Source organism: Pinus tabuliformis, chromosome X (assembly GCF_031772625.1).
Source record: "Pinus tabuliformis cultivar Carrire ecotype Pingquan chromosome X, CPIR1, whole genome shotgun sequence".
Classification (NCBI taxonomy): Eukaryota; Viridiplantae; Streptophyta; class Pinopsida; order Pinales; family Pinaceae; genus Pinus; species Pinus tabuliformis.
Window position 1 is genome coordinate 277,444,635 of NC_142308.1, and position 72,089 is coordinate 277,516,723.

The window sequence follows — 72,089 nt, forward strand, 5'->3', positions numbered from 1 at the left end:
TGGGGCTAATCACTTGTGGGTAGAGGTTCCACCCACCTTGCATAACTGTTCGTTCCTCCGGAAGCTTGACATTTCCAGAAACAACTTCAGAGGCTACCATCTAGGTTCTCGTTACATACGATGTCCATCTCACCTGTAAAAGCAAAATTTGATGAGAGCGCCAAGGAACTTGATGATACACTCGCGATTGGGCCTGAAAATGTCCTTCAAAGAGAAATCATGGGCTCCCATATCCTACATTATCTTATGAATTTTTGAAATAGAATTAACACTGCCCACAGTTTCTCTATGTGGCTCCTTGTTTTGCAGCAATGGTAGATAGGGAGATGGTATCAGGGTTTGATTTCAGAAGTTGGTTGTGAAGATGGTATCAGGGTTTGATTTCAGAATTTGGTAGTGGGTAACGAGCCGAACCAATTTCAGAAGCTAGTTGTTGAGATGGTATCAGGGTTTGATTTCAAAAGTTGGTTGTGGGTAACGAGCCGAACCAAAACTCTATTAAACCACTGACAACGTCTTTTACAATTAGTTTAAGAAATGAGAGAAGCCAAACCTCTCTATATTTCTTCTTCGCCGACTCTATTTCCCTCCCTTAGCTGATTGTGCAGGGAGGTAATGTGTGGTGGTTTTCAAATTTTTTGTTTCCCACCCTTATCGATTATGCATTATGCGTGGAGGTGGTCTCATAGAAAAGTCGTGTTTTAAATTTGAAGCCAATTTGTTTCCCTCTGTTAGCTAATTGTGTACAGAGGGAATGCACGTTTTCAAATGTTTTTTTTCCCACCCTAATCAATTATGTGTGGAGGTGGTCTGATATAAAAGTTGTGTTTCAAATGTTTTGTTTCCCACCCTAATCAATTATGTGTGGAGGTGGTCTGATAGAAAAGTTGTGTTTTAAATTTGAAACCACTTTGTTTCCCTCTCTTCCTCGATTGTGCATGGAGGTAATGGGTCAGGTAATGGTTTTCAAATGTTTTGTTTCCCATCTTTATGGATTATGCGAGGGAACACATGGTTAGATAATGGTTGTCAAATGTTGTAAATAGAGGTGGAGTTAAGTCATTAATCATTTTGTTTTTTAAATAAATTTTATTTTTATTTTTGGAAGGATAAAATTCTAATTTTTAAATTGTTTTTAGGGATAAATTACTTTTATATGCCTAGTCATATATGATAATTTATCTCATTTTAAAATGTGTTTGGTGTAATTAATAATATATGTGGATACATTTTTGGATTTAATTAAAATCAAATTAGAATAATAATATATTTATATCAAAATTAATAATTATTTATTTATTTTGTTTATAAAGTGTGTGTATTACATTATATCTTAGAGTTTTCACAATTAAGTTATTTGGTCGTGTTTATGTCATGCCTACACTATTGCATGCATCTCTTCTCTCAATAAGAAGTCATTGAGCTCTCATACAAATGAGACCTCTACCATTGCATCCTAATGTGAAATACTCCCACAATCATTAATTGTCTTTCATGTGATCAAAATATGACCCTCCAATGACAAGGAGCTTTGCTTCTTCTCCACCAAGTTCCTATGCTTTTCCTTCAACAATAGTCTTCCAACAAAGTAGGTTGGACCTTGTGTGACATAAATGCTTGTGTCGATGGGGTGAAACCACAAGGAGAGCACACATCTTATGTGTGACCTTGTTATATATATATATATATATATATATATATATATATATATATATATATATGTCCGTATGCTTTTCCTTCAACAATAGTCTTCCAACAAAGTAGGTTGGACCTTGTGTGACATAAATGCTTGTGTCGATGGGGTGAAACCATAAGGAGAGCACCCATCTTATGTGTGACCTTGTTATATATATATATATATATATATATATATATATATATATATATATATATATATATATATATATATATATATATATATATATATATATATATATATATATATATACAAGGTCACACATAAGATGGGTGCTCTCCTTATGGTTTCACCCCATCGACACAAGCATTTATGTCACACAATATATATGGGAAAATTCCATAGACTTCACCACCATTGATGGATGGTAACTTAGGTAGACCATCACTACCCAAGTTCCAAGCATCTTGCCCCTAGAAGACCAAGGTAATTGAACATCTAATCTCACCAAAATGTGGAGAGAGATCTCACATCCTACTCATGGCTACTGAAACTAACCCTCAAGGCTATAAGTCGCTTAGCCCATCTTTGGAGAATAATCAATGGAATAGTAAATTAGTGATATTATGTGTATCCACACTCACACCTAATATGGATTATGTCTAACCATCTGCATTAGAGCCACCCAAGGGTGCTAATTACTTTCCCTCCCCCGCGACACTTAGAATGCGACCCTCATCCATGCATTTGATGAGATTTGTAAACATAATCATTGTCAATGAAAGGGAAGCTCCTCACTCCAAGGTGTTATTCTCAATGCCTAGGTGCTTCATTTGTTGTTCAACCCTACTCCAATCCTCTCTCCTTTACTTTGTGTTATATCCCTCACAACAAAATTTTATTACATAAACATTGAAGATAAATGAAACATCTGCCCACTTGCGTTCCATTTGACATTTCAAGCCTCCATGCATTCAACATGGTTCTCCAACCAAAACTTTTATATCATAAACACTATGTTTTACCATTGTTCTATTAGATTGATGTTGGCGGAAATAGAAATAAATGGGATTCAAGGATGTTCTGTTGACCTAGAGAATGTGGCTTATTGCCCAAGATGTTACCCAAAGGGTACACTTTCTCACTATTATATTTCAAGAATTTGGAATTCATCTTAGGCTAGTTGATTTCTTCTCGGGATACCTCCTTCATCAGACCACTCATTTAGTATTCAAAGGAAACAATTAGAAATAGTTGTAGTTGTCATTTTGAGATCTTGGGGTTCATTATCATGGGTTACTATTCATTGGGTCTTATTTTCCTTTCTTCACCTTTTTCTTATATCTAGGACTTAGGGAATGAGGCTTTCATCAGTTTTGAACAACTCATAGATATAATATTTACATGAATTTTCAATTCAACCTTAGAGTTTAAACTTAGTTACATCGCACTAGTGTATCTTTAATGATTTTGGCTTTCAATTTTTTCTTTTCTTTCATCACAAATGACAAAAGGGGAAATAATTTGCCACAAATCTATGAATGTTTAATCATAAAGGTGTCACCTGAGGAAAATGAATGAATATCCTATAGAATAACATGGGATAAAATTTTACTAAGGGAAATAAGGGTACAATAATATTGACGTGTAGCACCTATTCAAATCACCAAGTATATTCCCAAACCATCAAGATGACGCACTTCTTTGAGTAAAATTATGAAACACCATGCAACAATCCAACTTAGAACTTATAGCCAAAGCATCAAGAGTTAGAATAGATTGCTTAAGTGATCACAACAAAAATAATACACATTGAATATATCATATACACATGGATCATACATATCAAGCTAAATGTGGTAGCTAAAGTGGCCTCTTCTTACACCTAGGGTCCTAGATAGCCAACGAAAGGCCTCATCAAACCAATGATAAATCCATGAGCTACATATAGATGTCTATACCTAAATTGGAAAATGATCAGTGTGAAAATAATCCTAGAGGCTAAGATGACATTGAAAATTTATAAATTTCCTCTAAAAACCCATATATAAAGTGGGGTAACATGTCTTATGAAATCCAACCTACAATTTTCAATGGGAAATCCTCAAATGTCTCTTTGAAGAGATATGTACCATTGAGGGCCAAGATGAGGTATGAGACCTCACCAATTTGATAGTTGAATAAGTTTTAATCTTGGTTTGTCAATTTTGGCCCTAAGTAGGCAAGGAAACATGGAAGGAGGTGACCCCCTTAAAAGAGTTCAAATGGGGAATGGCACATAAGGACTTATATATATATATATATATATATATATATATATATATATATATATATATATATATAGATCTAAATCCAAGGACCCCCCTCATCAAAAGAGCTAGACATGTATTGAAAGAATCTAGCCAATGAACCATCCAAATCTTGATAGAGACGATATAATGTCCCTTGAATCTCATAATAAATGGGGCTTCGACATATGAGGTGACCCTCTAACTCTATCTCATGTATATGGAAAAGCTAGCAGATGTTATTGACAAGAGGAAGATCATGATGATTAGTTTCAACTTGAGCCAATGTAAGCCCACTTCAAATGCAACAAGGGGAATCTAAGAGAAACATCCAATGCTTTGGTGTGTATGTGGGTTAAACAATAACACCCCCTCTCATTTGCATGAAGTCTACCTAGTACAAATCCATCTTAGAGTCGAGGCCATGAAAAGATGAAGTCCAAGTAAACTAAATGTATTGTCTATAAATAACTTCTCTAACAACGTGACATAAGCATATGATAATGACATTTACATTAGAGGTGTATATCACTTGAATTGTGTTACAACTTTAATCTCTCCCCCACAAATATGTGTCATGCTCCCTTGTGATGATGCATCAACATTACTAGAGAACAACCTCATGATGTAAAAGGAAATTAAACATGATTTAACTTTAATAGTGTTGCACATTCAACCCCCGTCTTACACTCATGGCTAATGTGAGGTTATTTAAAGAATTTATGTGGATAATATCATTTTATATGATCTTATGTACACAATGTTCTACATTGACACAATTGAGTTTTTTAAGCAAACAAAATATTTGTATCAAGGGTTCACTACTTATGCATTAGGGATAGAGAGGCCTTTTCTTTATGAGTGATCTATTTATTATCGACTACTATATGGGAGAGCAGTACAAGATCGATCTCAACATGAAATGTAGATATTGTGAGCAATTTAGACCAAGGCTTTGCAAATTATCCAAATAGGGGACATTACAAGGGTCATCTTGAATGGGGATAACCAAAAGTTGTTGGTTTCAATCTTCAAGGCAGAACCATGGGAAGCATCAAAGAGCATGGAACAATATAAGGGTTGAAGCTCGAATGGTTTTATGGTACACTTCTATAGATAGCATCAACCAATGGTGAGTAGATATCTTCCTCATTTCCATCCCCTAAACACATCCTTTCTTGCACTAAACCAAAAATAAATGAATCCTGTTGGTTTTGATAAGTGTCATTCAGTGTCATTGTGCAATATTTCATATACGGTCTCGACAAAAATCATTAGCAACCACTTAAAATTCCACTCAAGAAAAATTATCCCATAAGAGAAAATGGGATTTTCTAAAGGGAGGTATAAGCCTATAAAACATTGTAATGGTCCAAGAATATATTCAAAGTAGCCAAGTAGATGGAAATAGTGGAATGGCCATAAAGTTAAAAACAAAAATTATTTTTGTATGTTTGGACACTCTTTCTTATTTCTTTTTCTCCACCCATGCAACTCTTCTCTCAATTATGTAATAAATAAATATAAATACCTCCCTCATAAAAAGAGCTAGATATGTATTGAAATAATGTAGACAACGACCCATACAAATCTTGATAAAGACAATAGAACATCCCTTGAATATCATAATAAATGGGGCATCTGCAGATGAGCTGATAAACAGATCCTTTCTTGCACTATTACCAAAATAAATGGATCTCGTTGGTTTTCATATGTGTCATTTAGTGTCATTGAGCAATATTTCATATAAGGTCTTGACAAAAATTATTAGCAACCATTTGAAACTTCACTCAAGAAAAATTATACCATAAGAGAAAAGGGGGTTTCGTAAGGGGAAGTATAATACTATAAAACATTTTAATGGTGCAATAATATATTCACAGTATCCTAAGATGAGTTGTAGTTGGTTCTTAGGTGAACATGGCATAGTCTAGTTGTAGTAGTCGTAACTTGGTCGCGTTGTTGTAGTCGAGGCAAGACTTGGTTGGGTTCCCAAGTCCCAAAAAAAATAAGGGTAGCTGTGAGGGAATGATAGCTAAGGAGTGCCAAGGCATGCCAAGGAATGAAAAGGCTTGCTAACACATGCCAGAAATTTTAAATGCATGTTGAGGAGTGTTAGGGAGTGCCAAAATATTACAAGGGAGAAAAAGGTAAAAATGCATGGAAATGAATGAATAAGAGTGTGTGCCAAGGAGTATCAACGAATTCCAGGTGTCTCAAGGATAAAGTATATTAGGATAAGGTGGGAATAAGACTTGTAGGAGGCAAGCCTATGGTTGCAATAAGGGCTTGGACAATGTATTTTCAAACAAAGGGATACTTTGGGTCGGGCACAACATTGTTTTTCCAATGACTTGGTTGGGTTCCCAAGTCTCAAAAAAAGTAAGTGTGTCTATGAGGGCATGACAACTAGGGGATGCTAAAGTTTTCCAGGGAATGCCGTGAAGTACTAACACATGCTAGATAGTTCCAAGGCATGTTTAGTATGCCAATAAATTCCAAGTGCTAAGGCATGCCAAGATGTTCCAGGTGCCAAAGTGTGGCACCAACACATTCTAGTACTAACACATGCTAGAAAGTTCCAAGGAATTTTAGGCATGCCAAGACATGCGAAGTGCTAAGGAATGGTAAGAAGATCCAGCCGCTAGGGTGTGGCACCAACACATGCTAGGGAGTGTTAGGGCAAAGTTCCAAGGAAACACAAGGGAAAAGTAGTTTGAAATGCATAGAAATGAATGAATAAGAGTGTGATAGAGATTGTTAGCTAGTGAGTACAAGGTGTGTTAAGTGTCAAGGAGTGTTAGGATGTGATAGGGAGTGCCAAAGCATGCCAAGAAATGCATGGGATGTTAACACGTGCTACATAGTGCCAAGGGATTATTAGGCATTCCATGTGTTATGGCATGTCAAGATGTAAAAAAAAATTCTTAGTTGTTTAATTTAACGACCACGGTTGGATGTGAGCCTTTTCTTCGTAACTTTTTAAGTTGGATAAGTTGAAATTATACATGAGTAGCCTAAGAAGAGTTATACGATGTTCTTAGCTAAACAAGGCATATTTTAGTTGTAGTAATAGTAACTTGGTCAATTTTTTGTTATAGTCAAGTTGTTGTTATAGTTGAGGAAGGATTTTATTGGATTCCTATGATGTAAAAAATGTAAGGGTAGTTGTGAGGGCATGATAGCTAAGGAGTCCCAGGGCAAGTTAAGGAATGAAAAGGCATGCTGACACATGTCGGATAGTGTGAATGCATGCCAAGGAGTGTTGGGGAGTGTCAAGACTAGGCACAACATTAGTTTTTCAATGAATTGGTTGGTTTCCCAAGTCACAAAAAGTTAAGGCTATCAATAAGGGCATGAAAACTAAGGAGTGCAAACATGTGCCAGGAAATGCCAAGAAGTGCTAACACATGCTAGATAGTTCCAAGGCATGTTATGCATGCTGTTGGGGCCTTAGTTTTGAGTTCTTGCAGAAAGACAAGATAGGAATAGGTGGCGGGGATGACCAGTCGAGTTGGGGAGTTAATAGCCGAGGGGGGAACATGAACCAAGAGTAGTCTGACAATTGCCGAAAGGTGGTGGGGGAGAGAAAGAGAAACCGAGAAAGTAGAGAGAAAAGGTAGCCAAAGGCAAAGTCAACTGAGCAGGAAATAAGTGGAACTAATAGTCTAGGTGTGTAGCATAGGATAAAAGGCAAAAGAAAGGATGGGAAAGGGTTGGTGATTACTAGATATTGATGAACCAAGCTAGCTAGGAATCAATGCAGCCTTCCTGGGTTGTGAAAGGCGGGTATACCCTTGCTCTATTGGTCTCTGATCTGTGGGTTGGGTCATTCTTGTTATTGATGATCAGGCTTCGAGCCTTCTATACTTATTTATGTATTTATTTCTATGAAGCGTAATGAAAGAGATAGTTTGCACCTATGATGTATTGTTGAGTTCTATATTTGTTCTTTAAAATGTTTAAATCACTGTATATACGCTATATGATTTCCTAAGGTAATGTGAGTAGAATAGTGTGGTTGGATTACAGTAGGTGCTTGATTGCTATGATTTAAGATCGATTGCAAGTTATGGTTCCCTTGGTGCCTCATTCTACCCCCTCACACTTCAGTCACGGCACACCTCGGGTGAGACTCCTTACCCTCTCTCAGTAAGGTGAAAATGTCGACATTGTTCTAGACTACAACGAAGCCTTGTTGGCCCCTTATACCTAAGCCCAGGGTCTCTTCCATGTTCCCATTTTCATGCCAACACATGCCAAGTCATGCCAAGTGCTAAGGCATGCCAAGATGTGCCAAGTGTTAGGTTTTGGTGCCAACACATGCTAGTGAGTGTTAGGGAGTACTAGGAAACACAAGGGAGCACTAGTTTCAATTGCATGGAAATGAATGAATAAGAGTGTGTGATAGGGAGTGTTAGTGATTTCCAAATGTGCTAAGGAAGGACTGACAAGGTATTCTAGGTAGTGGAAAAGCATGCTATAGCGTTAGGGAATCATGCCAAGATGTACCAAGTTCCAAGGTGTGCCAATGTGTACTAATGAGTGTTAGTGTGTTAGGGAAACACAAGGGAGCACTAGGTCAAAATGAAAGGAAATGAATGAATAAGAGTGTGTGGTAGGGAGTGCAGTGAGTTCCAGGTGTGTTAATGAGGGAGTGACGAGGTATGCTAGGCAGTGCTAAGGCATGCTAGAGTGCGAGGGAAACATCCTACCAAGATGTGCCAGGTGCTAGGGTATGCCAACGCATGCTAGGAAGTGTTATAGAGCACCATGGAAACACAAGGGACCACTAGGTCAAAATAATGCATGGAAATGAATGAATAAGATTTTGTGACAAGAAGTGTCAGTGAGTTCAGGTGTACTGAGGGAGTGACAAGATATTCTTTGCACTGCTAAGGCATGCTAGAGGTCATGGAAATGATATGCCAAGATGTGCTAAGTGCCAAGGTCTGTCAATGCATGCCAGGGAGTGTTAGGGAGTGCCACAAAAACACAAGGGAGTGCTAGTTTCAAATTCTTGTAAATGAATGAATAAGAGTATGTGACAGGGAGTGTCAGTGAGTTCTATGTGCGTTAAGGAGTGAGTGACAAGGTATGCTAGATAGTGCCAAGGAATGCTAGAGTGCAAGGGCGACATGCCAAGATGTGCCAGGTGTCAAGGAGTGTCATGGAAACACGAGGGAGAACTAGCTAAAAATGCATGGAAATGAATGAATAAGGGTGTGTGATAGGGAGTGCCAGTGAGTTTCAAGTGTGTTAAGGAGGGAGTGACAAGGTTATATGCTAGGCAATGCCAAGGCATGCCAGATTTCTAAGGCATGTGAGGGAGTGCTAGGGAGTGCCAAAGCATGCCAAGGAATGTAGGGGGTGCTAACACGTGCCACATAGTGCCAAGGGATTGTTAGATGTTCCAGGTGCTATGGCATGTCAAGATGTAAACTATTTTCTCAGTTGTTTTATGGCCATGGTTGGACGTGAGCCTTGACATGGTAACTTGTAACTTGTTAAGTTGGATAAGTTGAAATTATACATGAGTAGCCTAAGATGAGTTATAGTCAGTTATTAGGTGAACAAGGCATAGTCTAGTTGTAGTAACTATAACTTGGTCAAGTTGTTGTAGTTGAGGCAAGACTTGGTTGGGTTCCCAAGTCCCAAAAAAAGTAAGGGTAGTTGTGAGGGAATTATACCTAAGGAGTGTCAAGGTGTGCCAAGGAATGAAAAGGCATGCTAACACATGTCGAACATTGCTAATGCATGTTGAGGAATGTTAGGGAGTGTTAGGGCATCACAAGGGAGAACTAGGTCAAAATACATGGAAATGAACAAATAAGTGTGTGTGCCAAGGAGTGTCAATGAATTCTGGGTGTCTCAAGGACAAAGTGTGTTAGGAGGAGGTCATGATAGGAATTTTAGGAGGAAAATTTCCTATGGTTAAAATTATAATGGGTTAGTTAAAGCGTTTAAGACAAAGGGAGACTTTGGGTTGGGCACAACATTGTTTTGTTAATGACTTGGTTGGGTTCCCAAGTTGCACAAATAGTAAAGCTATCTATGAGGGCATTACAATTAGGTAGTGCCAAGGTGTGCCAGGCAATGCTAGAAAGTACTAACACATGCTATATAATTCCAATGCAGTTAGGTATGCTAAGACAAGCCAACTGGTAAGGCATTCCAAGATGTGCCAGGTTCCAAGGTGTGGCATGAATGCATGCTAGGGAGTGTTAGGGCAAAGTGCTAAGGAAACACAAGGCAACACTAGTTTCAAACACATGGAAATGAATTGTCAAAGAGTTCCAGGTGTGCTAAGGAGGGAGTGACAATGTATGCTATGCAGCTCCAAGGCATGCTAGAGTGATAGGGAAGCATACTAAGATGTGCCAAGCGCCAAGGTGTGCCAATGCGTACTAAGGAGTGTTAGGGAGTTCCAAGGAAACATAAGGGAGAACTAGATCAAAATGCATGGAAATGAATGAATAAGAGTGTGTGATAGGTAGTTTCAATGAGTTCCAAGTGTGCTAAGGAGAGAGTGACATGGTATGCTAGGTTGTGCTAAGTTATGCTAGGAGAGAGTGACAGGGCATGCCAAGGAATGAAAAGGCATGCTAACACATGAAAGACAATGTCAATGGATGCTGAGGAGTGTTAGGGAGTGACAGGGGAAGATAAGGGAGAACTAGGTCAAAATTCTTGGAAATGAACAAATAAGAGTGTGTGCCAAGGAATGTCATTGAATTCCAAGTGTCCCAAGGATGAATATTTTTAGGAGAAGTTCATAATAGACTTGCAGGATGCAAGCCTATGGCTATGATAAGGCGTGGACAAAGCAATTTCAGAGAAAGGAAGACTTTGGTTTGGGCACAATATTGTTTTTCTAATGAATTAGTTGGGTTCCCAAGTAACAAAAATAGTAAGGTTATTTGTGAGGGCATGACAACTACGAGTGCTAAGGTGTTCTAGTGAATGTAAGGTTCCCAAGTCGTGGAAAAATGTAATTCTAGCTATGAGGGAATGACTTCCAATGTGTGTTAGGGAATGCTAGGGCATGCTAACATGTGTTAGATAATACGAAGGCATGTCAAACAAGCTAAGATGTGCCAAGTGCTAAGGCATGCCAAGATGCGCAAGGGTGTGACCATTATGCATGCCAGGGACTGTCAAGGCAACAAAAGGGAGGAACAAGTTAAAATACAAGGACATGAACACATAATAGTGTTAATAAGTCATCTATTTACCTTTTCCATTAAGGGCATGCTAGGCACACCAACACTAGGTGCCAATAGGTTATAAGTGCCAAGTGTCAATGCATTCTATGCACCAAATCTTACTTCGTTTATTCTCATCTAATTTCAAATAATTTATCTCAAATAACTTTAATATTAAACCATGCCAAAGCATACCAAGTCATCTCAGCACATGTCAAACATGCTAATACTTGCCAAGTGCCAACATGTAGTAAGTGCCAATGTGTTTCAGGGAGTGTGATGCATGCTATGAAGTGGAAGAGCATGAAGAAGATTGATAAGGTGTGCTAGAGAGTGCCAATGCATGTTGAGGAGTGTAGAGGAGTACTAGGAAAACACATGGGAGAACTAGGTCAAAATGCATGGAAGTGAATGAATATGAGGCTGTGTCAGGGATTGTCAATGAGTGTTAGTTTTCATGCCATGGAGGGAGTGACAAGGTATGCTAAGCATGGTAAAGGCATGCCAGGGAATATCAGGGCATGTCAAGAAGTGCTAGAGTGTGCTAGGTAGTTATGGGGTCCGTTAACGTGTTCCAGATGGTGCCAAGGCATGCCAGGTGCTAACACATGCTATGATGTGTAGGGTGCCAGACTATGCCAATATGCGTTAAGGAGTTTCAAGGCAACAAAATGAATAACCAAGCTAAATTTTAAGGAAATGAAAACATAAGCGGGTTAATAAGTCGAGACTTTATCTTTTTTAAAAGGGGCATGTTAGGCACACTAATAATATGTTTCAATACATGCCAAGTGCCAATGTTTTCCAAGTACTAATGTTTGTCAATGCAATATTATGCCAAGGCTTTCCAGGGCATGCTAGGGACTACACGATATGCCAACACATGCTAGGGGAGTGTTATGCTATGCTAGGGTGGGCTGACATGTGCTTGGGAGTCCTACTCATGGTAAGATGTTCTAGGTACAAATATGTTCCAAGACATGCAAGGTGCCAAGGGATGTTAGTGTATTGTTCCAAAGCATGTTAAGGTGTTCCATGAGTGTTGAGGAGTGCTAGGTCTCTCTCATTAATAGAATTGATAGAGGTTGATTATGTATTAAATAATATAATTCCTACACACACTATTGGAACTTTATCTAAAGGAAATTTGCTAGACAATAAACCTAATAGAGATGAATCATGTGTTGACTCATAGGAAAACTATATTCTTATGACTTGAGGGAAATGATACACACTAATTACTTCTTAACAAATTGAATGACCATAACCACTATGACCTTGGACACATAATGAAAAATACTCCACAACAATGGTCTTAAATCGTTATCTTTTAACGAAAAATATAGTAACAGGTACATAGTGTCATAAAAACTCATTGGAATGATCAATGATGACGAACATTTTTCTATTGTCGCCAAAAGTAACCAAAAAGAGCATTGGTGAGGGTCAATAAAATATCGCCACTAGAAGTGTCACTAAAGAGAGAATTAGTGATGGTCCTTTAATGATCCTCACCGAAAGTGTCATCAAAGAGAGAATTAGTGATGGGCCTTTAACGACCCTCACCAAAAGTGTCATTGAAAATGGCTTTGGTGACAAACCTTAAAGGACCATCACTATATACACTTAAAACAACATTTTTTTAAGGACCGTCACCATATGTGACATTGGTGATAGACCTTAAAGGTCCGTCATAGGAATGACCCTCACCAATGACCTTTTTTCTTGTAGTGAGTCAGTTAATGCATGCATGCATCTAACTAGTGTACTCCAGATAACTGAAGATTATCTCATGATTAACTCATGCATGTTTTTTTTGAGAAAGACCCAATTGAGCTAAATTTCAAGGACATGTTACTATTAGTTGCATGAGTTTTCCTATAAAGGAAACTCATCCATGCAGTCAAGGGAAGGTTCCTTGAGGATTGTGTAGTTTTACAAGGTGTGAGATCAGTGTGAGTGATCAGTGTTAAACTTGGTCACAAGAGGATCACCCAGAGAAACTGCACAAGGAAATAGGAGGCTTGGAGGGTAGAGGAGAAGGTTTGTGTGAAGCCTTATTTGCCTGTGAGCATCCAGGAGGATTGTGCTGAGAGCTGGCTAGCTGTGAGAGATAAGGCTTTGTAATATTCTGATATATTTCCACCTTGTATGATAATACAGATAGTGGGGTTTTTTAGCTGAGGCTTTCCCCAAAGTATTCTTCTATGTTTCATGTGCATTGATTCTTCTTCTAGTTATATGTGTTCAACTTGATCTTGCTCAAATCTTTTAAGCTTCTACAAAATTTATTGTAGAAATAGATTAAAGTATTTTGCTTTAGTTATATTGCATTATAAGGTTTATCTATAGTTATAATTTCTACATGGTATCAGAGCAAAAGTTATAAGATCTGTGAATAGTATACAGAGAAGAGAATTCAAAGTTTGAAGTTCAAGGTTACAGGTGCAAATGGAATTCGCCTCATACTTCAAGGGTTGTCAATGGCATTCTATGGCTTGAGACTCGAGTATGCCTTAGATGGCAGCTCGAATTACATAGCATGGAAAGATCACATGGAGGCTGCATTAGAAGACAACAACTTGAAGGATTTCATTGATAAAGAAATCCCAAACCCAGGTTCAATTAATGCACAAGAGTTGGCTGAATGGAAGAAGTGTGTGGCGAGGGTGAGACGAATCATCCTTGAGGGAGTTCGAGAGAATATTGTCTCAAGTCTCCATGGGAAGGATACTCCATATTCAATGTGGAAGACATTGAAGGACCTCTACCAGAACAGTAGCGACCAGAGAAAATTGGCACTCAAGGACAAGCTTCGAAGAATCAAGATGGAGAACTGCGATACTATTTCCAAATATCTGAACAAGCTCACCACTTGCAAAGATGAGCTTAGCAGTGTGGGAATAACTACTACTGATGATGATATGGTGAGCCTCACTCTCCTTGGCCTTCCAAAGAGCTGAATAGATACCAGGATTCTGTGAATGGAAGGGAGAAACTATTGGATTGGGAACGAATGTGGTCGGATCTCATGCAGGACGAGATCAGGAGGAGCACACGAGATGGTTCTTCATCCAAGAATGATGATGAAGAAAATATGGCCTTAGAAAGTAAGGCAAGGAAAGGGAAAGGGAAGGCTTCCCATTCTAAATCGAATTCTTCTCATGGAGGGAAGAAGGTTGACAAGTCTAAAGTGAGATGCTTTAATTTTCATGAGATGGGACATTATGCGACTAATTGCCCATCGAAGAAGTCCAAGAAGGGATCCATGGAAGGATCTAAAGGTGAGGCATTAGCCTCACAGTTTGAGATGTACTTTACCCTCATCGCATGCATGGTGTCATCGATGATGGGCTATGGTTGGTATCTTGACAGTGGAGCCTCATTCCACATGACTGACGATAAAAGTTTATTCAGTACCTTGGAGGAGAAAAACCTCAAGATGCACATAGAGATGGGTGGCGATGAAAGATATAGTGTTTCAGGAGTGGGCACGGTTGCTTTTCAGAGGGAGCATGGAGCTCTTATCACCTTGACAGATGTGAAGTATGTGCCAAGACTGAAGAAGAATTTGGTATCGATCACAATGTTGGAGGACAAAGGCTACGATGTTGTCTTCAGTAAGGGAAATGTTTTCCTTAGACACATCACCACAAGATAGGTGAAACAAATTGGTTCACGAGTCCAGAACCTGTATGCTCTTGAGGTTCAAGATGCATGCAAAGCCTTGAGGAGCAAGGAAAACGTTAGAGACTTGGTGGTTGAGAGGGAGAGTAAATTACCTCTCAACATGCAGTCCCAGGAGAAGTCTCAGACAATTATGGAGGAGCCACAATTGTAGATGCTGAGAGGAGACCGAGTGGAGGCATCCACACATGTAGAGACCTCTAATAGGGGGAATTTCGAGCCAAGTGGGCAGAGGGATCACATGTAGCCATACCTCGAGGTGTGAGGTGGGGCAATGTGAAGTGATAGTCCCAAGAAGGCTAAAATTAGGCAGGGTCCATTGAGAGGTTTTATCTCATGGATCATACCTTACTATGGGATCACAAAGTATGTAGTAGCGGGAGGAATTACCGAGATTGATGCAGTTAGAGATTAAAGTGACAGAGGCTAGAGAAGTCAGATATTGAAGAGTGCAGAGAAGGATTGACAATAGTGTAGAAAGGTAGAGTCAACAGGAGCACAGAGTTTTTAGTTGACAGAGGCAATAGCAGTCAGAGAATTTGATGACAGATGCATCATACTGATTCAGGTTGGATGTTTTTTTTTGTTTATGGAGTTGCTAGAGCTACAACACTCAAGAGAAGTTTTCCATGCAGAAAATTCCAAAGGTTCAGGATCAAGATCAAGTTGAATTCCTTTCTTGCTGAGAGGGAGTGTTGAAAATAGCAACAAGAAATGATAAAAATAGAATCCAGAATATTCCAATTTTAATTTTTCGTTGAATTAAAACTGTGAATTAAAATTCGAATTTAGTCTCACTAGCAACTTGGAAATAATTAATTAATTCATTATGGAGAAATTATTTGGAGAAATTCAAGTTAGAAGTCTTTCTGAAGTCATGCAACAGTTATCCCTTAAATTAAGGAGATTATCCCTTAATTAAGGAGATAGGATTGAGTTATATTTGAGTTGTAATCAGTTATCTCAATTTACTGAGTTAAGTCAAGTTAAATTAGTTCCAAATTGTTTGAGGAACTAATTGTGAGTTCAGTCAGTTAATGCATGCATGCATCCAACTAGTGTACTCCAGATAACTGAAGATTCTCTCATCATTAACTCATGAAAGTATGTTCTGAGAAAGACCTAGTTGAGCTAAATGTCAAGGACAGGTTACTATCAGTTGCATGAGTTTTCCTAGAAAGGAAACTCATCCATGCAGTCAAGGGAAGGTTCCTTGAGGATTGGGAAGTTTTACAAGGTGTGAGATCAGTGTGAGTGATCAGTGTTACACTTGGTAACAAGAGGATCACCCAGAGAAACTGCGCAAGGAAATAGGAGGCTTGGAGGGTAGAGGAGAAGGTTTGTGAGAACCGTTGTTTGCCTGTGAGCATCCAAGAGGATTGTACTAAGAGCTGGCTAGCTGTGAGAGATAATATTTTGTATTATTTTGATATATTTCCACCTTGTATGATAATACAGATAATGGGGTTTTTTAGCTAAGGCTTTCCCCAGAGTATTCTTCTGTGTTTCATGTGCATTGATTCTTCTTCTCGTTATATGTGTTCAGCTTGATCTTGCTCAAATCTTTTAAGCTTCTGCAAAATTGATTGTAGAATTAGATTAAAGTGTGTTTCTTTAGTTATATTGCATTATTAGGTTAATCTACAGTCAGAATTTCTACAGATAATACACCCTCGCATAGTGGTTCTTGCAAATATCATGGGGATCATACAAATTGTAATCTCTTGTTTCAAACTCATACTTCATTATCTTCTTCGGTTTGGCATCTGCATCTTTCAAGCTCTTAATCTCGTACAATCCAATCCATAGAGGAAGAGTAGGCCATGATGCCGTATTCCTCCTATGCAGCCCTACTGATAACCTAATGGAGATGTGATATGCGACCTCTTGCATGACCAACTTGTTCGTGGAAAACCATGGTCGAACATGTGGAGGCTTCTCTCCGCCAAACATCTTCATGAAGGTTCCACTAGGTGAGGCATACCAATCTGCAATGTTAAGTAATGCCTCCATCACTTCTTGGGATAGGCAAGGTGGATCCTGCTCAAAGATAAACTTGTACACTAGGGTAATGAAATGGTAAGCTAGCCTCACCATAACTCCTCAGTAGTTGTACTTGGAAAGAAGCTTGCAATAAATATTGACGGCATGTTCCTGTGGTGTCCATATCCAACCCATGCCAAGAAACTGATGTCGGGCACAGATTACATCAAGTAAATATGTGGACATATATAATCTTGCTTACTCATCCTTGGGTGGATTCTAGGCATTATTCACAGGGAATTTCAACTAAAGAGCCAATAGATCCAACCAGATGAATGGTTTTACATCATTCACCAACTAGTGCAACACAGCCACCCAATTTTGCAAGAAGGTTTCTATGCTCTCTTGATCATATAACCGTCATGCAAAGATGATCAAGAATTGGTAGGCCTTCCTGAGTGACTTCGACTTGTAAACATGATTGGGTGTGGATCCAAACTTTGACGACTCCTTCATCCAACACTTTATAATATCCATGACATTTACATAGTTGTGGGTGGCATAGAAAAGTTCATCCATGCAGTTCACCAGCTAAGGTAAGTGATACATCTGATGATAATTCTTCATCCTGAAGGTAGCAAGATGTGTTCCACTCACACTGCTAAATTTTGTAGTCTCAGGACCTCTGTGTGAGACAATCTAGTGGATGATGTCTGCACATGGAAATGCGGGGTACCTGCATGCAGCCTTGTGTAAGCCTAACCAATGGATATTTCCTTCCATGTCACCTTCATGCCCTTCTCAATGAATAGTTGAGTGTCTGCATAAATGAGAAAACTCACCGACACCTACTTAACTGCATCCCTAGTGCTAATTTCAATAGTATCCTTTGATGTAGCTCTCTTGGAAGCCATGTTACATGTAACTGTTGGAGAGTTTCTCAAAAACTGTTGTACCTAGAGATAGAGAAGACACTCATGGCATGCAAATATTAGCGCAAAACCAAATACACTTCAAGAACATACTAAACAACAAACTTTGAAACTACTGGGAAGAATTGCATAATAATAGCTCTCAAACATGATTGATTCCCAGCTGGTCCTATGCATTATGCAGTCCCAGCTACGAGTGGGGAGTGGCTGCTGACTGGAACTGTGCAGTGCATAGTTCAATGAGGCTCATGCTAGATGGGACTACGCATTGCACAATCCCAGTGACCAAGGCTTAGGATTGGCTCCTTGAACTGTGCAATGCATATTTGAAGCTAGGCCTTGGCAGCCTCTGTGCAATTTCTAGAGCCAAGGTGATGAGCCCCAAAAATGGATAATTATTTGGGCTCATTCAACCTCCTAATTTGACTTAATCCACCATTCTCATTGGTTTATTGCATGTTTTTGATTATTTTTATGTTAATAGAGTGAATTTGGTTAGTCATTATTCCAACAAGTCTAATGGGTGCTTTGTGTAGCCTTTTTGGTCCACTTGGAGACAAAATTGAAGGTCTTAATGAGCACTTGGCAGCCAAATTCGTGGGAGAACAAGCTAGAGGATTTGTAGGAAGGTGTCCCCCTCATTTATGGGCCCTTACCTCGAATTCTCCACCATCAGCTCGAAGTTCAAGGGCCACCGAATCAATCAGCACAAGGGCAACCAAGTAAGTCAAGTAGGACTGCTGTTAACTCCAAGTTTTGGGCAGCCGAGTCCCTAAAGTTTAGGAGGACTGTTGGGTCCTCAATTTGTATAAATAAGAAGGCTTAGGGCCTCATTTTGGTTAGCCAGTTAGTCATTTCGTTAGCCAATGGATGTTAGCTAGTTAGCCAGTAGATAGTAGCTAGTAGTTAGTCATTTCATAGCCTTGTTGTAGTCATTTTGTAATTCGATTTGTATGCAATAGATTAGCTTTGCTTTCAGCTCATTCTCAAGCTCTCCTTGTGGACAATTTTGATGTAACTCTTCATTCTTGATTAATAAAGATGAATTCAGCTTTGCACCAGCTCTAAATCTCTCTTGGGAGGCTATAGCTCTTGGGGTTGGGCCCATCTCAGGCGCCCAGTACCTCCCCTGTTTATCTTTATGTGTGTTTGCTGCGTTCTTAAAATAAAATCTGCTCTTTAGATCTTGCTTTGTTATTTTGGTTGTTTTTGTTGGTTAAAGTAGCTTTTTATGTTTGGGAATCGATTGGTAGGAGTTTGTCATGCATTTAGATCTTTCGGAATGTTCTTGCTCACGTGATGTACATGGTTCTCTTTCCAAACAAGGCTGCTATTTATTCATTTCATTGATAGTTAGATTAAGTTAGCTAGGACTTAGTTTGTTTGCAAGAATTCATTGAATCGGTTGAATGTGCATTGTGCAGGGCATCTCTATCACTCACTCACATGTTCAAGCTTCATCAGAGCCATCTGATTCATCCCATATCTAGGCTTCTCGCTTCACACCCATCCTCTTGCCCACGTAACCCTACCTTCTTCTCCATTGTTGTCTCAACTACCTTAAAGCCAAATCAGCCTTCCACATATCATCTCACCAGTCCATCCATCAGTTCCTGGGTCACTTCAGACCCCCATCCTACCTCCATAACCATCCATGCATCTTCCATCAATCACCCATCCTCAAAAATCCCATTTCGAAACATCCTGTAGAAGAATTACAGAACTTCCTGTAGAAACCCCTGCAGACTTCCTGTAGAAGTTCATAAACACGGTTGCATGGCATCCAAACTTTGTGAAACTCTCAGAAAGAATGTTAGGGATCCCTTAGACCCTCTCTGTACCATCCCAACCTTTCCCAAAGCACTTCATCCCTTGATCCATCCCTGCACAGTGGAAAACTAGTTAAAAGCACATGCATGATCATTCTAATAACTTAATCAAAAATACAAAAAGATGTTTTCTTCAGATAGTGATAACTTAGACACATGCATTTTACCTTCCTAGAAGTAATGGCATCTCTTCTCGTAGTTTGCATTCTCATTTTTGCATCAGTAGGACTAGTTGGTAGAATTAGGGTTTGCTAGGGTTTGCTAGGGTTTGTATTTCTTTTTGGCTTTCAGTTTCTTTCCGCAAGTAGATTAGCTTCCTTTGAGTTAGCTTTCGTCCATCAGTTAAAAAGATTCTTCTAAGAGCTCATAGAAGTTGGCTTGAGCCCCTAGCGGACTTGTGCCAGCTGACCAAGTGACAGCTGCGGCAAGAGCTAGTACTTGTGCATACAGCACCGTCGCTTCCAAGTTTGTTATGAACTACCGGGTTGATAAAATTAGAGATAGGAAGCTCCAGGAGTTGTAGCATTATTGCTACAATACTGGAGCCCACCACAAGGCAAAGCCTTGGGAACCATAAATGCACAGTGCATGCTTGGGAAGAGCTAGATCTGGGAAAAGGAAACCTAGATCTTCTCAATGGTAACATGAAAATGAGTAGATCAAAAAGCATAAGTGAAGATGGGTGCATATATGAGTGAATTATGATGTATGCAAACAAAAAAAGTGCAAGAACCAATCAAACTGGAGAACATTGAAGCATGTGAAGGGAGTCGTCGCAACGACGACCATTAGTGCAAAAACTAGGTTATGCATGCGACACTTGTGAAAGACAATGAAAAACTTAAAACAACACTTGTACAATCTAAAATAGATCAAAACACTTGCAACTATTCAATAAAATGGGTAAAATAACACTCTCACAAGCCAAGTAAACAAAAGTGACAGAAAAAGCAACAAAAGATTAGAAAAGCAAGACTTACCCAAAAAAGTTGTGACGACCATGCCAAAGGTTCCTATATCTCCTTAGGAATGCCAGAGATCCAAGATTGAATGTGAAAATGAGTTATGGCAGCACCCATTAAATAGATTTGGTTGATTTAGGGGTTATGATGTGAAGGCCAAAAATCCAGGAAAAAGTGTCACTTGGTGGCAGCTTCCAAAAAGTGTAACTCTGATTACTAAAAATAGATCCCTATTTTTTAAGGATGCTTTTTCACTGTTTTACTTTTTTGGTAAAAATTTGTCATGCATGCATGGAGAGATTGTGTAGTTCCCAAGGGAATTGGACAACTCACTAGCTCATGCATCGGGCAACTGATGAGGGAAAGCTTCTGCACAATTTTTGGGCTGAGTGGCTCAGGCTTCCTCTCATGCTCTGTGCAACTTCCCATTTGAAGGAAAGTTTTCACCTGGCTCTACATAGTTTTGGAGCTGAAGGCTCACTGTGAGCTCAGACTCTGCAATTCCTGAAACCAAGGTTGGTTTCCATTAAGGAATGTGTAGTTCACTAAGGCAAGCCCGAAACAAGGTTAAAACCAAGTCAATAGATCAACTAGCAGGTTAGATAGAATAAAAAGTTAGAAAACACAAGTTGTAAGAAAAAGATAAATCTTAACCAAATCACAAGTACCTGGGTCAGCGTAAGATGAGTTGCTGCGATTTTAGGAGGGAGGCTCCAAAACGAAGCATAGGCAAAATTTTGGAGGGTGGTTGTAGGTGCTACAATAATTTCTTTCACCAATGGATTGGATGTCGAGATATTCATGGATTTTATTGAAATAGAGAAAGAGAAATGTATCTAAAATCAAAATTAAATCTATCCTAAAAATAAATTCGAAACTAAATACAGAGTTATGATATCAATGTTAAAATATCCATAAATCTCGTTCAATCAATATCCTCTTAAAATGACCCTTGCTTCATAATTATAAAAATTGATCTAACTAAACATTTCATAACTAAGTCCATATATTCCTTAATGGATAAGGACTCAAAAAGAAATATTTGATGAATGTAATCATGAGCAAGATGGTAAAAATCTAAGGGAGATGAAAAGCTAAAGTAAACTTCCCTGAAAGAATCTTGATGATGTTTCATCTTCAACTTTATATGTGTTTATTGAGAATGTCATTTGTTTCACTTCATCTTTCTCATTTGTAAATCACAGATATATCAGACTCATTAGCATATTTGGTATAACTATTTGCACATGAGAAGCATAAATATATATCAGGACAAATATTAATGGCTATTGGAAATCAAGATAAGATTATTATTTTTGTACCAAATACTTCTTCAAAAGAAATATGTTTTCCTAAATCATTATTACTTGTATCGTCAAAACAATTTAATCTAGGACATATTTTATCATCATCAATCTTACCGAAATAAACTCTCCCTTCTCCTAAACAAGATAAAAACATTTAATATCATGTACATCTGACTTTTATTAACAAAATGCTATTTTCCCCGTGCATTTTCAATATATTGGAATTCAAAAGATTATCTATATCAAGATTTTATTCGCAAGTGAAAAATCATATACATTTTCAAGATAATAAGACCCAATAAAATTTTGAAGAGATAATTAATAGAGAGGTCCATGAATGTAACTTCAAATAATTTCATCTTCACTTATTAAAATTAGAACAAAAAAATATTATTACAAATCAGAATGTCGTTTACAAGAGTATGATCTTCCCTCAATTTTTTTCCAAGTAACTTGTCAAATGCTCAAAGGGGTGGCATCTATTGTTGGTTCTTTCTCCTCCTATTTTCACTCTAGTTTATAAATGAATGATGATAGCCTAACATAGTGATTACTTCAAAATAAAATGCCTCATCATCAACATCCATAAATTTCCAGAACTAATTCTGCTAGAGGGATTTGAACAATCATGTAGCTCAAAATTTATGCATAAGAGATTTCTTGATTATCAAAGGGAAAGGTAAATGGAGAATTAAGATAGGAATTTTCTTGTGAACTGCATCTAAAAATTATATTAACTTAGCAATTTCTAACAAATCTTGCTTAAAAGAAAGAGAATAAAAAAAGTTCAATAAGTTGGATAAGAGAAGTTTAAAGAATGAATGTGTCAATTCCTCTTCTTCCTTTCAAAAATAATAAATGTGTCATGAATATTTAACAAGATAATTCAAACTTGCATATTGACATAAGCATGAAGAAACTATTTAAAAAAAAGAAGAAGACTAATTTATTATTAAACCTACTCTACATTAGCTGAAAATGAATTAGGTGAAATCGTAATGCAAATGTAGCCATTCAAGTAGCTTTAATCCTGCAAACATATTTACATCAGAAAATAGTATTAGAGGGAAAACTAAAATAATAAGAGGAAAAGAAAAAAATTGAACTATTTACAATTTCATGGATTGTGTACAATAAAAATGTGTTGCCATTTGTAGAAAACTTTGCTTGAAATGATTCCTCCAACCATAATACAATTCTATCATGAAAATTGTTATGTGACAAGTGTTTCTTCATCAATATTTGTTCTAAGAAAAATTTAGTTGAGATGCAAAAAGCAAGTTCAAAAGATATTAAACACTGAGAAAGGTTGAATGATGAAAAATTTGGCTGGTAGGAATAACTAAGAATAATTTCAAATACTGACGTCGGTCTGGAATCACGAAAATGGATTATGAAAGGAATAGAAAGATGATGAAGCATAAACATGATTAGAAATTGTAATGTTGTCTCATCATTTGAATCAATAAATTCACCTCTTCCCATTAAACTGTCAGTGTTGACAAAACAACAAAATTTGTTAGGAAAATGAAAGAATAAAATCAAATATATACTATAAACTAAAAACAGAAATTGAAACAATAATAAATGTAAAATTGAATCAACCATGTGCATGAAAATAATATGACTATTTAAAGGGAAATTTTCACGGAAAGATTCTTCGAAATAATCTTCTATGCTTTACTAATATGTACAATGGTTGGTGTGAGAAAAGGGAAAAAATTACGGATGAGTCTAAATTATGTGCAAAATTACCCTGATTTAAACTTAGTGAAAAAACCTTGAATTGATTAAAATCAGAGATCTTAGCAAGAACATCAGAATCTATCACAACGATAGGTTGCGACTGACATATCTCATCTTCTTGACAATTCAATGAAAATTGAAATGTTAAACAATCATTTAGTGGTGTATTAGTAGAATCAAACACTATATATGGAATGCCATCCTTCAATATATTAGATAAATTGTTATTAGTAGAATGACAACTATTAACATTATTTTATTGGTTACAAATTTCTATTTCACCAAATTGATCATTTAAATCATAAGACTCTTCACTAATTGGAAAAAAATGAATCATCAAAATTTTTTACAGAAAATGTATTTGTTATAGAAATTTCCTCCTCCCATATAGAAGGTTGAAAATATTGAATTTGAGAAAAAAAGAAAATATTCCATTAATGTAATTTTTCTCTTGATCAAATTTTGATTCATCAAAATACAAGTTCACAGGATTTAAAACATTTTCCTGAGAATTATAATCATTAAATAAATTAGGATATAATGAATAGTGGGTGCGAGATGAAACAAAATTAAATACATCTCGTGAATCACTAACCTTGAAATTTGATTTAATTTTTCTCTCTCGAACAGTGAGTTAATCAACTTCCATTATATATTCTTCTAATAAATGTAAACAATAAACATTATTTGAAATAGCATCATCTTCATCATCAAAAATGAAGGGAAAAGCATATCATCATATATATCTAGATGATAAAATTCAAAATATTTTTCTAACGAAATATAATTAATGATAGAACTTTGCATAAATTGATCTTGAGTATGATGAGTTAATTTATGAGAGGGTTGTTCTATGTTATGAACATGAATTTACAAGTTAAATTATTCCATCACTTAGCAAAACATATTAATTTTTAGAATTAGACAACTTTCTTCATTACTATTCAAAATATTTTGATTATTTGAAACCTCGTTGTCTAAACAATGTTGTTCATTTATACTTTCTAAATTTTTAGAATCTAAACCATTATATGAACGAAAATCAATATATGATTTAAATTTATTATAAATTATTTACTCATATAAATGAGATTTTCAAAACATTCACTAATAAAAGACACATCATTGTAAGAAAATCCATAACAAAAATAAATTAATCTTGTAGAAAAAACTTCCAAAAATTCAGAAGGTAAAGCCAAGGTACAAGCAGGAATGTAATATGCTTTCAGAGATTTAAAACCTTGTGTGGTCATGGACCACTAAATGTGTAGGCAACTATCCATTTTTAAAGTGGATAAATTATGTTTGTATGTTTTTGTTATTACGACAAAGTTTTGAAACCCCTATTTTTACCATGAACTGGGATGCCGTGCCGTTTTAAAAGAGATAAGTTAACAATCCATTCATAAGAATTGAATTTATTGGGCTTGTTAGCAATTCGATTGATGGGATGTGTTTTCTTTTCTTATGTGTTATATGTCAATAAATTTTTTGTTTAACTTATCGTGGAATTTGAATTTCAGTTATTAACTTTTCTCTTTAAGCACGAAATTGTGATGTCAACATCTTTTCTCTTTAAATGAGAACTCTATTACAATTCTTTAGAATTATATAAATGGTAAAGTATAATATTTAAAAGTTTATTTCTAGATCATTTTTATAGATCATTTTTATATTTTATTAAATGTAAATTATAATTACTAAAATAAAAACAATGATAATTTGCAGAAATGATTGTGGTAAATATTTAAATATTTAATTTAACTTAAATATTGCTGAGAAGCACTTTTTGTCATCCATATATAGGAATTATATTAAAATTCTTAAAAGTAAAGTATGTAAATATATTTTAAAAAAATAGTATTATTTAAACTCATATTTTTTCATGTTTTTATTGACTTTGTAGGTTGATAAACTTTTAAATAACTTTAAGATTTTAATGATGAAAAGGTTCATTATTTAGTCATAATAAGGATGTTAGACGATACAAACAACTAAATCATTCTTTAAACATTAATCAACTGCAAAAAAAACTATAGTTGACATAAGCACTATAGCCAACTATAGTTAATATGGATGTCATTTTTTTGAAATTTTTTGTATCATAGTCAGCTATAAACAACTATAGTCAACATAAGCACCATAGCTAACTACAGCCAACATGGATGTCATATTTTTGAAATTTTTTATACATTAGTCAACCATAACCAACAAAAATTAACCATAGCTAACAAAGGTCAACCATAGTCAACTATAGTCAACATAAGCATCATGTTTTGATAATTATATGTAGATTAGTCAACCATAGTCAGTTATAGTGAACATGGGCGTCATGTTTTTGAAATTATGTGTAAATTAATCAAGCATAGTCAACCATAGTCAGGCAAGTCAACAAAATTTAACCAAATGTAACCATAGTCAACAAAAGTAAATCATACTCATCAAAATTCAACCATAGACAACAAAATTCAACTAAATTAAGCCATAATCAACTATAATCAATGTGGGCATCATGTTCTAGAAATTATATGTACATTAGTCAAACGTAGTCAACAAAAGTCGATCATAGTCATCTATACTCAAGATAGGCAACATTTTTGTAAGTTTATATATAGTAGTTAACCATAGTTAATAACAATCAAACATAGCCAATCAAAATCAACCATAGCCAACTATAGTCAACATGGGAATCATGTTTTGGAAATTATAAACACGTTAGTCAACCATTGCCTACAAAATTTGACCATAGTCAATTTCATCACAATGTGATGAACACTAAATGTTGTTAGGATGTCATGAACAATGAAATTCATCACAATGTGATGAACAATGAAAGTCATCACAATGTGATGAACAATAAACATCATCATAATGTGATCAACAACAAACATCATCACAATGTGACAAACAATAAATGTCATCGTAGTGTGATGAACAATAAACAACATTGCAATTTAATCAACAATGTCATAATGTGACTAACAATAAACATCATCACAATATGACAAACAATAAACGATGTCACAATGTGCCAAACAATAAATGACATCAATGTGGTGAACAATAAACATCGTCACAATATGATAAGTGATAAACAAAATCACAAATGTGATAAACAATCAACTTTTTCACAATGTGGTGTGCAATAAATGACAACATAACATGATGAGCATCAAACATCATCACAATTGGATGAAAAAATGATGTTGCAATGTAACAAACAAAGCCATTGAGATCCATGGTCAACCATGTTTAACTGAGTCAACCATGATATTCTTCTAGTTGATCGATGTCAAAAATGGTCTTATGTGCTTAAGCATAGTCAATCATAGACAATAAGATGATCATATGTGGTCAACATAGTCAAGATGACCAACCATGTTCAACTAAGGTCAAGCATGGCCAAACCATGGTTGACTACGGTTAAACATGGTCAACGATGGTTGGTATGGTTAAGAGGCCAACCACCGTCAACTTGGATTTCACAATGAGATGAATAAAAAATGTTATCATAATGTGATGAACAATAAATATCATTGCAATGTGAAAAACAAACAAAAAAATTGTAATGTGATGAACAACAAACTCCATTACAACATGGAAAATAATAAATGACATCACAATGTGATGAATACTAAATGTCATTGCAATCTGACACATGATATATGACATCACATTGTGATGAACATCAAACATCATTACAATTGGACAAAAAAAATGATGTCACAATGTGACAAACAACACCATTGAAAATCATGGCTAATCATGTTTAACTATGTCAACCATGAACTTTCTATGGTTGACTAGGGTCAAACATGGTCAACATAGTCATATTTGGTCAAGAATAGTCAATCATATAAAATAAACTCAAACATGGTCAACATAGTCGTAATGGCCAACCATATTCAACCAAGGTCAAGTGTGGGCAAAGCATGGTCAAGGTGACGAACCATGGTCAACCACAATCATCTATAGATAAATGTTGAGAACCATAATATACCATGTTTAGCCATAGTTAATCATATGTTGAGCATAGTCAAGCATCGTCAAATAAGCTCAACCATGGCCAACACATGGAAAAAATTGATGTTGCAATGCAACAAACAAAACCATTGAGACACATGGTCATCCATGTTTAACTAACACAACCATCATCTTCCCTTAGTTGACTAAGGTCAAACATGGTCCACCATGGTCATATTTCATTAAGTATAGTAAATCCTCTTCAACAGTTAATGTAACATTAATGTAACACTAACATTAACACCAAATTTGTAACATAAACCATGACTAACCATGGTTGAAAAACATTTTCCTTTTGTATCTGGAGGAATTAACAACCGGGTCGGCCTCGTACTCGAATGACATGGGGTCAATTCGAATTGCTACCATTAAAACTTTAGGTGAACCCATGGCTTCCCCCACGAATGACCCACAAGGATTTTAGGGAGGGTTTGAACCTCGAAACATATGTTTCACAAAGACTTCAAATCCATGGCGATTCCCAATTGAGCTGCCCACTAGGGGGCATGGTTGAGAAACATTGATATGTAACAATCTTCAACATTAATGTAACATAAATATATTGTTAAATTAATGGTCAACCTTAGTCAACCATGGTTAATTTTTTCAACAAAGGTCAACCCTAGTCTGGGTCAACCATTGTCAAACTTGTCAACCCTCTTAAACCATAGTCAACCGCCATAAACTATCAAAAACCCTTGGCAACCATGGTTAACCATTATCAAAATGGCCAACTTTCATCAACAATTTTTAACCATAGTCAAACAATGTCAACCATTGTCAACCATGATCAACATGGAATACCATGTTCATGGTCATCCATAACTTTGACCATATTTACCTAGAGTCAACTCTACTCAAACATGGTTAGGTAAGTTTAACCATGGGAAAACATGGTCACCAAGTTTAGCCATGGTCAACCTTGTTCAACAATGTAACATAAATACATTGTTACATTCCTAATTGATTGTGGTCAATCATGGTCAACCTTGTCAACCCTCTTCAACGATTAATGTAACATTAACATTAACACCAATGTAACATCAACCACAATTGATAAACACTAATGCAACATAAATACATTGTTACATTAACGGTTAACCAAGGTCAACCTCAGTCAACCATGGTCAACCCTCTTAAAGGAAGGTCAACCATTATCAACATCATTAACCATATTGAGCCTTAGTCAACCATCATCAATCAACAACCGTCGAAAACCTTGGTTAACCATTGCCAACCATGGTAAATCCTTGTAAACAATTTTTAACCATAGTAAACCATGGTCAACCCTTGTAAACAATTTTTAATCATAGTCAACCATGCCTAAGATGGACAACATGGACTACCATGTTCATTGTCAATCATAACTTAACAATATTTAACCATAGTCAACCATGTTCAAACATGCTTAAACAAGCTTTACCATGGTCAAACATGGTCACCAAGTTTAGCCATGGTCATCCTTGTTCAACAATGTAACATAAATACATTGTTACATTAATAGTTGACCATGGTCAATCATAGTCAACTTCTTCCACGCTCTTCAACCATTAATATAACATTAACATTAACATCAATGTAACTTCAACCATTGTCAACCGTTGTTGAGAAACATTAATGTAACAATGCTCAATATTAATGTAGCATAATACTTTATTACATTAATGATTGACCATGATCAATCATGCTCAACCTCATCAACCATCTTTAAAAATTAAAGTAATTATAATATTATACCAATGCCAAACCAACTATTGTCAATCTTGGTTGACGAACATTAATGTAACAATGCTCAATATTAATGTAACATAAATACATTGTTACATTAATGGTCAACTGAGGTCAATCATGGACAACCCCCTCGACTGTGGTTATTCTTGTCAATGAAGGTCAACAATAGTTAACCTTATCAACCATGGTTAATCATTGTCAACCTCATGAACCGTTTGAAGCATAGTCAACCATCATCAACCATCAACAACGCTTGTGAACCATGGTTAAGCATTCTCAACCTTGTGAACCCTCTTGAACCATAGTTAATCATCATCGACAATCAACAACCCTTGGCAACCATGGTTAACCATTGCAATGATGGTCAACCCTTGTAAAAAATATTTAACCATAGTAAAAAATTGTCAACCATAGTCAACATGGACAACATGGACTACCATGTTCATAATCAACCATAACTTGATCATATTTAGCCATAGTCATCCATGCTCAAACATAGTTAAGCAACCATAACCATAGTCAAATATGGTCACCGAGTTTAGCCATTGTCAACAATGTTGAACAATGTAACATGAATACAATGTTACATTAATGTTTGACTATGGTCAATCATGCTCACCTCCTCAACCATTAATATAAACATTAATGTAGCATTAACATTAACGCTAATATAACATCAACCATGGTCGACCAATATTAATATAACAATGCTCAACACTAATGTAAGATAAATACATTGTTAAATTAATGGTAAACTAAGGTCAACCTCGATTACTCTTGTTCAACCATGGTCAACCTTGTCAATTAAGTCAACGATAGTCAAACTCATCAACTTTCTTGAACCATAGTCAGTTGTCAGCTATCATCAACTACCCTTAACAACCATGGTTAACCATTGTCAACCACTCTCATCCCTTATCAACAATATTTAACCATAGTCAAACAATGTCAACCATAATCAACCATGATCAACATAGACTACCATGTTCATGATCAACCACAACTTGGCCATATTTAATTATAATCAACCATGTTCAAACATAGTGAAGCAAGCTTAACCATGGTCAAACATGGTAACTAAGTTTAGCCATATGCAACCTTGTTCAACAAAATAACATAAATACATTGTTGTATTAAGGTTGACCATGGTCAATAATGATCAACCTCCTCAGCCCTCTTCAACCATTAATGTAACATTAACATTAACACCAATGTAGCATCAAGCATGGCCAACAAACATTAATGTAACAATGCTCAACATTAATGTAACATAAATATATTGTTACATTAATGGTCAACCACAGTCAAACTTGTGAACCATGGTCAACCATTGTCAACTTTGTCAACCATTTTGAACCATAGTTAACTATCGTCAATCATCCATAACCCTCGACAACTATGAATAACCATTATCAATCATGGTCAACCTTCGTCAACAATTTTTAACCATAGACAATGTTAACCATAGTGGACCATGGTTTAATAATTTGGCCCATATACAACGATAGTCAACTAGCACAACAATATCAATAAAGTGGTTAATATATGTTGATAGACATCATTTTCTACCTTTGATATGCCAATTGATGCCATTATAAACAGAAATAATGAATTCAACCTATATCAACCACTTCATTAACATGGTTATGCTAGTCCTAAAGTTTTAAATCAAGCTAAAATCCTGTAAAACAATTTTTTTAATATTGTAGTGATAATTATAGTAATTTAGAAAGTTAGAAAACAATATGTCAAATTTCTATATTAATATCATATATCACTAATAACTAAATTAAATCATATTACTGAGCTTATAACTTTGCTGTCATATATATTTAAGAGAGAATATATATATATATATATCTTGAGGCATAAGACTCTCACAGTGCTGCTATTTAAAATAAAAGAAACTTTTACTCTGAACGCATTAGGCTTCAATGGCCAGCTAGTTCTGACTGTAGCATTGACCATTTAAAAGAACCTTTTAATTTGAACTCATTAGCTTTAAATGACATTCAAGTTTTAAATTGACTCTCAAGGATGAGATAAAGTTGGGCGGAAAGTTTCAAAATGGCAGTCATTACTTACATTTTTTAAACTAATTAACAGCTTTGATTATTCATAGATACTGGGTTATGCATAGTCAGGCCAGACGCATATTTACACTGTTGCATTCAGCGAGTTCGGCTGGCTAATTCCATACAGAACTGTACAATTTTTGGGAGATTATATATCCAAACAGGTAAATTCTGATCATTTCACAAAATAAATTTGACCGAAGCAAAGGAAGAGAAATCCTGTGACAGAAAAACCCAATGAGAGGCCGTGTGTATACCTGCAATAGTAGTTGAAGGAAAAGTCTCCGCTCACTGTAGTGTGTTTGGTTGAATGTACTCTGTTATCTGATCAGGTGCTGAAACGGATGAAGCGCGAGCAATTGCGTTTTCACCTACATCGACCACATGTTCATGATCCAGGAAGGAAAAGCTTCTCCTGGAAAGCGTCCTGGTGCTGATAGGACTACTTCCCACACCGAAAGGGCTGCTTGTAAAAGCGGGCGGCGAGAATAGACTGTTGCTCTGGTTTGGGCTCATTTCTGACACTCTTCGGTTGGGAGATGAGGTTGAACCCCCCTTCTGGTCAATGTACACCATAAACGACTTCATTGCTCTCTTCAAAGACCTCCCTGTTGATGGATCATCCATCTTACTATTATCGTTATCCATAACATTAGGATCCCTCGTGTACTCATAGAGAAGCATGGAAAAGAATATAACCAGAGCTATCACTGACACGGATCCGGTGATCAAGTACAGACCCCAGAAACTCTCCATGCTTAACCTATTGGAATCCACTTTTACTCCAGAATCTGTGCAGGCGGTGCTACTTAACCACTTGGCCTGAATCTGTTGCATTTCTTTGTCCTCCGAGAGTGACAGAACGGCCCTGGAAATATCGCGCAGTAGGGGTGAACCCTTTGGAAATACCTGAGCAAGTGTCCTGATCGTGAGCTGCTAACCATAGAAAAACTGAAATGCACAGGAGTTTAGACAAATTATTGAGGATTTGGAGGAACTTACAAAGCCGAAGCCACCGGTCCTGTAGATTGGTCCAACAGTTGTGTAGTTGCATTGTGACGCTAGAAAAGTACGGATCGAAAAAATCTCGTCGAAAATGGCAGCAACGCCTCCATTCATTGGACCTTTTGAGAGAGCCAACCCAGCTTCCTCTGGTGTTGCATATGTCTTGAGATTTGTTATGCCAAGCTCCAGCTGGAGGTATTGAGCTACAAAAGAACCGATCGGATACCCTACTGCGTCTCCACTGGCCTTGAGAGATTCAACATCTTTAACAGTAGGGTTCAATTTTCGCACAGTGAGAATAGACGTCAAACTGGCAGTATAGCTGGATGTTAAAATCAGAACTACAAATAGCCAGATTACAAGCACCAATCGAGACAAACTGCTAACTAACTTCTCCCCTGCAATGCAGTAAATAGGTTAGGAGGATGAAGTTCATAAAACCCATGTAAATGGTGACATTTTGCTTTTTCATTTTCAATCCAGATGAGAAAACAAATTTCAAGTGGAAGGAGAATCGCTTACTGTGTGAGAAAACCAGTGTCGAGAAAGAAAACCTGGAACAGCAGGGAGGACCGAAAAGAAGAAAGGTCAGGTTGTTGGAGACTTTAAAAACCAGGGACATTAGTGAATAGACAATACATAAATATTGAGAGAAAAATACCAGAGTAGAGTCACCACTTGTTGCCTGGGTGTTCCTCTGAACTCGGGATTTACCCTATGCTCGAATAGCCATATTACAAATCCTGTGAATATGAAAAATGCCGCTGTTGTACACCACATTCGCGGAGTAAAAGGCAGCATGAATGCCCAAGCGCTATATGCTTCGTCTGCCTTGATAGGAACCACCATTACTACACCTGATTCAGTGAATGGTTGTGTGAAATCGACATGTTTACTTCGACTTGCGAAAATTGTGGTATCGCCCACAACTGCATCAAATTTCTGCCAAGCAAAGTCTAAATCAGTATCGGCAGGAGTTGATGTCTTTGTAATCAGAAGAAGTAGAAATCTAATAATTCAACGGGCTATAGAAGGTACCTTGAGATGAACTTGATCTACAAGGTCATCATAGTAGTGTGTATGGTTGTTATCACCGTATGGAATGAGATCATAAGGCAGTGCATAATCCAGTCGATTCACAACCGCATCAAATACATCTATACAGAAACCAGTGACGTTGCTTCGGTTACGGCTACTGTCAAATTTTACTGTCACACATTCAGTGAATCCATGTTTTACGGGAACTCCAATTTTCAACCTCTTACCACTGGTTGGTTGTTCCCAACCACGAGGCACTTCTGTAGATCCACCGGGCCAAATGACAGTTTTAAGGTCGCCGATGGTATTATTGGGGCTGGCCGGCGATGATGCACCAGAGGGAAGTTGTTTGGAGAGCTGACTTTCATCATTCCAGTACCCAACTACACGGTATCCATTACCCACCACATTGGCTATCTCATAAGTAGAACCCACAATTTCTCCATCCTTTAGCTGAACAACTCCGCTCACACCACTAAAGTCTGTCTTTCCGAGCTCTGTCAATAACTGTGGTCCTTCCTGCAAGACCTTCAGTTGTGTAAAACTTGTTGAAGAACTTATGGGCTTCATGAAATTAAAACTTGTGCTTCCTAGATTCTCAATTGCCCGAGCTATCATCCAAACGGCATCGTATGCAAATGAGCCGTAAACATTTAGTTCAGCCTTTTCTTCATGAGGGTATTCGAGTCTAAACTGGCATTTGCACCTTCCACGGAAATCTGCTAGCTTCTTGGAATTCTGGATATAAGTTTTGACTCCTAGGAGGCCTTGCATGTAGTCCATGGAAGAAGCATTTAACAGAACATCCCAAAGGCTGGTAAATTCATCTGTGCTTATCCAGACATAACCACTATCCATCATTCCTATTTCCTGGGCTTTCATTAAGATTTTTGAACAAAGGTCAGACGGCATATAAGCAACGAAAACTCTCGATTCCTTTGTCATTAACTTGTATAGCTCCCCTTCAATGGCTACCTGGTCCGCAGTTAGCGATATGACCGATCTATATTCTATTTTCGACCCAATATCCCTAAGCGCATCACTTAATGAGGCGACTGCACCGCTACGGAATTCATCATCCGAGTAAACAACTGTAACTCTTTTCCAACCATAGGCCTGAGCCAGGGCTGCAATGGGGTGCATCTGCAAGGCATCACTATGTGCCATGCGAACAAGATATGGAAATCTGCGGTTAGAGAGCAAGGGACTAGTAACAGAGAAGGATACAACTGGGACTTGGGCGGTATCTCCCAAATGTAATATGAATTCTGCAACATCAGACGCTTGTGGCCCAATTATTGCCACCACTTCCATTTCCAACAGATCAAGAACTGATTTTACCCAAAAAAATAAATTAACAATCAATATCAAACTACCCAGCAAGGAAATCACAGAAGAAATAAAAGAAAATAATTAAGCAAATGAAGCTGTAGATTCATTTTTTGGTTGAATTTTGAATGTCTGAGTTTGCTTCTGAATCAAACATGGTCCTATATCTCATACCAACGGAGACTAGTTCATTCATTATAAAAAAAAATGACTCTAAATGAGAAACGATCTCACAAACAGGGTCGGTTTGTATCTGCGTATAGAAAATAGAACCTATAATTGAAAAGAGATGTAAATTACCACCCGAAGCCACCTGAATCGCATCACCAAGCGAGTCACGAAAGTGGAGAACCAGGCGGGAGCCGTTGAGTAGCTGAGTGTCTCTATTAACGTCATCCCTTGCTATTTCAATGGCGGTTTTGGCCACTTTTCCTACCCACGAATTGTAGTTCAAGATAACGCCTATATTCACCACGCTGTCATTGTTGGCTGCACTACACAAATTCCCAGCATTGCAGAATAAAAAGCAGAAAATCATCAAAACTGCCACTGCGTGGCCTTCCATCTGTAATTGCAGTTCCATAATGGTTATCCCTCCTAACTTCAATGAAAATATAGAGCTTGGAATCTGTGGGCTTTGTCAAAATTGTACATCATTTTTTAATACAATTTAAATAATGAATTAATTATACAGCTGTCCTGTTTGCTTCTCATACGCATTGACTTTTGTTTTACTTAGAGGCGGGTGCAATTTCACTGCCATCAATGGGGATGGCAATCATACGCATTGACTTTGGGTTTAGTTAGAGCCACCTTACGTCTGCAATTTCACAGCCATCAGAAAATCGTCCTTTGGGATGGGGATGGCAATCAAATGGGAATCTTTGGTCATATTTCAGAACCTTTTGTTTGGTCGTTTATAAAATTATCTTATAAAAGAATTTAGATAGTTCAATGATATAAATTAATGGATAATAAATATTGGTAAAAATATAAGTAACAATATTTTTAATTAAATAAATCTACAATAGGTTCGTTTTATTAATTAAAGAATTAATGAGCATGCAGCTGACATTAAGCATAAAGAATTAAGTCTTCTGCTTTAGTAAAATATGTGGACAAAACCAAACATCATGTTTGTGTTGAGGAGGCTACTGTGATTGCTAGGATTTCACAATTCCACCATCAAAAATTTAGTAAAGCCCTTGAAATTGAAAAAAAATCGAACAATCTCAATAGAGAAAATAGTTGGAAAATTAGTAGTGACTGAGTCCTAGCACTAGTTTTTTTTGGTTCTTAATATTGATGGCGATTTTCGATATGATGTGTTGACTGTCAGCGTGCTGACTTGTATTTGTACAATATATTCCAACGGCTATGCCGTATTCTGCTGGCTTCAGCCGTATTGTAAAAAAAAATATCTGTAGGCTTCTGCCATATGTGGATTTTTTCTCTGAAAATAAAAAAAAATCTTTTAATAATATGCCGCGAATATATAACGTTATTGTAGGTACTCGTTTTGTTAATCTTAATGTTGAATATTCTGGAACATATTTATAAAATCGTGATCATAAACGTGACTACGCAATCTTCAAAAACTTGTTTGACTCAAACGGATGAAGTTTTACGAAACACGGCTGGTTCATGACTTTTCTTCGTCCTGATGTGGACACCTTTGGCCGAGGAGGGAGGAATGTGTGGTGGATTTAGCTTTGCCACAATTCCAGGAAGGAGGCGACCGTACGATAGGCTTGAGAAATTTTAAAAAAGGGATCGTCGAAAAAAAAGTGGAATGTCGTTCGTTAAATAAAGCAGGTAATTGCACACAAAAGTAAGTGGGTGAGAGGTATAACCAATTATCTCTTCGGAATGGTTTTTCCTTTCAAAAGCCTTCCTTTTTATCCAACGCAGATTTCTCTCTTTCATTTTGTTATTAAATGTATAGCCTCTCCTTTAGGGAGAAACATTCCACGCTTTTTCTACTCACTCGTTTCCCTATGGTGTGAATAGCACCCGGGCACACTACTGCAAAATTTTTCGGCAAAAATTAGGTTAATAAATTGAACTTTTTATTTTAGGAGCGATATTCCACATACTTTTTTTAATATTTCTAAATGCCAATGTTCAGCTGCAAAATAATAGGGTAATAAATTTATAATTTATTTTTTTTAATTTTATGAGCGACATTGTGTTGAAACATTAATTTCACCTGCGCGTCATTAATTCCACAAAACCACTGTCTCATATCGCACCACCTTTCGCACAAAGTGGTATTTGTCAGAGGGCCTCCTATCACCCCGATCAAGTGACACGCGTTCTCTGTACGATTCGAAAACCACCAAACTCCTGACGTTTGGTTTGTGTGAGTTAAGCATGCGATATGCGTCCGATTAAGTCAACGGCCCAGGATCATTTTCAACCTGCCTGAACCTTTTGCTTGACCGCCCACGTGAAGGAATTAATGTGATTTATGATGTTTCGTAAATTGCAGGTAAAAGTTGGTAAGTGTTTTAATTTTATTGTTTTTTAAATTTACGGAGGTATGGGTAAGTTTTTCATCTTTATTGCATATGTATCGTATGCGATATATATGTTTTTTTTGCGTTGACCTTGAGTAATGAAGTGAAAAGGAGAGCACTGCAGTGCGAAGAAAAAGAAACCAGAGCACACGAGATGAAAAGAGAAAGGGCTCGCGGTAGCGAAGAAGAAAAACAAGGGGATAAGTTTGAAAAGGTAAATGTAATGTGCAGCAGCACAAAACGAATGGAGGATTTTTACTCAACAATGTAAAAATACACAACAGTGAAAAAGAGTAATGTAAATTTTTTTATTATTGAATATGCAATGTGAAAACCCAGCAGCTTGAATGTAATGAAAAATTTCACATAGGAGTGAATGTGAAAGATTTTTTTTTACCGCAGTAAATGTAAAAGCTTTTAACATAGCAGTGAATGAGGATTTTACACAGCGGTAAAATTATTTATGAAAGAGGCAGAGTAATTTGTTTTTGGTGAAAGTTCTTGGTGAATCCCTCTGAGAGAGAGGAAGAAATTTGTATCAGGCAGTTTATGAATTAATACAAGTTTTTTGGGCTGAGAAACTCTGCTTTGCTCAGAAATTTTATTTTCTTCCCTGTGCTAAGATCCTGTGGACAAAACAGAGCATTGCTCTGTGTTCAGTTAATTTGTGTTTGAAATTACCAGAAATTTCCAACATGGTATCAGAGCTAATCTAGGCTCTTTAAAGGTGTCAAAGAAGCTGAAGGAAGGAGTTCTTTTGCTGCAGCAGCTTCTCCAACAGAGTAAAGACTCAGTCAACAAAGGATTCAGGTATTCCTCAAAGTTTTTTGTGTAGCTGCTGAAGACAGTCAGTGTTTTTTAAATACACAGTCAAATATTTTAAGCATAGCTGAGAATGCAAGGAATGGCCAGCATAAGCACTAGTATAGGTATTTTTAATCATCAGCTCCCACAGTTTAATGGGAAAAGCTATGACTATTGGACAATAACCATGAGAGCCCTGTTTGCCTCACAAGATTTATGGGAACTTGTTGAAGATGGATTTGAAGAACCAGCAGATGAAAATGAGTTTAACAGATTAACTCAGGCAGAGAAAGACCTATTGAAGAGCAATAGGAGGAAGGATTCACAAGCCCTTGTATTTTTATATCAGTTAGTGCATGAGAGTGTGTTTCCAAGGATAGCAGTAGCCAAGACATCTAAAGAAGCATGGCAAACCCTCAAGACAGCCTATCAAGACATGGAGAAAGTGAAGACAGCAAAACTACAGTTGCTGAGGAAAGATTTTGAGAATCTGAGCATGAAAGAGTCAGATAATATTGACTCATTCTTCACACATGTGATTGGATTGGTCACATAGATGAGGACTCATGGAGAAGTTCTTGAAGAAAGGAGGATTGTGGAGAAACTGTTGAGGGTCCTACCCTCAAAGTTTGATGTGATTGTCACCACCATAGAAGAAACAAAGGATCTCTCAAACTTTTCAGTTGATGAACTTCATGCATCACTGATAACACATGAGCAGAGGTTGAGTAGGAATGAAAACTCATCTCTAGAGCAAGCCTTCAAGACCCAGATGTCCTTTGGAAGAGGAAGAGGTCAAGGCAGAGAAAACAAGAGAGGAAGAGGCAAAAGCCAGAACAAAGGTGGAAGGAATAGTCCAGCAAATGCTCAAGGAAGAGGCAGCAATCCAAATTAGAACCAAGGCCAAGGCAGTAGCCAACAAAGAGGACAATATCATGCTCAAGGACAAAGGTATGAAAAATCCGATGTCCAATGTTATTAGTGTAAAAAATATGGGCATTATGCCAATGAATGTAGGAAAAAGCAGCATGATATGAGTAATAGATCTAATGCAAATATCACAAGAGAAAACATCAATCAAGATAATGTGTTGTTAGCTTGTAACATGGCTGAAACAAACAATGAAGATATATGGTTTCTAGATTCCGGTTGTCGTAACCATATGACAGGAAACATAGCCCTGTTTTCTACTTTAGATCAAAATGTGAAATCACAAGTCACACTTGGGACAGATAGTAAAATTTCTGTTATGGGAAAAGGAGAAGTTAAAATATTTACAAAGAAAGGTGAAAAGAAAACCATAGCAGATGTCTATTATGTTCCTGGAATGAGATGTAACCTCTTGAGTATTGGACAACTTGTTCAAAAGGGGTACAATGTTTTCTTTGTGAATGATGTATGCACCATCATGGATAGAGCACCCAACAAAAGATGTATTGCTAAAGTAAAGATGACAAGGAATAGGATGTTCCCTCTCAGAATAAGGGCAGATTTGAAAAACGAAGAAGTAATTGCAGCAGTTACCCAAGAGTCTTTCCAAAGTGTGCCAAAGAATAAAAATTGGTTGTGGCATTTGAGATTTGGACATCTCAACTTTGGAGTTCTTAACTTGTTGAGTAGAAAAGGAATGGTAAGAGGATTACCATTGATAGAGAAACCAGACAGCCTTTGTGAAGGTTGTATCTTGGGGAAACAACACAGAGAAAGTTTTCCATCAGGGAACAGCATAAGGGCAAAGGCACCCTTAGAGATTGTCCACTCAGATTTATGTGGACCAATGCAAACCCCATCTTTAGCACACAACCAATATTTTCTAAAATTTATTGATGATTTTACAAGAAAGACTTGGGTTTATTTCCTGAAGAACAAAAGTGAAGTGTTTGAAAAATTTCGAAATTTCAAGGCACTTGTGGAAAACCAAAGCGGGCTGCATATCAAAGTACTAAGAACTGATAGAGGAGGTGAGTATATCTCCAAAGAATTTCTACGGTTTTGTAGAGAAAATGGAATACACAAACAGTTTACAGCTAGGTACACCCCACAGCAAAATGGAGTTGCTGAAAGGAAAAATAGGACCATCATGGATATGACGAGGAGCATGTTAAAGGCAAAACATTTGCCAAATGATTATTGGACTGAAGCTGTACATTGTGCAGTATACATTTTGAATAGATGTCCTACAAAAGCAGTGATGAACAAAGTGCTGGAAGAAGCATGGAGTGGGAGAAAGCAAGGAGTCACCCACATGAAAGTTTTTGGATGTGTGGCTTATGCACACATTCCACATCAGCTAAGGAAGAAGTTGGACAACAAAGGGGAGAAATGTATTTTTGTTGGATACAGTAATGAATCCAAAGCTTACAGGTTGTATATCCCATCCACCAAGAAGTTTTTTGTTAGCAGAGATGTTCAGTTCATTGAGGAGGAAGCTTGGGATGGAAGCATAGAAAAAACAGTGAATGTTAAAAACTGTTTGTCTCATGATGAAGATGATGAAGAGATGGCTGAAATACATCCCCAAACAATAGCACCAACACAAGGACAGCAAGAGACACCCTTGAGGATAAATGAAATTGCTTCTCCAAGCACACCACAAGGAGGAAATTCAAGTGCGTCTTCAAGCACTTGCACACCAAATGAAAGAGGTAAGAAATTTAGAAATCTAAGTGACTTTTATGAAGGTATGAATTCTTTGTTTGCTTTGTATTGTCATGTTGATGACCCTATTCATTTCTAAGATGTAATTAAGGATAGGAAATGGATAGAAGCTATGGATGAGGAGATTAATGTCATAAAAGGAAATAAGACATGGGATTTAGTTGAGCTACCAAAAGGTAAAGAAGTCATTGGAGTCAAATGGGTCTACAAGACCAAGAGTAATGCTGAAGGCAAGATAGAAAGGCACAAGGCAGGACTTGTTGTCAAGGGATACAAGCAGCAGTATGGGAGAGATTATGAGGAAACTTTCGCACCGGTTGCAAGAATAGAAATGGTGAGAGCGGTGCTGTCCATAGTAGCACAAACCAAGTGGAAAGTTTACCAAATGGACGTGAAGTCAGCATTCCTAAATGGAGTGTTAATGGAAGAGGTTTATATTGAGCAACCTTTAGGCTATGAGAAGAAAGGCCAAGAGCACAAAGTATGCAGATTGAAGAAAGCTCTTTATGAGCTGAAGCAAGCGCCAAGAGCATGGTACAGTAGGATAGATTCCTATCTATTGGAAAATGGATTTGACAAATGTGAGGGAGAACCCACCGTCTACATCAAAAAAAAGGATGGTAAATTACTAATTGTTGTGTTGTATGTTGATGATGTCATTTTTACAGGTAATGATGACTATTTCATTGAAAATTTCAAAGTAGTCATGAAAGAGGAATTTGAAATGACTGACATGGGTTTGCTGAGATACTTCTTAGGAATAGAAGTAGATCAAAATGAAAATGGAATTTTTATCTCATAGGCAAAATATGTTAATGAAGTGTTGGGCAGATTTAATATGCAAGAGTGCAAGGCAGCAATCACTCCCACAGTGATGGGATTAAAACTCAGCAAAGAGGACAGCAGCAAGGATTTTGATCCTAGCTTGTACAAGAGTATAGTTGGCAGCCTTATGTATTTAACTGCAACTAGGCCAGATATAATGTTTGCTGTTAGTTTAATTTCCAGATTCATGGAGAGGCCAAAAGAAGCACATTGGCAAGCAGCAAAAATAATTCTGAGGTATGTTAAAGGTACTAAAAGGTTTGTCATTTTATATACTGTCTCATAATGTTCAGATTTAGTTGGATGAACTGATAGTGATTAGGCTGGAAGTGTAGATGATCAGAAAAGCACATCCGGTTATGTTTTTCACATGGGTTCAGGAGCCATTTCATGGGCTTCTAAGAAACAACATATTGTAGCATTGTCTACAGTAGAGGCAGAATATGTGGCATCTACAGCAGCAGCATGTCAAGCAGTTTGGATGAGAAGGATGTTGAGGAGCTTAGGACAAGAGCAGCTAAAAGCAACAATGACTTTTTTGTGACAATAGCTCAGCTATTGCATTATCTAAGAATTATGTGTTTCATAAGAGAACGAAACACATTGACACAAGGTTTCATTACATCATGGAATTGGTGAGCAATGGAGAAATTGTTCTACAACATTGCAGGACTCAAGAACAGGTTGTAGACATTTTGACCAAGCCATTGGATCAGAAAAGCTTTGAATTTTTGAGGAAATGTCTGGGTATGACTGATAACCTAGTAGCTAAAATTAAAGGGGAGTGTTGAAACATTAATTTCACCTGTGCGTCATTAATTCCACAAAACCATTGTCTCATATCACACCACCTTTCGCACAAAGCGGTATTTGTCAGAGGGCCTCCGATCACCCCGACCAAGTGACACGCGTCCTCTGTACGATTCGAAAACCACCAAACTCGCAGCCGGTAAACTTCATTTGGTTTGTGTGACTTAAGCATGCGATATGCGTATGATTAAGTCAACGGACCAGGATCATTTTCAACCTACCTGAACCTTTTTGCTTGACCGCCCACGTGAAGGAATTAATGTGATTTATGATGTTTCGTAAATTGTAGGTAAAAGTTGGTAAGTGTTTTAATTTTATTGTTTTTTAAATTTACGGAGGTATGGGTAAGTTTTTCATCTTTATTGCATATGTATTGTATGCGATATATATGTTTTTTTTTTGCGTTGACCTTGAGTAATGAAGTGAAAAGGAGAGCACTGCAGTGCGAAGAAAATGAAACCAGAGCACATGGGATGAAAAGAGAAAGGGCTCGCGGCAGTGAAGAAGAAAAACAAGGGGATAATTTTGAAAAGGGAAATGTAATGTGCAGCAACACAAAATGAATGGAGGATTTTTACTCAGCAATGTAAAAATACACAGCAGTGAAAAAGAGTAATGTAAATTTTTTTATTATTGAATATGCAATGTGAAAACCCAGTAGTTTGAATGTAATGAAAAATTTGACATAGGAGTGAATGTGAAAGATTTTTTTTTACAGCAGTAAATGTAAAAGATTTTAACATAGCAGTGAATGAGGATTTTACACAGCAATAAAATTATTTATGAAAGAGGCAGAGTAATTTGTTTTTGGTGAAAGTTCTTGGTGAATCCCTCTGAGAGAGAGGAAGAAATTTGTATCAGGTAGTTTATGAATTAATACAAGTTTATTTTGGCTGAGAAACTCTGCTTTTCTCGGAAATTTTATTTGCTTCCCTGTGCTAAGATCCTGTGGACAAAACAGAGCATTGCTCTGTGTTCAGTTAATTTGTGTTTGAAATTAACAGAAATTTCCAACACATTGTACATTTTTTTTTAATATTTCAAAATGCTAGTGTTCAGCCACAGGAGTGCACTTCCAAACCCTTATTATTATTATTATCTTCAATTAGCGATACATAATTCCAAAAAAGGTGCTTCTATAATTTCACTATATCAATATGAAATAACTAATTACGAAAATAACCGCTTCTACAATCTCACTGAATCGATATCATTCATAGCTTTGATTAAGTTATTTTTGGCTAGTCTCTTTAGTTTAGGGAGTGACATTCCATTTTTTTTTAATGGTCACTCTTTTAACATTTCCATAGTTTGTCGTACTCGCGACATGACCGCGGCCATTGCCTCCTACCTGGAAATGTCGCAAAACTCAACTCACCATGCAACAACTACTTCCAAAAATACCGGAGGACGAAGAAAAATGAGCAACCACCCTCTTTTCCAAGGATAGCTGGCACGTCGACCCCAGACCCAACGGAAGCCGCTAACAAAATCACCATCTTCATGGAAATTAAATTTGAAGGAAGAGGTTAAGGTTATTGCTTCTTCATTGTGTTGGCCTCCTTCTTGTCAGTGTCACAAACCTCAATTCACCACACAACTACCCAAAAGAAGTGGAAAATGGTGTCCGCTGCAGAACAGAAGAAAGAAAATATATATATCTATATCTATATATATATATATATATATATATATATATATATATATATATATATATATTGGATAATTAATGGTGGGAAAAAAATATAGATGTTTTTGGGTGAGAGCTATTTCCACCTCCATAGAAACATTAATGCTCTCTTAAGACTCTAAAGATAGTTGGACACGGGTTTTGACATCTGGCTGTCAACTCATGTGCATCATTTCCCGACTAACATTTTCCGATTAATAGGAGGATGTGTGCATCATTCATGAACCATGGCTTATGATGCCACATGATCCACCATGGGCATGATGGATCCCAGAAATTGGGTTGACAGTACCATGGGGTACGCAATGCGTTTGGAGGTTATGGCATGGAGCATAAATGATAGTATGCTCAAATTTTTAAATTGTGCGCGGGCGAATGAAATTCAAATTTGAAACCGCATAGGAAATCCCCAGCGTCACGTAGGCGGAGATAAGGATGCTCGAAGTGGCGTATTGAAGGCCGGCGACCTCATGGCCATGATGGAGGGGAGGATTCCCATCTCCACTATGCCCAGCAACTGGAACGAAGCTGGGCTTCGAAGAGCCCCACGACGGACAGCGCGGCGCCGACCTCAACCCAGTGCTTGAGCCACGCACCACCAATGAGCCCTGTGGCTTCGGAACCACTGAAGTCCACGGAGAGCATCATGAATTTCAAATCCCAGAGTAAAATACGATGAGGAAAGTTCGGTGTCTTGCAAATTAAGGGACCGGTGCGGCCGTAGGCTGCCAAAACAGGGAAATTCCCAACTAAAAAATGCATTGATTTCGCTGATGCAAAATTTTAGGAAATCCCGGCTTAAAGTAGTTTAGAGGATGCAGAGAACTTCAAACTACACCGTGAAATTTGAAGCAAGGCCAAAAAAGATTAATTGTTTTGCCGAAAATGGGAACCCTTTTCGGATGAGTTCTAGAAGTCGCTCGGTATAATAGGTGCAATTTAATTTTGCGTTGCTTTTTTGTTTTCAGTTTTCAGGCTTGTAACTAAAAAATAGTAGTACTCTAAAGAAATGGAAAGAAATTTTTTGACAGGTTTGGCCACCTGTAAAGCTGCTGAAAGTTTAAATCAATTTTTTTTTTGCCTTTTTATTATATCAGTGTTGGGGTTTGTAACTCGGAAAGAGGGTAATAAGATATTTTTAACATTTGGTCGTCTTTGAAAATGCTGAAAATTTTTAAATGGAAAGAAGATATCTAGAATATTTGGCCCGACTTTGAAAATGCTCAAAAGTTTTAAATTCAAAGCCTAAAAGTCTACATAAGTTTAAGTTGGAAATCATTTGCTTAGATATTGAATAGTTGTGGTTCAGTCTATGTAAGCTAAGGTATAATGAACTCCATAATGTATTTTATATGCACATCTTACATGAAGCTGAAAATCTTTATAATCTCCGGCGAAAGTAGCTTAGATGTTCGTAATCTATATTTAGACGAGGTCTCTGCATTTTCTTGTTGGCATAAAAGTCTGTTAAATAAAGTATGTATTCGTTATTAACTGATAAAAAATTTGGCCTAATAACTAAGAATGATGCTTACTTGTTTTCGGTTCATGCTCAAATATGCTTACTTGTTTTCGTTTCAAGCTCAAATTCTTGTTCCAGCTAGAAAAAGGTGGCTTTTCATGCGTCATCTCTTAGTTTCGTCATATTCCTCCAAGTTTGATTCTGGATACTCAATTTGTGAAATTTCTCCCAGTCACTACACAGTCAGGTTTGGGTTGCCTAGCTAGGTATAAAAATGAATTGTTTTTCCTCGTTGGAGTCGTTAAATTTTTCCAATTTGACCGTGACCTTATGGTTATGGAGGATCACTAAACTAGTCATTTAAATCGAAGGATTCCTACTGATCATTTTCCCATGCCTCTGAACAAAGAAACTATGTGTGTCGGGAGAGTTTATGAAACATATGTGAGCTCCGGAAACTGGTCTTATTCGAGCATGGACTTCGTGAGGCTCCTTGATGCCACTGAAGACGATGCTTACTATTTCGACTACAGGTTTAGGGGAAATCAGAATTACCTAGCCAGAGAAGCATTTCTTCGGAGTTACCAGTTTTGTATCGAAGAAAGCTTTAAAGATAAGCTGAAAAGGTCCTTTCGGAAACTAAGAGAGGAATCCATTGAAGAAATCGTAAAGCAGGCAGCTAAAAATTTAAAGAGAGCAGCAAAGAGCATTATGGATAGCCATAACCACAAATTTCTTCCAAGAAAAATGAAGCGGCGTATGAATCTATGGCCTGGTGCCTGTTTTAGGCCCTCTTTCAGCCATGATAAGCATGTAGCTTCAAGGGATGTTTTTAGCTTTTCCTAGGAAATTTCAAGGTATACGCTCCTCTTTCAGTTCTTCCTGCATGCTTATTCGGAACATTTTAATCAAAGTTTTCAGCTTTCTTCGGCTTTGTTGGATTATGTTGCAGGGATTTTGGTATTGTATTAAAAAAACACTTTCAATGCATTTGAAGTTACTTTTCTTAAAGCACAAGATGGCAAAATTGAAGGCATGGTATGATTTTGGGCTTTCTGGAATCCAGAAAAGTATGAACTTTTTCCACGCATTCTCCTGATTGTAAGAGAGGCTGAAGAAAACAGTTGGTAGTATTGGTGACCTGCTTGGCTATTCAGTAAAGCATAGGCTGTAGTATTATTGTGCGCCCGGTTAAAATCAACATCAATGGGGACTTGCTTTTCTACAGATGGTAGAACTGTTTAGTGAGAAGGTTTACATCCATTGTGTGAAAGTAGCTGTTAATTTGTTTTGGTCAAGCTTCTGGTATTGAAACTTTAGAGAGGTAAATTTGTACAGTAACTAGTGAAGAGGCCTTTAAAAAAATATTAGTATGCTGTTGGAGAAAATAGCTAAGGAGTGCCATCTCCTCTTGGAAAAATTGTTTCAAACTTTGTAGTTACATAATAAAAAATGTCAGTCTTTTTTAAAATGTCTTTTATAAAATTTAGAAATAAATTTTTTTGTTTGTTGGGCTAAAATTGTGATTTTTATGATTTAAATTGTATTTGTTAAATATATTTATTAGTTTAGTTTATTAAAAATCTTTAAAACATCAAAATTACATGAATTTCATAATTTAAAATCGTGATTTTCAACCCAACTTTATTAAATTTTATTAATAAAATTTATAATTTATTTTTATTATCATTAAATGTGGTAATATGAAAATTTTTAGATCATGAAACTAATTTTTAGATCATGAAAATTGGTGTCTTACTCTTAATAAATTTTAAGGTAATCTTCTCACCTAATACAATTATAATGTGGAATCTGTTATATGCCAATTAGAATAACGCGAAAATAATGGCCAATCGAAATATTTATGGAATACGTCACCTATTGGGATAGGTTAGGCAATACTTTCACGTGACATTTGCAGAAAGAGTTCGGTCATCTTTATAATTTAAATTGTTTTCGGTTCACTTATTATTTTAAAATTTTGGATCAATTTCAAAGGTTTAAAATTAGAGTGTTGGTTAGTTATTTTTTTTAATAATTTAATTTAAGTGTGGAGTATTTTAGTTAAAAAGTGACAATTGTATCACTTTATTATGGTGTGTAATGTTTTGGGGAATTTCATAAACAATGATATCATTTATTTAACAATGGTTTACATATTTATTTGTTTTATAAATGATTTATCAATTAAAGGGAGATAAACATGTTTTTTTCTTTTCTTATGTGGTATTATTCTAGAGAATTGGTCAACCATTTGTTTGTTATGAGGGAAATTTAGAGTTAGAGGGATTGTTTTTATATTTTTGAATGTAATATAATTGTTCACAAGTATGTTAGGTGAGTTAATTGAGTTTTAAATCTTAGTGGGACCTTAATATTAATTAGCAAACACTTTTTCATGGGAGACATCTATTGTTCGACCTAGCCCAATGTGCTATTTGGAGCAAACAAGTTATTACAGAGAATCAAACTTTGTGGGGGGAGAGGACAACTCTCCTTTTCATTGACCCTACAAACCCTCTTTGACACTATGGGGAATCAACTTTGGTGTGGGAAATACCAACTTTCCTTTTCATTAACTCTACAAACCCTGTTTGAAGTATATCTATGGATTACAACAATGTAGGTACTTCACCATTAAGGGCTGAACAATAATTTCCTAGACAATAAGAATATACTAATCTTATTGTCGCAACAAACCCTCTAAATATCATTAATGGTCAAATGATAATCTCATGAACAATACAAATAAACCACTTTGAATAATTTCTTGGACAATAACAACACACTATTTTGATTGTCCGAGCAAGCCCTCTAAATATTATTAATGGTCGAACAATAATTTCTTGGACAATAAAAACACACTATTTTGATTGTCCCAACAAGCCCATACGTAACAATAACCACTTTAGAGGGATGCACCAACCTATACGTGGAAGATGTCATTTGAAAAAAGCAATGGTTAAAAAACACCAACAACATTAATAATAATTTATTGGGTTGGTACCTCGAGTGGTTGGGAGCACGGTGTATTCTCCGATCCACCTGGGTTTAATCCGAAGGGACATGTTTGACCCATTTTGATAAGGTGTAAGATTCCCTTTCCCAAAGCCCTTAACTTTCCACCCAATTTATGAGTTTTTTATTGAGGTTCTCGGTGAGGACTTTCATCAAATAGTTTGTGGTTTCACTGTTGTTGGTGTATTTTTGATTTGATGTTTAAACATATGAAGGCAGTGGTACAAAATGTATATATATAGATGAATAACCATACTTCAGACCAACATTATACTAACAACATGATCTCATTAATAACATGAATTGCTGATATTGATGACAACATTAACACACAAAAATATACAAGTTCATCATCTCAAATTCCAGCCTGGAATGACTTAGGAAAAACCCATAAAAGTTCCGAGTCTGTATGGTTCTATTCACTTTGACATTTTAACAAACAATTTGTGTACCGAGTGTTGTAGGTGCATTTCGTGCTTAGGCTTAGGCAAATGTTTAATATGCTGGAACAAATACTTGTGGATACACTTTAGAACACATATTTAATATGGACGTTTAGACCCAAGGAGCATAATTAATGATGATAACAAGAGTAACAACCACAAACTTCTTCACTTTCACTGAAACACAATCTCAAAATTTACACAGTGGTATTGTAGATGCTAATAACCCTTTTCTTTTATTCTGTTAGTTAAAGAGGGGCAAATACACAAGCAAAATTGATATATATATATATATATATATATATATATAGATATAAAGGTGGATTTAACTCAGAGTTTAGATGCACAAGTTTAAACAAGCTACATGTAGTGGTTTGGCTTCTTATCCACAACATATTTTTCAACAACAAAACATAGATGTGTTCAACACATATTAACACTCTCACTTTCAACTCCAACAAGATAGTAAACACAATCCTTGGACTCTGATAGTCTCAACCCTCAAAGGATAACTCGACCTACAACTAGAGAATATTAAACTCAACTTTTTTCTTTCCCAGAACCACGCCCAACTTCTACAAAATGACTCGGCCCCAACTCTGTTATACATGTCTTTCCTTTGGTTGACAGCTTGGACCTTCCTATGCAAACTTCAATCCAAAATGAAAAATTCATTCGACCCTCTTAAAAAGAAGAGAAACTCGTGCCATATGAGTCTTAACTCGTCTCTCCTTCTTCTTTCAAACTCAGGTCGAATCGATCAACAAAAATGAGAGGGAAACTCATCCTCCCTTCAACAATAACCTCAACTCTAGATTTGTATTGGAATTTCCAACTGTAGAAAATATATAGAAAACACAATCTCAGGAAATCAACTAATAAGACCTCTTTTGGCTCAAATTTCTTGAAAATCTTTTACTCTGAATCTCAATGTTGAAATCTGTGTGATCTCACTCCCTAAACTAGTTAGAGTGCATATTTTCAACATTGAAACCAACTATGGCGGCTAGGGTTTTCCAAACCCTAAAATACTCTCCAAATTCTCCAAGAGCTCTTTTCACAGTAACACAAGTGAATGAATGAGGAGAGCCCCTCATTTCCCTTTTTATAAATCACTTACCTTTTTCCTCCAATTAAATATTTGAAAGCACTTTTCCTTTAGTTATTTAATAAAATGAATTTCATAAACTAATTAAAGTCAATTTTAATGCCAGAAAATTTTTAATTCGCCTTTGTGGTCACACAAGCCACCCAAATCCCCTTTTTATCATCCTTCTGTGTATATCTTTTCGCCCCAATTCCAACTAGCTATTACACTAGGGTGTTTCTCCAAGTAATCGGCCCAAAACAACACTTTAAGCACAATTAATTAAAATAGGCCTGTTAATAGCTCCGCCTTACGGAAATTGTCAGAATGTAATGGAATCAATAGGAAATCATGCAAAATTGATCTCGATGATAAAATATCGTAAGTGATCCCAGTCAGACCCATGAAACTCCTCTAAAACTCTTCGAGCCGACTAGTGGAGTAATCCCACTGCTATGATCGAGTTGACACAAGCTCCAAAAAAATCTCCTAACCATCTCACTAGGTAATCCAAAATTTGGGAACATTATTTAAGGTTTGAAGAGTAGGCGTTCCCACTCATGCGACATCTTAGCTTTTGATAAGTCATAAGTTATTGATATATTTGGTTTGTAGGTTGTTAAATATACCATTGGTGTTATAGTGGTCGCTAGAGGACTTTATTTTGGGCTTGGCCCATATTGCTCCTACGTGTTACCGATTTAATTGTTGAATATACTACTCGTGGTTTGTAGTTGTTGAATATACTATTGGTGTTATAGTGATAGATGGACAAATTTATCTTGGGCTTGACCCATATTGCTCCAAGTGTTTCCGATTGTTGAATATACTATTGGTGTGTGGAAGTTAGAAGAATTGATCTTGGGCTTGACCCATATTACTCCAACGTGATAGTGATTCAACATGTTAAATTGGTCTAAAAGATCCCTTTGTTTGTACACCAAAATAATTGTCTCCCTAAAATGATTTGACTACTAAAATCTAATAAAATATACATACTATATTCTCCATTAAGTTTGAACACAAAACTTCTTAACATAAAACACATATAAAAATATACATACTTCATTTTCCTTTAAATTTAAACTCATGAATTTTTAAAATAGAATACATATTCTTACTTATTAAATCCAATCAAACTATTTTGATTGTCACAATAAAATACTTTGATTTTTCCAACAAAATGTTTTGATTTTCATAATAAACCCATTATCACTTGTGCTTAAAAACAAGAATATACCAACCTATAAAAGAGAACATATCATGTCATTTGGATAAGCAAATTTTAATGGAAAAATAAATGATTAGATCATTTTCATGGTATATATATATATATATATATATATATATATATATATATATATATATATATATATATATATATATATATCATGTCATTTGGATAAGCAAATTTTAATGGAAAAATAAATGATTAGATCATTTTCATGGTATATATATATAGGATTATCTACATAATATTTATGGAACAATTTAATTTAGAGATAAAATGATTTTTTTCAAGATACATTTTCAAACAAGATTGTGATTGTTTGTTCTTTAAAATACATTTTTAAATATATAAATAAATTCAGCACTCTAAAAACCCCCAAAACCAATTAAATTTTACAAATTAAACAACTTAAATTGAAATTTTTAAAAATCTTTTTAAATAAAATTAATCAAGGAAAAATACTCTAAAAAACCATTTCATCTATTAAATAAACTACAAAAAAAATTATTTTCATTATTTACACAATTTCTAATTTTAATAAATAAATGTCATTAAATATACACACCCATAACGTTACACGTGAAATTCATGTAATCCTAATTTAATATACACAATCAAACATTTTTATGGATTTTATCTTTAACAAAAATTATTTGACAACCTTCAATGCTTCTATGACCAATGATGGGAAGTTTTTTTTTTGGTATGTATGATTAATCTTTTATTTACAAAAAGAGTATTGTTACATCGATTGAGCAAAGAAAGCCATCATGCCTGAAAGATAGGCCGTTTGAGCATGACTAAGTCAAAAACTGGGAGTTTAGACGAGATATCCCGCGCAGGGGAATCAGAGAGATACAAACAACTAGTGAACACAATTATCAGAGAGATATCCCGCGCAGGGGAATCAGAGAGATACAAACAACAGCAACTAGACAATAGACCCGACAAGGACATAGAGAAAGTTTGACAAACAGAACCCAAAGAACCTTTTCCGCCTTTCCACTAGGCTTCAAAAACTGATGGACAACTGAAACACAAGTTTACTCGTCGGGTGGCTCCTCCATGATCCTGCACCATCCCTCTTCCAGTTCCTGCCTATCCGGCTGAGTGAGAGCAACTGGCACTATATTGACGGCGCTGGCTAGCTGAGATGTCTCGTGTTGCATATCAGTAGAAGGCCTCGGAGAGCTGGGATTTTGATCTTCCTCAGTGTGAGGCAAAGGGGCACTAGGCTCGCCCTCATCTTAGGCTTCTTCTAAGAAGAGAATAGAGACATGAGCCGTAATCCGAGGGCGATTGGGAGAACAATTGAATGAGAATATAGCTGAGACAAAGGACGGCGAATTAGAGGAGTCTGGAGAGTTTGGGTCCAGGTATTGACTTGGTCTCAGAATGCGCTCTGTTCCCAGAGGAGGAGGAGCTTGTCCCATGGAGCCAGACCCAGCAGAAGGGCGCGAAGGGTTGCCCTGGCCAGAGCCTATGCGACTGAGCATGCGCTGGCGGGGTTTCGGCATAGCGAACAGAAAAACACGAACAACAAAGTTGAAATCTTCTTCAGTGGAAATTCCATGACCAGCAATGAGAATTCCACGAACACCACAGGGAATTCCGCCAACAGCTGAGGGGGAATTACGCACCATGAGCACTGCCTCAGGTGCAAGTCGTGGACAGCATCCGGAGCATGACCCCTTCCAATCCCAATCTGTATCAAAACTCTGAATCGTCCCAAGCAGACTCAAACACAGTAGCATGTTGTTGAAGCTGAAGCTATTAAATACGCGAGTGCCACCCCCTCGTTCCTCACCCGCCATTACTATGGCAATCAAGATCGTTGCAAGCAGAAATCCTCCAGTGCAGGTGAAACTGGACAGCGATTTAATGCCGAGACCAAACAAACAAACAACCATAATGTTTACCACCTGCGGGTTCATAACCTCCCACCTGATATTCTGTCCGCCGAGCATGCTGGACAGGTGCCTTCCATGCTGTGCCCTCCTCCGTCCCATCATAGTTAATGCCTTACAGATCACCCGCATCCGGGGAATGATGGGAAGTTTTAATAATAGAACGATATCATTTTTAAAATTGAAATTTAAACCTTATACTACATGAAAGGTAGTATTACAAGATATATTATTAATGTTATTATTTTATTATCAAAAAATTTATAATAATTGATTATTTTTATTAAATTTATGATTATAATTTTTTTTTCAACTATAAATTCATGATTTCAATTAATGATAAAGATCTAATTAACTGAGCTAATCTTTGAGATGATATTTTTCAAGTTAAAAAACAAATTTTTTTCCAAAGAATATCTATTTAGTAATAGAAAAAGCACAATAACTAATCATTATTCTAAAACTTCCAGGATTATCTACATAATATTGGAGTTGTCTATAATGCGACTTTTTGGAGATTCTGGTGACGGAATCCAGCGGAAGAAATTGAGGTTAAATCTTGATTTGATGCAGTTAAAATGGTTTTTTAACTGCATATTTGGATTCAACACCCTCAAAAGCCCCTGGGACGCTTTGATTGTGCAGAAACTAGCTATCAAACTTGCGATTCCAATAAATTGCCGCCGGATTTTGACCGGAAAAACCCACCGGAAAGGCTTCCAAAAAGTCGCATTATAGACAACTGCGATAATATTTATTATCATTATTTATGCAGTTTTTGCATTTTACATCATTGTAAAATAGAGATCATTAAATATGCACACCCATAACATAAAAATTCCTAACAATTAATGTAGTACTAATTTAATATTCGCGAAGAAATAGCTTTATATATTTTATTTTCAACAAAATTATTTGCGAACCTTCGATGCTCGTATGACCTTACAAGATATATTATTAATTTTGTCTATTTATTTATAAAAAGAAGTTTATCGTAAGTGATATTTTTATTAAATTTATGATTATGATACTATTGTGTTGAGAGATGTTTTAAGTTTAGTATAGGGGAAATGTGTAGGTGTAATATAAGATTGTATGTCAATATTAGAAAAAAATTAAATGTCAACTTTATATGTTTTAATTAATATTTAAATTAAAAATATAAGTCAAATAATTCCACCTGATAATAATCTATCTCAATCATCTTAATTTATAAAAGAAAATTAAACGAAAAAAATTAATAGATTGGATAAATATAAAGTACAAAACCATGGACTATAACAAAATCATAGACAAAAACTAATAGATAAAATAAATATAAAGTACAAAACCATTAGCTATAACCAAACCATGGACGATAATGCTTTTCTTGAAAGCTACTTTAACACAATCAAATCCAACGACTAAAAATGAACGGTACCATAAGTTATAGACTCGAGTGAAATTTATATAGGAGTAGTTTTAAGTGCGACTTTTTAGAGTTTCCGACAGGTTTCTAATTGGAATTCGATAAACAAAATTGTGGCCAAATCTTTTTTTTTGTAAGTTTGGAAGGATAACATCTTCATCATGTCCAATATATCACCATGATCGAGGCAGAGAATTGAAACGATGACTTCACATCAAGGAGTGTCTTAATAGAGCACCTGATCACTATTTATCCATGACCCAGTGGACATGGCCAAATCTTGATTTGTGTTGTTTAAACTGATCTTTTTACTGCATATATGGATTCAACACCCTCAAAAACACCTAGGGCACTTTGATTGTGAAGTGTTCACTTGTCAAAGCTGTGATTTCAATGAATACCAACTGGATTATAAACAAATTAAATCGTAAAATAATTCGGAAAACTTTCCAAAAAACCACACTTAAAGACTACTCGATTTATATATAATATTTAATTTAATAAAAATTTAAAAATTGATAATTTAATAATATTTTTAAAATCAATTAAGATTCTTAATAAAAAAATAACTAATATAGGGTAGTTAAATTTGACCATCAAAATTTAACATAGTAATAAATTTATTATACAAATTATGTGTGTGGTCGATTAAAATAATTAATATAAAGTATAACTATATACATTAATGATTAAATAAATGCAAATATAAATCTGTTGTATATGACAGAAAATAGTTTAACAAATATAATTACACATGAATTCCAAACTGTATTTTAAATATCAATCAAAGTGACAATGTAAGGAATAATAATTATGCATTCAAAAGTGTATTTTAAATAAGATGAAATCATAATCTTATTAGAAATTGTATTGTTGGATTATGACCAAAAAGTCATTTCGTCTATTAGTATGGTAGAGAATTTGTAATATAATGTAATGCTTTGTAAACATTTTGATTAGATACAAATAAAAACAAAAAAAAAAACAAAATAATTAATAATAATAATAATTATCAATAAAACATTTTGACTCGGTCAAATTATATAAAAATAAAATAAAATATACCAGTATAGATCCTTCTTAAGCATGAATCTAACATGAGCCATGAGAGATCAAATTTCTTTAGGTCCAAACTTCTTTTTGGGTGTAAAATACAATGTGTAATTTTTCATTGTTTAAATTGTATTATTGAATGCTATATAGATTACATAACTTAAACTTGTAAGTCCAAAAAAACTTTGTTGGATTTCTACAAAAAAAATATACCTATAAAAGAACCAAATGGTAAAATACTCACACCGCTCCAAACGTTTTATCCATAAAGCTTATTTTTTTCAATAGATTTATATGATATATACATATTTTTTTTAAACAATATATAATATATACATAGTTGACGGTTGACTGGATGGATTGATGGCTGTTTTGGAACGCCATGGCCTGATCGGCATGGCCTGAGAATGAGGTTTTAAGGTACGAGGTTCTGTAGGCCGGCATCAGTACTGCAGCTTCCCTTGACATGCCTCGGTACTTGAGCCACTAGCCAGTTTTCGCCATTAACTCTTCACCTCTCGCGCTGGGGGTTTTTTTTTACTATTCTCTCCACTATTCTCTCTGTCGTTTTCACCGCTAGGGTTTTTTTTGCAAAGAGTAGGGTTGCGTACAAGCATACCCCCGCTCACTCCCCGTCGGTTACCCCCAGACCCGTAGAGGGCTTCACCTCCGCATTTCTCGCTCAGGACGATCCCGTTCCTCCATCGCTGTCGGTGCTGGTTTCCGACAGTTAGTTGGTTCCAAGGTGGTTTACCTTCCTTAGCAGCTGTCGTGATGGACATAGATGAGGTGGATTATTCAGACTCTTCACTGGTGGAAGGCTCCATCTGGCGCTCCACGTTTGCGGCTTCTGGAGGTTTGTACAGTGAAAGCCTGTTTGCCAACTTCGACAATCTCCCTCAGCCTTGAGGCCCTGTTCTCTTTGTTTCAGCTCAGCCGGATGAACCCTCCTCCTGGACGCCCTTCGTCATGCCTTCCCCGGCTACCCTAGGGATTCTCTCGGACTGCATTCACTCCTCTCTGAATCTCACAGGTCCTTTTGAGCCATCGGGTCTCCCATCTGCACCGTTGTCCAGCGCCCTACCTGAAGTCCTCCCTCCGGCAGCTCCCCTCGCATCCTTGGCTCCCCCCATTCCCTCTAGAAGGTTCTCCTCGGTCCCCCCCTTCCTAAAGCTGTCCCTGATCTCCCCCCAAACCCTAGCCCTCCTCGATCGCTCGCTGCTTCGGTGGAGGTGAGGACCTCAGCATACCCTAAGCGCATGACCTCTCGACCCCTGCAGAAACAAAGGTGCTTCAAATCCAGGTCAGCAGACATTATTCTCCAGCTTGAAAAAGATATTCAGTGGGGGGAGGCGATGGACTACGCGGACAGTGTCTTGGTGGGACGTATTAGAGGCAAGAATTATACTACGGACATACTGAAAACTTGGGCTATGGAGATTTGGGAACAACATTTAGTGGACATCCCCTTCGTCCAGACCTTCATCCGCAGATGGTTTGCATTGCGGTTTGTTAGGGCTGACCATACGAGCTGGGTTCTCGCTTCTTTTTGGCACTTCAAAAAAGCACTAGTACTCCTCAAGAGGTGGACGCCACTTTTCGATCTAGAGACCGAACAAATTGGAGTCAGGCTGGTGTGGATCAGGCTCCCGGGGCTGCCCCTCCAGTACTGGTCTGAAGACATATTTCGAAAAATCGGGAACTCTTTGGGCATGTTCATGGAGTATGATAAGTCTTACCAGACCACGGGAATGATGGCATATGTAAGGATCCTTGTGCACTTATACACCAGAGGGGGTCTACAGGAAAATATCATCATCTAATGGAGATATTTTTTGAGGAAACAGGTGTTAGATTATGAAGGCATCCCCTACTGATGCAGGAGGTGTCATCTGGTGGGTCATCGCATGTTACATCTCACCAAGCTCCGACGACCCAACCATGCATCCATGCCATGTTTCTGCCCATCTAGCCCGCCCGCCTCCACTGCAGCGACGGACTATAGGTATTAATCACATTTAATGGCATTTAAACACGTTACCAACCATTATCATATTCACCCACATCACTAGCAATCGAACCATTGAACAAATTCCCAATAGAACACGGGCGAACAGAAGTTACAGAGGGTGATCCCACGCAGTGCATGTAGTGTTGCCCCATGTCTACTTTGAAATAGGTATTTCTTGGTTAATGCTGAATCTGTTGATGCTGATTCTCGCGATTATTACAACTTTGTTTATTGCTGTTGTTTTCCATTGCTAGCACTCATCAGTTTTCTCAGAAAAATAAACAGATTCCAAGTCTTGGCTCATAACATTTGCACTCAACCACTTTCTTGACTTTGTCAAGATCCATGGCTGACAATTTTTTATAAAAGTTTCAGGTCCCTGGTCAACACTGACCATGGCCCCAAACAGGCAATCTGTTTAAACTATGTCACTAAGAAGAGTGTTTATATTCAGCCAGAAAGTGATTTTTGCTACTAAATGATAAATCATAATTGCCTAAGGTGAAAGTGGAAATTTCTCAAAGCTACACAGATTTCAGTTAGAAAAAAAGTAAATTTCTTCAAATGCAGAGATAACTTACCAAACCTATAAGAAAACTGAAATAAGGCATTTTTTATGAAAAAATATATCTCTGCGAATTTAACACTGGCTTAGGTTTGGTCTAGAGAATGGTGTGTGACCAATGGGAAAACTCTCAAAATATTACTGGCCACTCCTTTTTCTGTGCTTATTATCTTAGTTTATGTTTAAAAAGTTGCAGGTAGATGCACCAGAATGTTTAGAAATCTTACAGCCCAGTAATGTTTGTTTGTAATGTTCCATCCACCTCTATATCGCTTGAATTTGTGCAATATATCAGGTCTCCTAGTCCGATCTTCAGCCAAAATAAGCGAACTGTTTGAATCTGTGGTATTAGCATCAACCGCTACAAGCCCAGTGGCAAGCACAGGCAAGATTTGTTTCAGGCCACGCATCGAAGGTCCTGAGGGGAAATCGATCACATTTGGTCTTCCTACACAACAAATCTACCATCAGTTAGAGAAGCGATTGATTAATTTTGCTTCGGTAGAATGATTAGAAATTCTGCAGCAGTTTTTACATTTGGGACGAGGACAACTCTCAAAATGTCAATATAGTATAAGTTTCATTGCAAACTATACTTCTATTTTTCTTTAATTGTCAGACAGCATCATCGCATCGGAACAGGGAAGGGCGTCAATTTTGCTCTTGAGACTGACTAAGGCAACCAAGTTAAAATTCATGCAATAGAAATGGGGGGATTCATTAAAAACTTCTGAGACTTAAAGTTACCCTGCATTTAGAGTTATTCTAACCTCACACATCAACCATCCAATACATTCACACAACCATCACAAGACGTTTAAGAAGCATCTATACCACCAAAAAAACAACTACAGCAAATGCTTGATGCAACATTTTCTGTCCAGTAACATATTATATATAAATTTTTAAATAATAGAAAGATTTAAGAACATTTTATTCTATTCCAATTTTTAAAATTTTAGTGTTTAGGGTTTAGGATTTTAGTGTTTATTCTATTATTATGTTGTTATTTTTAGATTATGGTATATGAAGAGCATCGGTGTCTTTACTCTTCGTATATCCCTAACTTTCTTATATGTGCATATACGGAAGATATGCACATATACAGAAATTTGGCATATACGGAAGATATGTGCGTATTTTCCATATATCTCTAACTGTCTCATATGTGTATATATTCTGTATATGCACGTCGTTTATGTATTTGCATCATATATGTGCAAATTCCATATACAGAAATTGCGCATATATAGAAATTGTGCATATATGGAAGATATGCCCAAATTCCATATATAGAAATTGCGCATATACGGAATATCTTCTGTATATGCACAATTTTCGTATATGCGCAATTTTTGTATATGGAATTTGTGCATATACAATGTAGATACATAAACGACGTGCATATATGAAAGATATGCAGATACAAAAAATTTAGGGATATACGAAAGATATTCGCGCATATCTTCTGTATATACATAACTTTCATATATGCACAATTTCTATATATCTTCTATGCGCATATATGGAAATTGTGCATATACGGAAGATATGCGCATATACAGAAGATATGCGCATATTTTCCGTATATCCACATATATCCCTAACTTTCTTATATGTGCATATCTTCCTTATATGTACGTCGATTACGTATTTTCATCGTATCTGCACAAATTCTATATATAGAAATTGTGCATATACTCAAATTGTGCATATACAGAAGAATTCCATATACAGAAATTGCGCATATACAAAAAGTATATGGAATTCTTCCGTATATGCACAATTTCTGTATATGTGCAATTTCTTTATATGGAATTCTTCCGTATATGCACAATTTGTATATGCGCAATTTCTGTATATGAAATTTGCGCATATACGATGCAGATACATAAACGGCGTGCATATACGGAAGATATGCACAAATTGTGCATATACGGAAGATATGCGCATATCTTCCGTATATGCACAATTTCCGTATATGCGCATATACAGAAATTGTGCATATACGGAAGATATCCACATATCTTCTGTATATGCGTAGATTTCTTATATGTGCATATCTTCCATCTAACCGCATATCTTCAGTATATGTGTAAATTTCTTATATGTGCATATCTTCCGTGTATGCATATACGGAATATATGCGCATATCTTCGGTATATCTCTAACTTTCTTATATGTGCATATCTTTTATGCACATATACGGAAATTGTGCATATACAGAAGATATGCACATATATTATGTATATCCCTAACTTTATTATATGTGCATATCTCCCGTATATGCATGTCGTTTATGTATCTGTATCATGTATGCGCAAATTCTATATACAGAAATTACGCATATATTCCGTATATGCGCAATTTCTGTATATGGAATTTGCGCATATACGATGCAGATACATAAACGACATTCATATAATGAAGATATGCATATATAAGAAAGTTAGGGATATACGGAAGATATGCGCATATTTTCTATATATGCACAATTTCCGTATATGCGCATAGAAGATATGCATATATAAGAAAGTTAGAGATATACGAAAGATATAAGCATATCTTCCGTATATGCACAATTTCCGTATATGCGCATATACAGAAATTGTGCATATACGGAAAATATCCACATATCTTCTGTATATACATAAATTTTTGATATGTGCATATATTCCGTGTATGCATATACGAAAGATATGCACATATCTTCCGTATATCTCTAACCTTCTTATATGTGTATATCTTTTATGCACATATATGGAAATTGTGCATCTACGGAAAATATGCGCATATATAGAAATTGTGCATATACGGAAGATATGCGCATATCTTCTCTATATCTCTAACTCTCTTATATGTGCATAGCTTCCGTATATTCACGTCGTTTATGTATCTGCATTGTATATGAGCAAATTCCAATATATAGAAATTATGCATACACGGAAGATATGTGCATATCATCCGTATATGCACAATTTCTATATATGGAATTTGTGCATACACGATGCAAATACATAAATGACGTGCATATACGGAAGATATGCACATATAAGAAAGTTAGGGATATACGGAAGATATGCGCATATCTTCTGTATATGCACAATTTCCGTATATGCGCATATTTTCTGCATATGCACAATTATTGTATATGCGCATAAAAGATATGCACATATAAGAAAGTTAGCGATATACGAAATATATGCGCATATCTTCCGTATAAGCGCATATACAGAAATTGTGCATATATGGAACATATCCACATATCTTCCGTATATGCATAAATTTATGATATGTGCATATCTTTCATGTATGTATATACGGAAGATATGCACATATCTTCTATATATTTCTAACCTTTTTATATGTGCATATCTTCTATGTGCATATACGGAAATTGTGCATATACGGAAGATATGCGCATATCTTCCGTATATCCCTAACTTTCTTATATGTGCATATCTTTCGTATATTCACGTCGTTTATGTATCTGCATCGTATAAGTGCAAATTCCAATATATATGCGTAATTTCTATATATAGAATTTGCGCATATACGATGCAGATACATAAGCGACGTGCATATATAGAAAATATGCACATATAAGAAAGTTATGGATATACGGAAGATATGCGCATATCTTCCGTATATACGCATAGAAGATATGCACATATAAGAAAGTTAGAGATATACAGAAGATATGTGCATATCTTCCGTATATACATACACGGAAGATATGCACATATAATAAATTTACGCATATCTTCTGTATATGCACAATTTCTGTATATGTGCATAGAAGATATGCACATATAAGAAAGCTAGAGATATATGGAAGACATGTGCATATCTTCCATATATGCATACACGGAAGATATGCACATATAAGAAATTTACGCATATACAGAAGATATGCGAATATACGGAAGTTGCGCATATATGGAAGATATGTGCATATACGGAAGTTGTGCATATACGGTAGATATATTTCCGTATATGCGCACTTTTTGTATATGAAATTTGCCTATATACGATGCAGATACATAAACGACGTGCATATCTTTCGTATATGCGCAACTTCCGTATATTTGCATATCTTTCATATATACGTAAATTTCTTATATGTGCATATCTTCCATATATCTCTAAATTTCTTATATGTGCATATCTTCTATGCGCATATATGAAAATCTATGTGTATATATGAAAATTGTGCATATACGAAAGTTATGCCCATATAAGAAAGTTAGGGATATACGGAAGATATGCGCATATTTTCCGTATATGCACAATTTTCGTATATATGTACTGAAGATATGCACATACAAGAAACTTAGGGATATACGGAAGATATATGCATATCTTCCGTATATGCACATATTTCCGTATATGTGCACATACAGAAATTGTGCATATATGGAAGATATTTGCATATCTTCCGTATATGCGTAAAGTTTTTATATGTGAATATCTTCCATGTATCTGCATATCTTCCGTATATGTGTAAATTTATTATATGTGCATATATTCTGTATATGCATATATGGAAGATTTGTGCATATCTTTTGTATATCTCTAACTTTCTTATATGTGCATATCTTCTATATACATATATAGAAATTGCGCATATACAGAAAATATGTGTATATGCACGTTGTTTATGTATCTTTATCGTATATACGGAAATTCCATATATAGAAATTGCGCAGAATTTGCGCATATACGGAAATTGTGCATATACGAAAGATATGCGCATATCTTCCGTATATGCACATATCTTCCATATATGCACAATTTCCGTGCATATAGGGAAATTGTGTATATATGGAAGATATGCGCATATCTTCCGTATATGCACAATTTCCGTATATGCGCGGAAAACATATCTTCCGTATATGCATAATTTCCGCGGATATACGGAAATTGTGCATACGGAAGATATGCACAATTTCCGTATATGCGCAATTTCTGTATATGGAATTTGCGCATATACGATGCAGATACATAAACGACGTACATATACGAAAAATATGCACATATAAGAATGTTAGGGAACAATTTCCGTACATGCGCATAAAAGATATGCATATATAAGAAACTTAGAGATATACGAAAGATATGCGCATATATTCCATATATGCATACACGGAAAATATGCACATATAAGAAATTTACGCATATCTTCTGTATATTTACAATTTTCATATATGTGCATATATTTCGTATATGCACAATTTCCGTATATGCGCATAGAAGATATGCACACATAAGAAAGTTAGAGATATATGGAAGATATGCGCATACTTTTCGTATATGTATACACAAAAGATATGTACATATAAGAAATTTACGCATATATGGAAGCTATGCGAATATACGGAAGTTGCGGATATATGGTAGATGCGCATATACGATAGATGCACATATACAATATACGTAAGTTGCGCATATACGAATGATATGTGCATATATTGCGTATATGCACAATTTCCGTATATGCGTAATTTATTATATGGAATTTGCGCATATACGAAAGTTATGTATATACGAAAGATATGCGCGAATATCTTCCGTATATTCCTAACTTTTTTATACATCATATCTTACGTATATGCACGTCATTTATGTATCTGCATCGTATATGCACAAATTCCATATACAGAAATTACGTATATACAGAAATTGTGCATATACGGAAGATATGATATGTACAATTTCTGTATATGCATAATTTCTGTATATAGAATTTGCGCATATACGATGCAGATACATAAACGACGTGCATATACGGAAGATATGCACATATAAGAAAGTTAAGGATATATGGAAGATATGCGTATATCTTCTGTATATCCTTAACTTTCTTATATGTGCATATCTTCCGTATATGCACGTCGTTTATGTATTTGCATATCTTCCGTATATGCGTAAATTTCTTATATGTGCATATCTTCCGTGTATGCATATATGGAAGCTATGCGCATATCTTCTGTATCTCTCTAACCTTCTTTTATGTGCATATCTTCTATGTGCATATACGGAAGATATGTGAATATATGGAAATTGTGTATATACAGAAGATATGCGCATATCTTCCGTATATCCTTAACTTTCTTATATGTGCATATCTTCCGTATATGTACGTCGTTTATATATCTGCATCGTATATGCGCAAATTCCAATATACAGAAATTGTGCATATACGAAAGAAATGCTCATATCTTCTGTATATGCACAATTTTCGTATATGCGCAATTTCTATATATGGAATTTGCGCATATACGATACAGATATATAAACGATGTGCATATACAGAAGATATGCACATATAAGAAAGTTAGGGATATACGGAAGATATGCACATATCTTCGGTATACGCACAATTTCCGTGTATGCGCATATCTTCAATATATGCACAATTTCCATATATGCGCATAGAATATACGCACATATAAGAAAGTTAAAGATATACGGAAGATATATACATATCTTTCGTATATGCATACAGGGAAGATATGCACATATAAGAAATTTGCGCATATCTTCCCTATATGTACAATTTCTGTATATGCGCAAAGAAGATATGCACATATAAGAAAGTTAGAAATATATGGAAGATATGCGCATATCTTCCATATATGCATACACGAAAGATATGCACATATAAGAAATTTACCCATATACAGAAGATATGCGAATATACGAAAGCTGCGCATATACAGTAGATGCACATATACAATATACGGAAGTTGCGCAGATACGAATGATATGCGCATATATTGCATATATACACAATTTCCATGTATGTGTAATTTCTATATATGGAATTTGCACATATACGAAAGTTATGTATATATGGAAGATATGCGCGAATATTTTTCGTATATCCCTAATTTTTTTATATGTATATATCTTCTATATATGCATGTCGTTTATGTATCTGCATCGTATATGCGCAAATTCCATATACAAAAATTCCGCATATACGGAAGATATGTGCATATCTTCCCTATATCCCTAACTTTTTTATTTGTGCATATCTTCTATGCGCATATACGAAAATTGTGCATATATGGAAGATATGTGCATATCTTCTATATAGGAACAATTTCCGTATATGCGCAATTTCTGTATATGGAATTTTCACCTATATGATGCAGATACATAAACGACGTGCATATACGGAAGACATGCACATATAAGAAAGTTAAGGATATACGGAGGATATGCGCATATCTTCCGTATATGCACAATTTCTGTATATGCGCATAGAAGATATGCTCATATAAGAAAGTTAGGGATCTATAGAAGATATGCGCATATGTTCCGTATATGCACAATTTCCATATATGCGTAAATTTCTTATATGTGCATATCTTTCGTGTATGCATATACGGAAGGTATGCCCATATCTTCTGTATATCCCTAACTTTCTTATATGTGCATATCTTCTACGCGCATATACAGAAATTGTGTATATACAGAAGATATGCGCATATATAGAAACTGTGCATATACGGAAGATATGCGCGAATATCTTCCGTATATCCCTAACTTTCTTATATGCGCATATCTTCCGTATATATGTTCAAATCTTCCGTAAATACGCATAGCTTCTGTATATGTGCGCAACTTTCATATATGCGTACATCTTTAGTATATGTGAAGCTTTTATATATGTGAAACTTTTAGTATATCGTAATGATATGTTCATCCACGCATGCAACATCAAATAAGATATAAATATAAAAGTAACTTAACTTGAACTTGATATTTTGTAAATAATAAAAGAAAAATCTGTTACAACTACATTTATCAAAAGTAATGTAACATTGATAGAATATAACATCACATCCGCATAAGGATTTAAAATTCAATGAATATGTTGCCATAAACACAAGTCTAAATTTATGTATTTTTATTCAAAATAGGTCCAACTATACATGTTTTTTTTTTACAAAATAGACCTTCATTTCTAACATAGATAATGGAATCTCATGCCCATAAATGACATAATGGAAAAACAACATCATGATCGATCTAAAGTATGGGTCTATAAGTCACTCTCGTCCCTCTTGGCACTTTTAGGTGGATTTCCAAATTGATATCTCTGCAAAAATTACAATAATCAATTAGTTGTAAAAATTGAAACGCATATAATCAATTTCATTAATTCATGATGATATTTTGATCAAATACTCATTCTCACCGTGAGGATTTGAGGCAATGGAGAAAACAACCCTTCCTGGGTAGATGGTGGAGAACTTGGTGACGGATATAGGCATGCTTTAGGGGTGCTGGATAAAGACATGATGGATGTGAAATAGGGAAAAGGTAGTGGGTGTGGGCAACGATAAACCCCCACCGGTTGTACGATAGTGGGAATCAATGTAGGCCGGGGGATTAACCTAAGGGGGAAATTGGAATGCTAAGGGTGAACGATTGAAAAATGAGAATGGTGGATGACTGAAGGGTAGGGGTGAGCATTGGGAAGGTATCACAGAGGTGGTTATAGGCATGGAAGAATTTATGGAGGAAAAAGGTGGTGGGTGTGGGCGATGATTAGTGAAATGATCAACTCATTCCCAGTGTAAGGGTTTGTGTATAGGCCTTGCACCTTTTCTAGGGATGTACCAATAGGTTATAACCATTGAGATGCATCTCTCCCATTCAAACATATTTATCAATTCATTGCAATTTTATATTATTCACAACAATATAGGAAAAAATTCATAACACTTCAATAACTTTTAGACTCACCTCACATAAGATTTTGGCTCACCATTTCTTACCTGGTATTAAAATTATAGGATAACAATAATATATCCCTAGTTCTTAAAAGTTGTGAAAAATGAGATATCATTTCCTAAAACCCAATATAAATATTTTGCACTGATCCCTGATTCAAGGCCCTTCTCTTTCATAAGGATAGGTGCTCACAAAAATTAAATTCATAATGTGCCCAAAATATTATTGTTTGCATTGTCTTCTAAAACCATTTTGAATTATGAGTGATTTATAATTTTGCATAGTTGATGGGAACAAAGAGCTGCTACTATCATTTAAAAGACATCAAAAGTTGTAGAGGTGAAATGAAGGAATTAGTACACTATTTAATGATTAAAGTTACAGTTGAATTCATTTGAATTTGAAGCCTTGGGCATGCTCGACTCTCGTATAGGCCATACTACAAGAAGAAAATCAAGCCTAATATTTAACAGTATTCATTTTCTTCCAAATTTTATCACCTCATTGGTATAATAGCCTGATAATCACAATAAAAATTTGAGCAAGCCAGTATTTCCAAAATACCACACTTGCTAGCAAACAGATTTACCATAACATCTTCAACCAGGTTGTTTTTCCAATTGCTTTTAACAAATTTAGCATAAAATCTACAACCACGGTGCATTCATGGAAGTCTAGTCTCTTAAGTCACAAGACGAGTGATAATAAGAAACAACCATAGAAACAAAAGCAGTGCGAGCGCAGAAGTGCAGGATTTCTTTTCTGCCCCTCCACTCACATCAGCAACTTCTTTCCCAGACCTTGAAAAACACAACAAAATATCGAACACATTATTTTGCACCATAAAACCAGTTGTTCTTCGGTTGCAAAATATACTGTCATGCATGCAGAATTACAGGAGCCATTCCAGTGAAGTACTATTTACCTTGATAGAGAACGCTAAATGGTTTATATCATTAAAACTTGAGCGCGGGAATTTACCTGAATGCATAGAAGCGGCCAGGATAACCTGCATGGCCAGCGATAGAAGCACAAGCATTTTAGAAGAATGCCTGCAGAAAAATCAACTGCTCAAACAACAAACAAACTATATAATAAAATGAACATACATTCCATTTTTTTTACATTGGAGTTGCAGATTGGGGAAGGGGGAATATTAATATTATTGGGCTTACTTGGGCTGACATCTATTAGCATTGCAGCACCCTGAAAATCACAGGACCCTGGTGCCTTCATGTTTTTTTGATAATACTTGTTGAATGCAACTGAGGCATGGGCGAATAAAGTATTGGGCGCATATCAAGACCCACTAGGTTGTATAGGGCTACAATCTGCATAACCAGGGCCACAGGCCCAATCCAGAGCTGCTTGCAAACTAATGGGGTCAGTACCGTATCTTGCAACACACCATGTGTTATCTTCTTCTTTGCTTTGACCCCCGACTTTTGTTAAATTTTGCCCATCAAAATGAGTCCTAGTGGAGTTTAAAATGCCAAAATGTTGGATTTCACTGAAGTGATCAAAAGAAAGTATCCCCGAGGGGATTCCAACGAGGGACATTATGAAAAGAAGCCACCAGGCTGGGAGGTCAGCAAGCACCATAAGAGCTAGGGTGGGGGACGATCGGAATTATGGCTAGTATATGGGTGCAAAATGTTGACTTAGGAATTTACAGAAGTAAATACACTGAGCCAAACTGGTAAGAGTAATTATGTTAGAATTCTAATCCCCTGTTCACACCCCTGTTGATAAACCTGAGACTCACAGAGGCCAAATAAAATGCATGAGATTTGTTATTGGAATCAGCTACGGTAGGTTGATGATGTTGGGAGGCATGCACGCCTTCCCATCATCCAGAGCAACAGCCTGTCATTTGATACATAAACCCAGAATCCCAAGATCCCAATGGAAACGCTAAAATGAGTTTTCTCACCAGCAGAGGCAACGATAACTAGAACCACCGCAATTGCCATCAGCACTGACCTCGTCTGGAAGCTCATGCTGAGCAAAGAAACTAAGCCTTCCCATCTTCCAGAGCAACAGCCTGTCATGTGATACATAAACCCAGAATCCCAATATCCCAATGGCAACGCTAAAATGAGTTTCTCCTTAGCAGAGGCAATGATAGCCAGAATCACCGCAATCGCAATTAGCACCAAACTCATTCGGAAGCTCACGCTGAGTAGAGAAACTATAACCGACCAAAGCTTCTTTCAATTACAACAAAATATGGTAGCGCGGGTTCTGAGATTCAAAATTCCAATTTGGAGCGCCATTATACAATTCAAAATTTGGTGGCAATTAATATCAGATGGTAAATAGCATATGATACACGACATGCCATGATACACATGCCACTCATTTCAATGTGGATCAATACAAACAACGACATGGATGATGGCATCATGCATATCTCCATCACTATGGAATCGGAATCTGTTAGCCAGAGAACAAGGGGATGTCAGAACCCGTGTCCCAAGACTGTCCTTAGAATCTCTTAAGAGAGCATTAATGTTTCTATAGAGGTGGAAATAGCTCTCGCCTTTCCATACTATGGTGAACATTAATCACAATGTAATCATGTTTTTCGTTCAAATAGAGTTTGATAATGACATCTTCCAAAGAAATTACCAAAATTAATATAGCCATTATATATAAGGTGAGAAAAAATCCGCCAATTAAATAATTATTTAAAAATTATAGAGTTGTTAAAACAACAACAAGCTCTTTGTTCCAAGATCAATTAATTGGTGAACGGATTTGGGAGATGTATTCCTATTTTTAACCCACAGAAAATTGATAATAATAAATAAATTTTATGTGAAATATATATATATATATATATATCTATATATATTAACTTATATAATTTAAATTTTTAAATTGAATTATGTATATTTTGTTAAATTAATAACATACGAAAAGAATGTGTTTATTTAGTTTTGGATTAATATTTTTTTGATGTAAAGTCACTATTCCATTATGGTGATAATCACTTCTTGATGTGAAGTCCCTACTCTATTATAGTAATATATTGAATATGATGACGATGTAGTCTTATCCAAATTAAAAATATATATAAAATAAAAAAATATATTATTAAATTTTCATTAATATTACAAAAAAACCTATGAAATTTGTAAATAAGATGTTTACATGTTAGAAAAACTACATTTTGATTATACCATAAATATTTTTTTATTAATTAATTATGCTAATAAGCTTGTTTATTTTAGAATAGCTTTTTTATAATTTTAATTTAATTATCAATAATTAATAGGTGTATGGTATAGATTTAATTTCCATGGAATATGCCCAAAAATGATTATTAGGTGGATGATAGAGATTTAACTTCCACGGAATATGCTGAAATATTTATAATAGTAGTCACACATCAAAGGTTAAGATTTATCTAAGAGTTAGTTATGATATTTTAATTAATTTGTCTCAAATTAATTAATTAAAAAAATGTCATATTAACACGTCATATTGAACATGTAGTATTGATAACCCATGGCATTGTTAAGAATTTTCATGGTTAAGAATATTGTTATATGTTTTTCAAAATATATGTATATATTGAAGTCATATATTAATTCTTTTAATAATATTAATAATTTAAAATAAAATTATAATTTAGTTGTTTTTTTATTTTGGACAATGTGAGATGTCTAATGGAGTAAATGTTTTGACATTTATCATGTCTACTAACCATGTAAGAGTCATGGTTTATGTGTATTGTTGTTGTGTAGGATTTTTATCATTATTTCTCCCATTTTGTTTTTATTTATAATAAGTAATTTCAAGTTAAAAGCAATGATGATTATTAAGATGGTTTTCGGCAATAATCACATCATACATGCAGATTATTAGATTTTCTAAAAAAAATTGAGAGAAATCTTGCAAATGAAATGTAGAGACATGTGATGAAAAAAACACTTCATGTGAGATGGTTTGCAAATGTGAACAATAACAAAAAAAAGCTACTTCATTTTTAAAGTTGAAAAATGTGTACATGTGAATAGAAATATTAATATTGTATTATTTTATTATAATACAAATATTATTGAATTTAGGCTTCTGTGATCCATATCAAGTTTTTTGAGAAGAGTTTAACGTGGAAAACACCAACAAGTGTGGTTCATCGTCAGGACAAGTTGAAGAGTTTAACGTGGAAAACACCAACAAGTGTGGTTCATTGTCAGGACAAGTTGAAGAACCAACAAGTGTGGTTCGTTGTCAGGACAAGTTGAAGAACCAAATCATGGCTGTAGAGTAAATAGAGAGAGTAGGTTACATTTGACCAAGAAATAGCTACATTAGATCATGGCTACAATATAAATAGAGAGAAACGACTACATTAGATTGGGTAACCAGACAGGACCAAGAGATATGGAGAGGGACATATAATTAGTTAATTAAATCATTAGATAGTTAGTTTTATTTCTATTTACGATTAAATGTAAATTGCTTGCATTTAGCCAAATTAACCAATAGACTTTTTTAATCATCAAAAACTAGAAAGACATGTAATAATATTATTATATTAAATACTAAGAATAAATGAGTAATAACTATATAGCCTAATTAATTAGTTAGTTTTATAATTTAATTTAATTATATTAGAAATGAAGTAATTTCTATTTAGAATATAAATAAAAGTTAATAGAAAAATTATATCTATTTTCAATTAGTTAGTTAATTCAATTTATAATTTTATTTATTTTAATCAAAGATTAACCATATTAATTGATATAAAACCTTATAATCCTATTATCTAAGTCTAATGAAGAACAATTTTTTATCCATTTATATAAGGATTAAGAAGTAAAAATTAAAACATAAATTATTAAATGAAAAAACCCAAAGGAAAAAAAAAAAAAAAAACTAGAAAAACAATCTAGAGTTGTGTGAAATTTGGCATTTATTAATTCCAAAAATCTTATGAAATAAAAAAGCTTATCAACATTATAAAATAAAAAAATTCAAATATGAAAAACAATGTGTTTTAACAATTTAATTTTATTAAAATTATGATAATTTTGAAATACTTTTATGATAATTTTGAAATACT

The 72,089-nt window shown here is 35.7% G+C and overlaps 1 protein-coding gene and 1 pseudogene across 1 annotated transcript; both read right to left on the bottom strand.

The window, feature by feature from the left end:
* Positions 1 to 31,473: 31,473 nt before the first annotated feature.
* Positions 31,474 to 35,354, bottom strand: LOC149139481 (glutamate receptor 2.8-like). The gene is made up of 6 exons (XM_089448195.1): positions 35,077 to 35,354; positions 33,448 to 34,778; positions 33,071 to 33,351; positions 32,932 to 32,963; positions 32,407 to 32,807; positions 31,474 to 32,313 (listed from the first exon to the last, which is right to left on the bottom strand). The coding sequence occupies exons 1-6, from the start codon at positions 35,339 to 35,341 to the stop codon at positions 31,693 to 31,695; spliced, it is 2,931 nt and encodes a 976-aa protein (XP_089304321.1). The 5' UTR covers positions 35,342 to 35,354; the 3' UTR covers positions 31,474 to 31,692.
* Positions 35,355 to 67,697: 32,343 nt separating this feature from the next.
* Positions 67,698 to 68,617, bottom strand: LOC149139482 (glucan endo-1,3-beta-glucosidase 13-like; annotated as a pseudogene).
* Between the last annotated feature and the right edge of the window lie 3,472 nt (positions 68,618 to 72,089).

Coding starts and splice junctions, on each gene's coding strand:
- LOC149139481 (XM_089448195.1), bottom strand. CDS start 35,341: ATGGAAGGCCACGCAGTGGCAGTTTTGATGATTTTCTGCTTTTTATTC. Junction 33,352..33,447: donor TAGATCAAGTTCATCTCAAG/GTACCTTCTATA, acceptor TTTGCTTGGCAG/AAATTTGATGCAGTTGTGGG. Junction 32,964..33,070: donor CAAGTGGTGACTCTACTCTG/GTATTTTTCTCT, acceptor CTGCTGTTCCAG/GTTTTCTTTCTCGACACTGG.